We start from the raw sequence: 72,089 nt of genomic DNA, 5'->3' as shown, positions 1-72,089 counted from the left end.
CCTTACATTTAAGTCTTTTATTAATTTAGAATTAATTTTTGTGTATACAGCAAGGTAGGGGTCTAACTTCTCTCTTGTGCACTGACATCCAGCTGTTGAAGAGACTGTTCTTTCCTCCCTTGACTAGACTTGGACAGCTTGTTGAACAGTCATTGACCATATATGTGAGCACTAATTTGTAGGATCTCAAATCTGTTCTATTGTATTGGTCTAAAAGTTTATTAGTCTTATGCCAGTACCACACTCTCTTGATTACTGTAGATTTGTAGTAGGCTGTGAAACTGAAAAATGTGAGTTTTCTAATATTCTTTTTCAAGACTGTTTTGTCTGTCAGATCCTTTGAATTTTTGTATGAATTGTAGAATGAGTTTCTTTCTTTCTACAGAAATGCCTTTGGGATTTTGATGGTATTGCATTGAATCTGTAGATTACTTTAGATGGTATCGTCATCTTAACAATATTGTCTTACAACCCGTGAACACAGAATGTCTTTCCAGTTATTTCCACTCTCTTTCGTTTTTTTCAGCAAAGTTTTGTGTATACCACCATGGTTAGATTTATGCCTGAATAACTTATTCTTTGATGCTATTATAAATGGAATTTTAAAAATGTTTTCATAGTTCTTTACAACTACATAGAAATATAGCTCATTTGCCTATGTTTGTTTTGCATCCTGCCTCTTTTATTAGTTATAATCGGTTTTGTGTTTTATTTGGAGCTTTATACACATAAGATCATGTGTAGATATAATTTTACTTCTGTTTTTTATTTCTAATTTAGATGCCTTTTATTTCCTTGTCTTGCCTAATTGCTCTGGCTAAAATTGCCAGTGCTACGTTGAATACAAGTGGCAAATGCACCATGCTTGTCTTGTTCTAGATGTTAGGAAAACAGCTTTCAGTGTTTCATCATTGATCATGATATTAATGTTGGGTTTTTGTACATCCTATTGTCATGTTGCAGAAAATCCCTTCTATGCCTAGTTTATTGAGTATTTTTATTATAGAAGGGTGTTGTATTTCATCAATGTTTTCTCTGCATCAATTGAAATAATCACGTGCTTATTCATTTTACTGTTAGAGTATATTACACTGATTGATTTTTTATATGTTGAGCCACCCTTGCATTTTGGGGATAAATCTCACAGGGTGATAGTTTACAATCCTTTGATTATACAGTATTGCTGCTAGTATTTTGCTAGTATTGCTAGTATTTTGCTGAGATTTTTGCTAATATATTCATAAGGGATATTGTGCTGTAGTTCTCTTTTTTGTGCTCTCTTTGGCCTTGGTATAAGGATAATGCTGTTATCAAAAAATGAATTAGCAAGTATTCCTTCTTCATATATTATGTCAGAAGAGTTTGAGAAGAAATGGTATTAATTCTTCTTTAAATGTTAGGTTGACTCACCAGTTAATGCAGCTATTTGGTCATAAATGTTTCTTTGTTAATCACTTTCGATTACTGATTCAATCTCCTAGGTTATAAGTCTATTCAGATTTTCTCTTTCTTCTTGAGCCACTTTGGTAGTTTGTGTCTTTCGTCCATTTCATCCAGGGCAGTTAATTTGTTGTTAGACAGTTGTTCACAGTATACTCCTGTAATCCTTTTGTATTTCTGTAAAGTTGGTAGTAATGGCTCTGCTTTCATTTATTATTTTAGTAATTAGTCTTCCATCTTTTGCTCAGTCAATATAGTGAAAGGCTTGATCATTAAAATAATCTATGTTTATTCATTCTACTGCTCTCCAAACTTCTATTTTATTGATTTATGCTCTAATTATACTATTATTTCTTTCATACTGCTAGCTTTGGGTTTAGTCTTCTTTTGTCTTCTTCCACTGCCTTTAGGTATAGAGTGAGGATGTTGATTTGAGATTTTTCTTAAATGTAGTTGTTTATATCCATACATTTTCCTTTGAACTCTACTTTCACTGCATTCAATAAGTTTTGGTATGTTTTGTTTTTATTTTAATTTATCTCAAGATATTTTACAATTTTGCTTGTGATTTATTTTTTTCACTCACTGGTAGTTGAAGACTGTATTGTTTAATTTCCACATTTTCGTGAATTTTCCAGTTTTCACTTATTTATCTGTTGTTTCTTCCATTGTGGGTGTAAATTATATTTTGTATGATTTCAAACTTTTAAAAATGATTAGGACATATTTTGTGGACGAAGATATGGCCCATCCTAGAGAACTTCCATATACACTTGAAAGGAATGTATATTCTGCTGTTGTTGGATGGACTGTCCTGTATATGCGTATTAGCTCTCAGTGGCTTATACTGTTGTTTAACTCTTGTGTTTCTCATGAAGCTTCTGTCTGGTTTTTCTATCCATTAATTAAAATGAGGTATTGAAGTGTCCAACTGTGACTATAGAACTGTGGGTTTATCCTTTCAATTCTGTTAATTATTTCAGCTTTACTGAGGTGTAATAGAGAAATAAAAATTGTACATGTGATGCGTTTATATGCACATTCTGAAATGATTACCAAAACGAAGTCAATGAACATGTTCATTACCTCACAGAATAGTTACGTTTTTGTGTGCATGTGTGGGATAAGAAAACTTAACTCTCTCCCCTGTGACTGCAGAGTGGCCATTCCAGCTGCTCCAGGCTCCAGCAGAGGAAGACTGGGGCAGGTGGCACCACCAGGGAGGCCCTCAGGCCTGGCGCGCACGCACTCCAGAGGCCACCCAGACCATGCTCCGCCGCCTGGGCGCACAAGCTGCAGTCGCCCTCTGTGTGCAGGCAGCAGCTACCTGGCAACCCCTGAGCCCGCTTGCGCTCCCAGTCTCGCAGAACCAGGGCCAGGTGTCCCTGTGGCTGTGGCCAAGCCAGGCATTCTGCCTGGCGGTGGCGGCTGCACAGGGGCGAGAACTGAGAACCCGCTGCTCAACCCCACACGGGGTGACTGCCGAGTGCCCATGACAGCGGCCCCGATCGCTCTCAGGTGGAGGAGTGGGTGGGAGGCACGGCCTGGGGGCCCTCAGGCTGGGCGCGCTGGCGATCCCGAGGCCGAGCAGGCCATGCACCTCCAGCCCCCCTGGGCTCCCAAGCTGCAGCCGCCTTCTGTGTGCAGGCAGCAGCCTCCAGGCAACTCCTGAGCCTGCCCGCACTCCCCACATCTCGGAAGCAGGGCCAGATGTCCCTGTGGCTGCGGCCAAGCCAGGTGATTTGCCCTGCAGCAGCTGCACGGGGGCGGGAAGCGGCCCTCAGCCCCATCCCCAGTGGCTCTAGAGGCCCCCTGGGTAGAGGTGTCCAGCTCTGGCAGAGGAGGAGCCGGGTGGGGGCAGGGTCTGGCTTGACCATTTGGAATTACAATACACTTCACTCATCAACCACAGAACATACACTGGAGTATCATCTGCGTGCAGATGAGTATACTGCTCAAAGCGATTTACAGATTCAGTGCTTTTCCTATCAAACTACTAATGTCATTTTGCACAAAATAGAAAACATCTAAAATTTATATGGAACCTAAAAGGAGTCTGAATAGCCAAGCCAAAGCAATACTAAGGCTAGAGACATAGGCTAGAGACATCATATTACATGACTTCAAACTATACTAGAAGACTATGGTAATCAAAACAACATGGTACTGGTAGAAAAACAGACACATAGACCAATGGAACAGACTAGAGTACTAGAAACTAAGGCCACATGCCTGCAGCCATCACATCTTTAACAAAGTTGACAAAAGTAAGCAATGGGAAAAAGACTTTATTTAATAAATAATGCGGGGATAACTGGCTAGTCATATGCAGAAGAATAAAACTAGACCCCCATATTTCACCAAATACAAAAATTAGCTTAAGATGGATTAAAGAGTTAAATGAAAAATCTCAAGCTATAAAACGCCTAGAAAAAACTTAGGAAATACTTTTCTTGATAACTGCCTTGGCAAATAATTTATGGCTAAGTCCTCAAAAGCAATTGCAACTAAGTGGGATTTAATTAAACTGAAAAACTTTTGCACAACAAGAGAAACTATCAAGGTAGTAAAGAGATAACCCACAGAATGAAAGAAAATATTCACAAACTACACATCTAACAGAGGTCTATTATGCAGAACCTATAAGGAACTTAAACAAATCAACAAGCAAGCAGCAAGTAACTCCATTAAAAAGTGGGCAACAGGACACGAATGGACACTTTTCAAAAGAAGACATACACACAAGCACCCAACAAACATATGTAAAAGTGCTCATAGTCATTATTTATTAGAGAAATGCAAATCAAAACCGAAATGAAATACCATTTCATACTGGTCAGAATGGCCTTTTTTGAAAAGTCAAAAGAAAAACACATATCAGTGAAGATTTAGAGAATAGAGAACACTTATACACTTTCTGAAGGAATGTAAATTAGTTCAGCCACTGTGGAAAGCAGGTTGGGGATTTCTTAAAGAACTGAGAGTTGATCTACCATTCAATCCAGTAACCCCATTACTGGGTATATACCCGAAAAAAAATAAATATCCTATCAAAAAGACACATGTAGCTATATTTTTATCACAGCAGTATTCACAATCACAAAGACATAGGCTTAATCCAGACATCCATCAGTGGTGGTCTGGATAAAGACTCATGGAATACTATACAGCCAGAAAAAACTCAAAATTATGCCATTTGAAGCAACATGGATGCATTGTTTCCAGCAAACTAATGCAACAGCGCATGTTCTCTTTCATAAGTGGGAGCTAAATGCTGGGTACACATGGTCATAATACAGAGGGGTGGGAGGGTCCGGGACTGGTGGCTCACGCCTATAATCCCAACACTTTGAGAAGCCAAGGTGAGCGGATCACCCGAGGTCAGGAGTTTGAGACCAGCCTGGCCAACGTGGTGAAACCCCGCCTCTAATGAAAACACAAAAATTAACTGGGCATGGTGGCTGGCGCCTGTAATCCCAGCTACTCGGGGGTCTGAGGCGGAGAGTCGCTTGAACCTGGGGGGCGGGTGTTGTAGTGAGCCAAGATCGCGCCACATCACTCCAGCCTGGGCGACGGAGCAAAACTCTGTCTCAAAAACAAACAAACAAACAAAAAACAAAGAGGGAGGGGGGAGGGAATACAGATTGATTAAAACTACCGATTGGTTAGTGTCCTCTCTACCTTGCTAATGAATGCATTCATTTAATTCAGAATTCATTCATTCAATTCATAATTCAGTTCCCCCTGAGAAAAAAAATATTCACTTGTCATTAAAATCTTTCTGTATCTTACTGATTTCAGATAGAAGTTAAATTTCACCTTAATAGACACAAAAGAACTAGTTAAACTGACAAAAACTAATAAACGTTTGCTCAAATTTACTGAGTCATGGGTACTTCATATAATAGTCACATTCTACCAGTTTTAAGTAAAATAAATAAGGAAACAATCTTAACTCCATCGCCTACTGGAAGGGACGTGCCCCCGCTCCCAGGTGAGTGGGACCCTGCTCTCTGGGCGGGTTGCGCCGCTGTCTCTGGCACCTCTTGTTGGCAGCGTCGCCGTTGCAGGCACAGGGCAGGCATTGGGGAGCGGGCAGCGGGCCAGGCCCAGGCGACTCCTTTGCCAGGGGCTGGGCAGGTGTGGAGAGGGGCGGAGCGGTGCTGCCCTGGGCGAAGGAGCCTCCCGCTCTGGACGGTTCGCCGCCCCTGCCCCAGAAAGGCGCTGCAGGATCTGGGTGGGGAAGGGGAGGGACGAGGGAACACAGGCCAGGCCAGGTGGCCCCTTAGACCTGGGTGATGCAGGAGGGGCTGTGGGAGACCAGAGAGGACCCGAAGCAGAAACCGGGAACTGATACCTCTGGCTGAATATTTGTCCTCTTGCTGAAGTTTGAAAGTCAGTTATTTCATTAAAGTTTAATTTTATTATAAAAATAACAACTATTAAAAATTCCCTGTAGTCACTAGAATGATAAATTTTGGTGCAGTTTCAGCATAACACTCTAATTATTCAAATTGCGGCCATGTTTCAAAATATATGCCATATATTTTTATGGCATCCACCCCTGTGTCCCTGTGTCCCGCATCCGCCTCTGTGTCCCTGCTGGCTCAGGAAACGAGCTTCTTCCTCCTTCCGCAGACTCGAATCAGGCCATCCTCCCTCCTGCACCTGAGGCTGTCATGGGGACAGCCTGCCCTCGAATAGCCGGAGAACGCCCGGCCTGTGCCCTTTGCTCGGCCTGGTGTCCTGGCTCGTGCCCCTCAGAGCTCCGCACAAAGCAGTGTGACAGGTGTGGAAGGACCCAGCACCAGGCAGCGGTGAGCGGATGGATGCTCCAGGGATGTGGGGCCGCTGGCAGTCAAGAACCCATTGCCAAATTCCATGGCATAATTTTGGATATTTTTCCCTTATATTTTTGTGTAAGGCTTTCAGACTTACACATTTTGAGTTTTAAAAAATATATAGTATAAACTACAATTCTGACTTCTATATTTTACATGTTGATAGCAAATCTTCATACCGTTTTTGTGTTAAAGGGGGCTATTATTCCCTCTCCATAGTTTGGCCTTTGCACCCTTGTTGAAGATCATTTTGACCATATATACAAGGTTTTGTGGAGAGAGGGGTCTCTATTATTTTCTATGTCTACACGTCTTGATTTAATACATTTCTTTTTAGAATTTCTCCTTTTTACTTTTTGAGACAGGTTCTCTGTCATCCAGGCTGGGGTGCACTGGTGCGACCATGGCTCACTGCAGCCTTGCTCTCCCAGGCTTAAAGAATCCTCTCACTTCAGCCTCTGGAATAGCTGAGACTACAGGTTCATGTCACATTGCCAGGTTAATTTTAATTTTAATTTTTTTTTAGCGATGGATGTTCTCACTAGGATGTCCAGTGTGGTTTGAACTCCTGGGTTCAAGCAATCCTCCTACCTGAGCCTCACAAAGTGCTGAGGTTACAGGTGTAAGCCATAGAACCTGGCCGCAAAATACCACATTTGAAAAGAGTTCAACAGCACTGCAATTAGTTTTTGATTTAAAAATTGTGAGGGCTCCACAATTGACATTATTTTACAAGTTTAATTGGCTATTTTCAATCTTGAGATTTCATATGTTTTAGAATTTTGTATTTCTGCAAGTAAATATTGTTATGATTTATATAGCTATTGCATTTAATCTGTGATTGATTTCATTAGTATAGACTTAAGAATATTGTTTTCTAATTTATGAATATGGGATATCTTTTCAATTGTCTAATCTATAAATATAGAATATCTTCCCCATTGTTTGTGACTTTTCTTCAGCAACATCTTGTAACTTCTAGTATACTAGTCTTACATCTCTTTGCTTGTTTATTCCAAAGTATATTCTTCTTAACGCTATTTTCAATGGAATTTTAAAAACTTGGATTGTACCGTGTAATGAAGAGAAATACACTTAATTTTGTATTCTGCAATTTTGCTAAATGCAACTATTAGTTCTAACAGGAATTGTTTTCAGTGTATAGGATTTTTTTGTATATAACATCATATCATAAGTAACAGGTAATTTTACTTCTTCCTTTAGAATGTGGATCTTTTCTTTTCTTCATTGCCTAGTTGTTTTGCCAGGACTTTCACTGCTATTTTTGAATAGATGTGGCAACAGTGAATATCTTGCCTTATTATTAATCTTAGAGGATAAACTTTCCACACTTCAGAATTCACTATAATATTAGTGATGATTGTTTTTGTTTTTTTTGTTTTTGTTGTTGTTGTTGTTTTTGTTTTTCTGAGATAGGATCTTGCGCTGTCAACCAGGCTGGAGTGCAGTGGCATGATCTGGGCTCACTGCAACCTCCACCTCCCGAGTTCAAGCTATTCTCATGCCTCAGCCTCCCTGGTAGCTGGGACTACAGGCACACACCACAACGTCAAGCTAATGTTAATATTTTTTGTAGAGACAGGGATTCACCATGTTGGTCAGGCTGGTCTGGAACTCCTGACCTAAAATCATCCACCCACCTCAGCCACCCAAACTGCTGGGACTATAGGCATGAGCTGTTGAACCCAGTTGGTGATGAGTTATTTACATATCTTTTGCTATGTTAGTTTCCTTTTATTTCTAGTTTATTGAGTGTTTTTTTAACCTTGAAAGATGATTAATACTGTCAGTTGACTTTTCTGCATTATTTGAGATGATTGTGTGGTTTATATCTTTTACTCTGTTAATATGATATATTAAATTGATTGATTTAAACTCTCATTCCAATATAGCCAAATAGGAAGAGCTCTGGTCTACAGCTCCCAGTGTGATCAATGCAAGATGGGTGATTTCTGCATTTCCAACTGAGCTACATGATTCATCTCATTGGGACTGATTGGACAGTGAGTTCATCCCATGGAGGGTGAGCTGAAGCAGGGCAGGGCATCAACTCACCCAGGAAGTGCAAGGAGTTGGGGGATTTTCCTTTCCTAACCAAGGGAAGGCATGACAGACTGTACCTGAAAAAACAGGACACTCTTGTCCAAATACTGCACTTTTCGCACAGTCTTAGCAACTGGCAGACCAGGAGATTCTCTCCTGTGCCTGATTCACTGGGTCCCACACCCATAGAGCCTTGCTTACTGCCAGTGCAGCAGTCTGAGATTAACCTTCATGCTGCAGCTGAGCAGATGGAGGTGAATCCACAATTTTTGAGGTTTGAGAAGGTAAACAAAGTGGTCAGGAAGCTTGAACAGGGTAGAGCCACTCACAGCTCAGCAAGGCCTACTGCCTTTATAAACTCCACCTCTGTGGGCAGGGCATAGCTGAATAAAAGGCAGCAGAAACCTCTGCAGACTTAAACCTCCCATCTGACAGCTCTGAAGAGAGCAGTGGTTCTCCTGGCATGGTGTTTGTGCTCTGAGAATGGACATACTGCCTCCTCAAATGGGTCCCTGAACCCCGTATAGCCTAACTGGGAGACACCTCATAGTAAGGGCCAACAGACACCTCATACAGGTGGGAGACCCTCTTCAACGAAGCTTCCAGGGAAGGATCAAGCAGCAGTATTTGCTGTTCTGCAGCCTTCTCTGTTGATACCCAGGCAAACAGGGTCTGGAGTGGACCTCCAGCAAACTCCAACAGACCTGCAGCTGAGGGACCTGACTGTTAGAAGGAAAACTAACAAACAGAAAGGAATAGCATCAACATAAACAAAAAGGACATCCACACCAAAACCCCATCTGTAGGTTACCAACATCAGATACCAAAGGTAGATAAAACCACAAAGATGGGAAGAAACCAGAGCAGAAAAGCTGAAAATCCCAAAAACCAGAGCACCTCTTTTCTTCCAAAGGATTGCAGCTCCTCACCAGCAATGGAACAAAGCTGGAGGGAGAGTGACTTTGACGAGTTGACAGAAGGAGGCTTCAGAAGGCTGGTAATAACAAACTTCTCCAAGCTAAAAGAGCATGTTCAAACACATCGCAAGGAAGCTAAAAACCTTGAAAAAAGGTCAGACAATGGCTAACTAGAATAAACAGTGTAGAGAATACCTTAAATGAACTTATGGAGCTGATAACCATGGCACAAGAACTTTGTGACACATGCACAAGCTTCAATAGCTGATTCAATCCAGTGGAAGAAAGGATATCAGTGATCGAAGATCAAATTAATAAAATAAAGTGAGAAGACAAGTTTAGAGTAAAAAGAGTGAAAAGAAATGAACAAAGCCTCCAGGAAAAATGGGACTATGTGAAAAGACCAAATCTACGTTCGCTTGATGTACCTAAATGTGACAGAGAGAATGGAACCAAGTTGGAAAACACTCCTTAGGATGTTATTCAGGAGAATTTTCCCAATGTAGCAAGGCAGGCCAGCATTCAAATTCAGGAAATACAGACAACACCACAAAGATACTTCTGGATAAGAGCAACCCCAAGATACTAATTGTCAGATTCACCAGGGTTGAAATGAAGGAAAAAATGTTAAGGGCAGACAGAGAGAAAGGTCGGGTTACCCACAAGGGAAACCCGACAGACTAACAGCAGATCTCTCAGCAGAAACCCTAGAAGCCAGAAGAGAGTGGGGGTCAATATTCAACATTCTTAAAGATAAGAATTTTCAGCCCAGAATTTCATATCCAGCTAAACTAAGCTTCATAAGTGAGGGAGAAATAAAATCCTTTACAGACAAGCAAATGCTGAGAGATTTTGAGACCACCTGGCCCGCCTTAAAAGAGCTCCTGAAGGAAGCACTAAGCATGGAAAGGAACTACCGGTACCAGCCACTGCAAAAAATATGCCAAATTGTAAAGACCATCGATACTATGAAGAAGCTGCATCAATTAACAGGAAAAACAGTGAGCTAACATAACAATGACAGGATCAAATTCACACATAACAGTATTGACCTTAAATGTAAATGGGCTAAATGACTCAATAAAAAGACATAGACTGTCAAATTGGATAAAGAGTCAAGACCCGTCAGTGTGCTGTACTCAGGAGACCCATCTCACATGCAGAGACACACATAGGCTCAAAATAAAGGGATGGAGGAAGATCTACCAAGCAAATGGAAAGCAAAAAAAAAATTAAAAATTAAAAAAAAGCAGGGGTTGCAATCCTAGTCTCTGATAAAACAGAATTTAAACCAACAAAGATCAAAAGACACAAAGAAGGCCATTACATAATGGTAAAAGGATCAATTCAGCAAGAAGCGCTAACTACCCTAAATATATATGCACTCAATACAGGAGCACCCAGATTCATAAAGTAAGTCCTTAGATACCTACAAACAGACTTAGACTCCCACACAATAATAATGGGAGACTTTAACACTCCACTGTCAATATTAGACAGATCAACAAGACAGAAGGTTAACAAGGATATACAGGACTTGAACTCAGCTCTGCACCAAGTGGACCTAATAGAAATTTACAGAATTCTCCACCCCATATCACCAGAATAAACATTCTTCTCAGCACCACATCGCACTTATTCTAAAATTGATCACATAATTGGAAGTAAGCACTCCTCATCAAATGTAAAAGAACAGACATCACAACAAACTGTCTCTCAGATCACAGTGCAATCAAATTAGAACTTAGAATTAAGAAACTCACTCAAAATGGCACAAACACATGGAAACAGAACAACCTGCTCCTGAATGGCTACTGGGCAAATAACGACATGAAGGCAAAAATAAAGATGTTCTTTGAAACCAGTGAGAACAAAGACAAAAAACACCAGAATCTCTGGGACACATTTAAGCAGGATGCAGAGGGAAATTTATAGCACTAAATGCCCACAAGAGAAAGGAGGAAAGGTCTAAAATCGACAACCCCACATCACAATTAAAAGAACTAGAGAAACAGGAGCAAACAAATTCAAAAACAAGCAAAAGGCAAGAAAGATCAGAGCAGAACTAAAGGAGATAGAGACACAAAAAACCCTTAAAAAATCAATGAATTTAGGAGCTGATTTTTTGAAAAGATCAACAAAATTGATAGACCACTAGCAAGACTAATAAAGAAGAAAAAAGACAGGAATCAAATAGACACAATAAAAAAATGATAAATGGTATATCATCACTGATCCCACAGAAATACAAACTACCATCAGAGAATACTATAAACTCCTCTACACAAATAAACTAGAAAATCTAGAAGAAATGGATAAATTCCTGGACACATACACCCTCCCAAGATTAAACCAGGAAGAAGTTGAATCTCTGAATAGACCAATAACAGGCTCTGAAAATTGAGGCAATAATTAATAGCATACCAACAGAAAAATATCCAGGACCAGATGGATTCACAGCTGAATCCTACCAGAGGTACAAAAAGGAGCTGGTACCATTCCTTCTGAAACTATTCCAACCAATAGAAAAAGAGGAAATCCTCCCTAATTCATTTTATGGGACCAGTATCATCCTGATACCAAACCCTGGCAGAGACAAAACAAAAAAAGAGAATTTTAGACCAATATCCTTGATGAACATCAATGTGAAAATCCTCAATAAAATACTGGCAAATGGAATCCAGCAGCACATCAAAAAGATTATCCACCACGATCAAGTAGTCTTCATCCCTGGAATGCAAGGCTGCTACAACATACACAAATTAATAAATGTAATCCATCATATAAACAGAATAAATGACAAAAACCACATGACTGTCTCCATAGATATAGAAAAGGCCTTTGACAAAATTCAACAATCTTTCCTGTAAAAACTCTCAATAAACTACATACTGATGAAATGTATCTCAAAATAATAACAGCTATTTATGACAAACCCACAGCCAATATCATACTAAATCAGTAAAACTGGAACCATGCCCTTTCAAAACTGACACAAAACAAGAATGCCCTCTCTTACCTCTCCTATTCAAAATAGTGTTGGAAATCCTGGCCAGGGCAATCAGGCAAGAGAAAGAAACAAAGGTATTCAATTAGGAAGTCAAATTATCTCTGTTTGCAGATGACATGATTGTATATTTAGAAAACCCCATCGTCACAGCCCAAAATCTCCTTAAGCTGATAAGCAACTTTAGCAAAGTCTCAGGATAAGAAATCAATATGCAAAAATCACAAGAATTTCTATACACCAATAACAGACAAACAGAGAGCCAAATCATGAGTGAGCTCCCATTGACAATTGCTACAAAGAGAATAAAATACCTTGGAATACATCTTACAAGGGATGTGAAGGACCTCTTCAAGGAAAACTACAAATCACTGCTCAACGAAATAAAAGAGGACACAAACAAATGGAAGAACATTCCATGATCATGGATAGGAATAACCAATATTGTGAAAATGGTCATACTGCCCTAGGTAATTTACAGATTCAATGCCATCCCCATCAAGCTACGAATGACTTTCTTCACAGAATTAGAAAATACTACTTTAAAGTTCATATGGAACCAAAAAAGAGCCCATATCGCCAAGACAATCTAAGCAAAAAGAACAAAGCCGGAGGCATCACACTATCTGACTTCAATCTATACTACAAGGCTACAGTAATCAAAGAGCATGGTACTGATATCAAAACAGATCTATAGACCAATGGAACAGAACAGAGGCCTCAGAAATAACACCACACATCTACAACCATCTGATCTTTGAAAAACCTGACAAAAACAAGCAATGGAGAAAGGATTCCCGATTTAATAAATGGTGCTGGGAAAACTGGCTAGCCATAGGTATAAAGCTGAAACTGGATCCCTTCCTTACACCTTATACACAAATTAATTCAACAGGGATTAAAGACTTAAATGTTAGGCCTAAAACCATAAAAACCCTAGAAGAAATCCTAGGCTACATCATTCAGGTCATAGGCCTGGGCAAAGATTTCATGACTAAAATACCAAAAGCAATGGCAACAAAAGCCAGAATAGACAAATCAGATCTAATTAAACTAAAGCGCTTCTGCACAGTAAGAGAAACTACCAACAGCGTGAATAGACAACCTACAGAATGGGAGAAAATTGTTGGCAATCTATCCATCTGACAAAGGGCTAATATCCAGAATCTACAAAAAACTTAAACAAATTTACAAGAAGAAAACACCATCAAAAATTGGGCAAAGGATATGGACAGACACTTCTCAAAAGAAGACATCTATGCAGCCAACAGAAACACGAGAAAATGCTCATCATCACTGGTCATCAGAGAAATGCAAATCAACACCACAGTGAGATACAATCTCACGCCAGTTAGAATGGCGATTATTTGAAAGTCAGGAAACAACAGATGCTGGAGAGGATGTGGAAAAATAGGAAGGCTTTTACACTGTTGGTGGGATTGCAAATGAGTTCCACCATTGTGGAAGACAGTGTGGCCATTCCTCCAGGATCTAGAACTAGAAATACCATCTGACCCAGCAATCCTATTACTGGGCATATACCCAAAGGATAATAAATCATGCCACTATAAAGACACATGCACATGTATGTTTATTGCAGCACTATTCACAATAGCAAAGACTTGGAACCAACCCAAATGTCCATCAATGATAGAACTGATTAAGAAAACGCAGCACATATACACCATGGAATAGTACACAGCCATAAAAACAGATGAGTTTTTGTCCTTTGCGGGGACTTGGATGAAGCCAGAAACCATCATTTTCAGCAAACTATCACAAGGACAGATAACCAAACACCACATGTTCTCACTCATAGGTGGGAATTTACCAATGAGAACACTTGGACACAAGGCAGGTAACATCACACAATGGGGCCTGTCAGGGGCTGGAGGGCTAGAGGAGAGAGAGCAGTAGGAGAAATATCTAATGTAAATGATGAGTTGATGGGTGCAGCAAAACAACATGGCACATGTAAACCTATGTAACAAACCTGCATGTTGTCCACATGTACCCTAGAACTTAAAGTATAATAAAAAATAAAAAACAAATAGATTGATTTACACGTGTTGAACAATACTTTCATTGGAGAGATAACTCCTTCTTCGTCATGGTGTATAATCCTTGCAATATGTTATTGAATTTGGTGTTCTAATGTTCCGAGGAGAATTTTTACATCAATAGTCAACAGGAAAATTGATTTGTAGTTGTATTTTTTTTTCTCCTTAGTGTCTTTGTGGCGTTTGGTGTTGTGTTAATGCTGGGCTCATAAAATAAGTTGGAAATTGTTTTATCTTTTTCATTTTTCTGAAGTAGTTTAAGAAGGGTTGGTGTTAACCCTGCTTTAACATTTTGAAAAAAATATGTATTTAATGAAGTGATCCGGGCCTGGGCTTTTTGAGGGGAGGTTGTTCTTACTACTTATATGCCTATTCAGATTTTTTTATGGTTTATTTTTAGTATAATCTATATTTCTAGACATTTGTCTATTTCTCTTAGCTTATCGTATTTTTTGGCATATACTTGGAATTAAACTTTTATAATCTCTTCTTTTCCTACTTTTGTGGCATCAGTAGTAATAGCTCCTCTTTTATTTATGAATTTAATTATTTGAGGTATCTTCTTTTTTCTTTTAATCTGTTTGTCGGTTTTCTTAATCTTTTCAATAAAACCAAACTTTAATTGATTTTTCCATGGCTTTTAATTGTTATTTATTTTTAACTGCTGAAATTCTTTTTCTTTACTGATGTGTGGTTACATTTACTAGTTGATTTAGATGGATTTTTTAAATGCACACATTTACTACTACAATTGAATACAAGCTTTAGATGCATTCAATTATTTTGTTATGCTGTCTCCAGTTATGTTGAAATTTTTACTGTGATTTCTTCTTTAACCCATAATGTTGTTTAGGAGTTTGTTACTTGATTTTTATGTATTTGCAAATTTTTAAATTTTTCTTCTGGTATTCACTCCTAGTTCCATTCCATTTTAGTTGTAAATGATACTTCGTATGATTTTAATTTTCTTGAATTGATTTCTTTGTGGTCCGATTTGTAATATAGTCTCAAGAATGTTCCATGTGCGCACCAGGAGCATGTGCATTCTGTTGTTGAGAAGACCTTTTCTAAAAGTCTGTTGGATTTGGTTGAATCACTCCTTGCTCAATCCTCTGTCTTCATTTGGTCTGCCAGGTTGTCCTCTCCATTATTAAAGTCTCCTATCATTTTGGTGGTGATCTCTATTCCTCCCTTTATTTTTATTTATAATTTTGTTTTTTACACAGACGAACTGTTGCTATCTTGCCCAGGTTACTCTCAACTCCTGGGCTCAAGCCATCCTCCTGCCTCAGCCCCCGCCAAGATGCAGGGATTACAAGCAGGCGTGAGCCACGGTACTCAGCCTATTTCTCCTTTTAATTCTGTCATTATTTGTGTTATGTGTTTGGAATAGTTGCTGATACATGTGCATATTTTAATTATGATATCTTCTTGGAGATTTATTTTTATGATATAATGTCCTTGTTTGTCTTTATGACAGTTTTTTGCTTAAATTCTAATCATCTAATGTAAATGTGACCCACTTTGTTCTATTTTGGTTGCTATTTAGGATGATTTGGTTACCATATAGAATATAATTTTCCATCTCTGCACTTTCAGTCCATGTTTATCCTTAAACAAACAGAATTTATTTGATTTTATATTTTTATTTTTTCAGGGACCTTGTGTCTGTTATTGGAGAATTTAACATTGTTACATATAAGGTTATTATTTGCAGTTAAGGAGTTACTACTGCCGTTTTGTTAATTGTATTGTGTTTCTTTTGTATTTCTTTTATTTATTTTATTTCTTGCTATCTTCCTTTTTGTCTAATTAGTTTTTTTACTAATATGTTTTTATTTCTTTTTCTTTTGTATACATTCTACGTGTATTATCTTTGTGATTACTATCCAGATTACATGAAACGTCTCAATGTTATAACAATCTAGTTTAATCTGATGTTATCTCCAGTAGCATATAAAAACTCGAGTCTTTTACTTGACTGTCTTTCCCAACACACAAGTTGTTCTTGATGTTACAAATTAGGCCTCTTTATATAATGTATTCTTTAACATATATGTAAAATATTTTTGTATATTTTGTGTCAAATTCTATAAGGGAATTAAAATTACTTACCAACATCACAATAATACAGGATGCTATATTTCTCTATATATTTGCTTTACAACAGAGCTTTATAGTATTGTATGGCTTTTTTGGTACTCTCATTTTTTAATCTCAGAGGACTTTCTAGCATTTCTTGAAGAACAAACTTAGTGGTCATAAACTCCTTCATAGTGGTCATAATAAAGGGTATTCAATTAGGGAAAGAAGAAGTAAAATTGTCCCTGTTTGCAGATGACATGATTGTATATCTAGAAAACCCCATGGTCTCAGCCCAAAATCTCCTTAAGCTGATAAGCAACTTCAGCAAAGTCTCAGGATACAAAATCAATGTACAAAAATCACAAGCATTCTTATACACCAATAACAGTCAAACAGAGAGCCAAATCATGAGTGAATTCCCATTCACAATTGCTTCAGAGAGAATAAAATACTTAGGAATCCAACTTACAAGGTGTGTGAAGGACCTCTTCAAGGATAACTACAAACCACTGCTCAATGAAATAAAAGAGGACACAAACAAATGGAAGAACATTCCATGATCATGGATAGGAATAACCAATATTGTGAAAATGGTCATACTGCCCTAGGTAATTTACAGATTCAATGCCATCCCCATCAAGCTACGAATGACTTTCTTCACAGAATTAGAAAATACTACTTTAAAGTTCATATGGAACCAAAAAAGAGCCCATATCGCCAAGACAATCTAAGCAAAAAGAACAAAGCCGGAGGCATCACACTATCTGACTTCAATCTATACTACAAGGCTACAGTAATCAAAGAGCATGGTACTGATATCAAAACAGATCTATAGACCAATGGAACAGAACAGAGGCCTCAGAAATAACACCACACATCTACAACCATCTGATCTTTGAAAAACCTGACAAAAACAAGCAATGGAGAAAGGATTCCCGATTTAATAAATGGTGCTGGGAAAACTGGCTAGCCATAGGTATAAAGCTGAAACTGGATCCCTTCCTTACACCTTATACACAAATTAATTCAACAGGGATTAAAGACTTAAATGTTAGGCCTAAAACCATAAAAACCCTAGAAGAAATCCTAGGCTACATCATTCAGGTCATAGGCCTGGGCAAAGATTTCATGACTAAAATACCAAAAGCAATGGCAACAAAAGCCAGAATAGACAAATCAGATCTAATTAAACTAAAGCGCTTCTGCACAGTAAGAGAAACTACCAACAGCGTGAATAGACAACCTACAGAATGGGAGAAAATTGTTGGCAATCTATCCATCTGACAAAGGGCTAATATCCAGAATCTACAAAAAACTTAAACAAATTTACAAGAAGAAAACACCATCAAAAATTGGGCAAAGGATATGGACAGACACTTCTCAAAAGAAGACATCTATGCAGCCAACAGAAACACGAGAAAATGCTCATCATCACTGGTCATCAGAGAAATGCAAATCAACACCACAGTGAGATACAATCTCACGCCAGTTAGAATGGCGATTATTTGAAAGTCAGGAAACAACAGATGCTGGAGAGGATGTGGAAAAATAGGAAGGCTTTTACACTGTTGGTGGGATTGCAAATGAGTTCCACCATTGTGGAAGACAGTGTGGCCATTCCTCCAGGATCTAGAACTAGAAATACCATCTGACCCAGCAATCCTATTACTGGGCATATACCCAAAGGATAATAAATCATGCCACTATAAAGACACATGCACATGTATGTTTATTGCAGCACTATTCACAATAGCAAAGACTTGGAACCAACCCAAATGTCCATCAATGATAGAACTGATTAAGAAAACGCAGCACATATACACCATGGAATAGTACACAGCCATAAAAACAGATGAGTTTTTGTCCTTTGCGGGGACTTGGATGAAGCCAGAAACCATCATTTTCAGCAAACTATCACAAGGACAGATAACCAAACACCACATGTTCTCACTCATAGGTGGGAATTTACCAATGAGAACACTTGGACACAAGGCAGGTAACATCACACAATGGGGCCTGTCAGGGGCTGGAGGGCTAGAGGAGAGAGAGCAGTAGGAGAAATATCTAATGTAAATGATGAGTTGATGGGTGCAGCAAAACAACATGGCACATGTAAACCTATGTAACAAACCTGCATGTTGTCCACATGTACCCTAGAACTTAAAGTATAATAAAAAATAAAAAACAAATAGATTGATTTACACGTGTTGAACAATACTTTCATTGGAGAGATAACTCCTTCTTCGTCATGGTGTATAATCCTTGCAATATGTTATTGAATTTGGTGTTCTAATGTTCCGAGGAGAATTTTTACATCAATAGTCAACAGGAAAATTGATTTGTAGTTGTATTTTTTTTTCTCCTTAGTGTCTTTGTGGCGTTTGGTGTTGTGTTAATGCTGGGCTCATAAAATAAGTTGGAAATTGTTTTATCTTTTTCATTTTTCTGAAGTAGTTTAAGAAGGGTTGGTGTTAACCCTGCTTTAACATTTTGAAAAAAATATGTATTTAATGAAGTGATCCGGGCCTGGGCTTTTTGAGGGGAGGTTGTTCTTACTACTTATATGCCTATTCAGATTTTTTTATGGTTTATTTTTAGTATAATCTATATTTCTAGACATTTGTCTATTTCTCTTAGCTTATCGTATTTTTTGGCATATACTTGGAATTAAACTTTTATAATCTCTTCTTTTCCTACTTTTGTGGCATCAGTAGTAATAGCTCCTCTTTTATTTATGAATTTAATTATTTGAGGTATCTTCTTTTTTCTTTTAATCTGTTTGTCGGTTTTCTTAATCTTTTCAATAAAACCAAACTTTAATTGATTTTTCCATGGCTTTTAATTGTTATTTATTTTTAACTGCTGAAATTCTTTTTCTTTACTGATGTGTGGTTACATTTACTAGTTGATTTAGATGGATTTTTTAAATGCACACATTTACTACTACAATTGAATACAAGCTTTAGATGCATTCAATTATTTTGTTATGCTGTCTCCAGTTATGTTGAAATTTTTACTGTGATTTCTTCTTTAACCCATAATGTTGTTTAGGAGTTTGTTACTTGATTTTTATGTATTTGCAAATTTTTAAATTTTTCTTCTGGTATTCACTCCTAGTTCCATTCCATTTTAGTTGTAAATGATACTTCGTATGATTTTAATTTTCTTGAATTGATTTCTTTGTGGTCCGATTTGTAATATAGTCTCAAGAATGTTCCATGTGCGCACCAGGAGCATGTGCATTCTGTTGTTGAGAAGACCTTTTCTAAAAGTCTGTTGGATTTGGTTGAATCACTCCTTGCTCAATCCTCTGTCTTCATTTGGTCTGCCAGGTTGTCCTCTCCATTATTAAAGTCTCCTATCATTTTGGTGGTGATCTCTATTCCTCCCTTTATTTTTATTTATAATTTTGTTTTTTACACAGACGAACTGTTGCTATCTTGCCCAGGTTACTCTCAACTCCTGGGCTCAAGCCATCCTCCTGCCTCAGCCCCCGCCAAGATGCAGGGATTACAAGCAGGCGTGAGCCACGGTACTCAGCCTATTTCTCCTTTTAATTCTGTCATTATTTGTGTTATGTGTTTGGAATAGTTGCTGATACATGTGCATATTTTAATTATGATATCTTCTTGGAGATTTATTTTTATGATATAATGTCCTTGTTTGTCTTTATGACAGTTTTTTGCTTAAATTCTAATCATCTAATGTAAATGTGACCCACTTTGTTCTATTTTGGTTGCTATTTAGGATGATTTGGTTACCATATAGAATATAATTTTCCGTCTCTGCACTTTCAGTCCATGTTTATCCTTAAACAAACAGAATTTATTTGATTTTATATTTTTATTTTTTCAGGGACCTTGTGTCTGTTATTGGAGAATTTAACATTGTTACATATAAGGTTATTATTTGCAGTTAAGGAGTTACTACTGCCGTTTTGTTAATTGTATTGTGTTTCTTTTGTATTTCTTTTATTTATTTTATTTCTTGCTATCTTCCTTTTTGTCTAATTAGTTTTTTTACTAATATGTTTTTATTTCTTTTTCTTTTGTATACATTCTACGTGTATTATCTTTGTGATTACTATCCAGATTACATGAAACGTCTCAATGTTATAACAATCTAGTTTAATCTGATGTTATCTCCAGTAGCATATAAAAACTCGAGTCTTTTACTTGACTGTCTTTCCCAACACACAAGTTGTTCTTGATGTTACAAATTAGGCCTCTTTATATAATGTATTCTTTAACATATATGTAAAATATTTTTGTATATTTTGTGTCAAATTCTATAAGGGAATTAAAATTACTTACCAACATCACAATAATACAGGATGCTATATTTCTCTATATATTTGCTTTACAACAGAGCTTTATAGTATTGTATGGCTTTTTTGGTACTCTCATTTTTTAATCTCAGAGGACTTTCTAGCATTTCTTGAAGAACAAACTTAGTGGTCATAAACTCCTTCATAGTGGTCATAATAAAGGGTATTCAATTAGGGAAAGAAGAAGTAAAATTGTCCCTGTTTGCAGATGACATGATTGTATATCTAGAAAACCCCATGGTCTCAGCCCAAAATCTCCTTAAGCTGATAAGCAACTTCAGCAAAGTCTCAGGATACAAAATCAATGTACAAAAATCACAAGCATTCTTATACACCAATAACAGTCAAACAGAGAGCCAAATCATGAGTGAATTCCCATTCACAATTGCTTCAGAGAGAATAAAATACTTAGGAATCCAACTTACAAGGTGTGTGAAGGACCTCTTCAAGGATAACTACAAACCACTGCTCAATGAAATAAAAGAGGACACAAACAAATGGAAGAACATTCCATGATCATGGATAGGAATAACCAATATTGTGAAAATGGTCATACTGCCCTAGGTAATTTACAGATTCAATGCCATCCCCATCAAGCTACGAATGACTTTCTTCACAGAATTAGAAAATACTACTTTAAAGTTCATATGGAACCAAAAAAGAGCCCATATCGCCAAGACAATCTAAGCAAAAAGAACAAAGCCGGAGGCATCACACTATCTGACTTCAATCTATACTACAAGGCTACAGTAATCAAAGAGCATGGTACTGATATCAAAACAGATCTATAGACCAATGGAACAGAACAGAGGCCTCAGAAATAACACCACACATCTACAACCATCTGATCTTTGAAAAACCTGACAAAAACAAGCAATGGAGAAAGGATTCCCGATTTAATAAATGGTGCTGGGAAAACTGGCTAGCCATAGGTATAAAGCTGAAACTGGATCCCTTCCTTACACCTTATACACAAATTAATTCAACAGGGATTAAAGACTTAAATGTTAGGCCTAAAACCATAAAAACCCGAGAAGAAATCCTAGGCTACATCATTCAGGTCATAGGCCTGGGCAAAGATTTCATGACTAAAATACCAAAAGCAATGGCAACAAAAGCCAGAATAGACAAATCAGATCTAATTAAACTAAAGCGCTTCTGCACAGTAAGAGAAACTACCAACAGCGTGAATAGACAACCTACAGAATGGGAGAAAATTGTTGGCAATCTATCCATCTGACAAAGGGCTAATATCCAGAATCTACAAAAAACTTAAACAAATTTACAAGAAGAAAACACCATCAAAAATTGGGCAAAGGATATGGACAGACACTTCTCAAAAGAAGACATCTATGCAGCCAACAGAAACACGAGAAAATGCTCATCATCACTGGTCATCAGAGAAATGCAAATCAACACCACAGTGAGATACAATCTCACGCCAGTTAGAATGGCGATTATTTGAAAGTCAGGAAACAACAGATGCTGGAGAGGATGTGGAAAAATAGGAAGGCTTTTACACTGTTGGTGGGATTGCAAATGAGTTCCACCATTGTGGAAGACAGTGTGGCCATTCCTCCAGGATCTAGAACTAGAAATACCATCTGACCCAGCAATCCTATTACTGGGCATATACCCAAAGGATAATAAATCATGCCACTATAAAGACACATGCACATGTATGTTTATTGCAGCACTATTCACAATAGCAAAGACTTGGAACCAACCCAAATGTCCATCAATGATAGAACTGATTAAGAAAACGCAGCACATATACACCATGGAATAGTACACAGCCATAAAAACAGATGAGTTTTTGTCCTTTGCGGGGACTTGGATGAAGCCAGAAACCATCATTTTCAGCAAACTATCACAAGGACAGATAACCAAACACCACATGTTCTCACTCATAGGTGGGAATTTACCAATGAGAACACTTGGACACAAGGCAGGTAACATCACACAATGGGGCCTGTCAGGGGCTGGAGGGCTAGAGGAGAGAGAGCAGTAGGAGAAATATCTAATGTAAATGATGAGTTGATGGGTGCAGCAAAACAACATGGCACATGTAAACCTATGTAACAAACCTGCATGTTGTCCACATGTACCCTAGAACTTAAAGTATAATAAAAAATAAAAAACAAATAGATTGATTTACACGTGTTGAACAATACTTTCATTGGAGAGATAACTCCTTCTTCGTCATGGTGTATAATCCTTGCAATATGTTATTGAATTTGGTGTTCTAATGTTCCGAGGAGAATTTTTACATCAATAGTCAACAGGAAAATTGATTTGTAGTTGTATTTTTTTTTCTCCTTAGTGTCTTTGTGGCGTTTGGTGTTGTGTTAATGCTGGGCTCATAAAATAAGTTGGAAATTGTTTTATCTTTTTCATTTTTCTGAAGTAGTTTAAGAAGGGTTGGTGTTAACCCTGCTTTAACATTTTGAAAAAAATATGTATTTAATGAAGTGATCCGGGCCTGGGCTTTTTGAGGGGAGGTTGTTCTTACTACTTATATGCCTATTCAGATTTTTTTATGGTTTATTTTTAGTATAATCTATATTTCTAGACATTTGTCTATTTCTCTTAGCTTATCGTATTTTTTGGCATATACTTGGAATTAAACTTTTATAATCTCTTCTTTTCCTACTTTTGTGGCATCAGTAGTAATAGCTCCTCTTTTATTTATGAATTTAATTATTTGAGGTATCTTCTTTTTTCTTTTAATCTGTTTGTCGGTTTTCTTAATCTTTTCAATAAAACCAAACTTTAATTGATTTTTCCATGGCTTTTAATTGTTATTTATTTTTAACTGCTGAAATTCTTTTTCTTTACTGATGTGTGGTTACATTTACTAGTTGATTTAGATGGATTTTTTAAATGCACACATTTACTACTACAATTGAATACAAGCTTTAGATGCATTCAATTATTTTGTTATGCTGTCTCCAGTTATGTTGAAATTTTTACTGTGATTTCTTCTTTAACCCATAATGTTGTTTAGGAGTTTGTTACTTGATTTTTATGTATTTGCAAATTTTTAAATTTTTCTTCTGGTATTCACTCCTAGTTCCATTCCATTTTAGTTGTAAATGATACTTCGTATGATTTTAATTTTCTTGAATTGATTTCTTTGTGGTCCGATTTGTAATATAGTCTCAAGAATGTTCCATGTGCGCACCAGGAGCATGTGCATTCTGTTGTTGAGAAGACCTTTTCTAAAAGTCTGTTGGATTTGGTTGAATCACTCCTTGCTCAATCCTCTGTCTTCATTTGGTCTGCCAGGTTGTCCTCTCCATTATTAAAGTCTCCTATCATTTTGGTGGTGATCTCTATTCCTCCCTTTATTTTTATTTATAATTTTGTTTTTTACACAGACGAACTGTTGCTATCTTGCCCAGGTTACTCTCAACTCCTGGGCTCAAGCCATCCTCCTGCCTCAGCCCCCGCCAAGATGCAGGGATTACAAGCAGGCGTGAGCCACGGTACTCAGCCTATTTCTCCTTTTAATTCTGTCATTATTTGTGTTATGTGTTTGGAATAGTTGCTGATACATGTGCATATTTTAATTATGATATCTTCTTGGAGATTTATTTTTATGATATAATGTCCTTGTTTGTCTTTATGACAGTTTTTTGCTTAAATTCTAATCATCTAATGTAAATGTGACCCACTTTGTTCTATTTTGGTTGCTATTTAGGATGATTTGGTTACCATATAGAATATAATTTTCCGTCTCTGCACTTTCAGTCCATGTTTATCCTTAAACAAACAGAATTTATTTGATTTTATATTTTTATTTTTTCAGGGACCTTGTGTCTGTTATTGGAGAATTTAACATTGTTACATATAAGGTTATTATTTGCAGTTAAGGAGTTACTACTGCCGTTTTGTTAATTGTATTGTGTTTCTTTTGTATTTCTTTTATTTATTTTATTTCTTGCTATCTTCCTTTTTGTCTAATTAGTTTTTTTACTAATATGTTTTTATTTCTTTTTCTTTTGTATACATTCTACGTGTATTATCTTTGTGATTACTATCCAGATTACATGAAACGTCTCAATGTTATAACAATCTAGTTTAATCTGATGTTATCTCCAGTAGCATATAAAAACTCGAGTCTTTTACTTGACTGTCTTTCCCAACACACAAGTTGTTCTTGATGTTACAAATTAGGCCTCTTTATATAATGTATTCTTTAACATATATGTAAAATATTTTTGTATATTTTGTGTCAAATTCTATAAGGGAATTAAAATTACTTACCAACATCACAATAATACAGGATGCTATATTTCTCTATATATTTGCTTTACAACAGAGCTTTATAGTATTGTATGGCTTTTTTGGTACTCTCATTTTTTAATCTCAGAGGACTTTCTAGCATTTCTTGAAGAACAAACTTAGTGGTCATAAACTCCTTCATAGTGGTCATGATAAAGGGTATTCAATTAGGGAAAGAAGAAGTAAAATTGTCCCTGTTTGCAGATGACATGATTGTATATCTAGAAAACCCCATGGTCTCAGCCCAAAATCTCCTTAAGCTGATAAGCAACTTCAGCAAAGTCTCAGGATACAAAATCAATGTACAAAAATCACAAGCATTCCTATACACCAATAACAGTCAAACAGAGAGCCAAATCATGAGTGAATTCCCATTCACAATTGCTTCAGAGAGAATAAAATACTTAGGAATCCAACTTACAAGGTGTGTGAAGGACCTCTTCAAGGATAACTACAAACCACTGCTCAATGAAATAAAAGAGGACACAAACAAATGGAAGAACATTCCATGATCATGGATAGGAATAACCAATATTGTGAAAATGGTCATACTGCCCTAGGTAATTTACAGATTCAATGCCATCCCCATCAAGCTACGAATGACTTTCTTCACAGAATTAGAAAATACTACTTTAAAGTTCATATGGAACCAAAAAAGAGCCCATATCGCCAAGACAATCTAAGCAAAAAGAACAAAGCCGGAGGCATCACACTATCTGACTTCAATCTATACTACAAGGCTACAGTAATCAAAGAGCATGGTACTGATATCAAAACAGATCTATAGACCAATGGAACAGAACAGAGGCCTCAGAAATAACACCACACATCTACAACCATCTGATCTTTGAAAAACCTGACAAAAACAAGCAATGGAGAAAGGATTCCCGATTTAATAAATGGTGCTGGGAAAACTGGCTAGCCATAGGTATAAAGCTGAAACTGGATCCCTTCCTTACACCTTATACACAAATTAATTCAACAGGGATTAAAGACTTAAATGTTAGGCCTAAAACCATAAAAACCCGAGAAGAAATCCTAGGCTACATCATTCAGGTCATAGGCCTGGGCAAAGATTTCATGACTAAAATACCAAAAGCAATGGCAACAAAAGCCAGAATAGACAAATCAGATCTAATTAAACTAAAGCGCTTCTGCACAGTAAGAGAAACTACCAACAGCGTGAATAGACAACCTACAGAATGGGAGAAAATTGTTGGCAATCTATCCATCTGACAAAGGGCTAATATCCAGAATCTACAAAAAACTTAAACAAATTTACAAGAAGAAAACACCATCAAAAATTGGGCAAAGGATATGGACAGACACTTCTCAAAAGAAGACATCTATGCAGCCAACAGAAACACGAGAAAATGCTCATCATCACTGGTCATCAGAGAAATGCAAATCAACACCACAGTGAGATACAATCTCACGCCAGTTAGAATGGCGATTATTTGAAAGTCAGGAAACAACAGATGCTGGAGAGGATGTGGAAAAATAGGAAGGCTTTTACACTGTTGGTGGGATTGCAAATGAGTTCCACCATTGTGGAAGACAGTGTGGCCATTCCTCCAGGATCTAGAACTAGAAATACCATCTGACCCAGCAATCCTATTACTGGGCATATACCCAAAGGATAATAAATCATGCCACTATAAAGACACATGCACATGTATGTTTATTGCAGCACTATTCACAATAGCAAAGACTTGGAACCAACCCAAATGTCCATCAATGATAGAACTGATTAAGAAAACGCAGCACATATACACCATGGAATAGTACACAGCCATAAAAACAGATGAGTTTTTGTCCTTTGCGGGGACTTGGATGAAGCCAGAAACCATCATTTTCAGCAAACTATCACAAGGACAGATAACCAAACACCACATGTTCTCACTCATAGGTGGGAATTTACCAATGAGAACACTTGGACACAAGGCAGGTAACATCACACAATGGGGCCTGTCAGGGGCTGGAGGGCTAGAGGAGAGAGAGCAGTAGGAGAAATATCTAATGTAAATGATGAGTTGATGGGTGCAGCAAAACAACATGGCACATGTAAACCTATGTAACAAACCTGCATGTTGTCCACATGTACCCTAGAACTTAAAGTATAATAAAAAATAAAAAACAAATAGATTGATTTACACGTGTTGAACAATACTTTCATTGGAGAGATAACTCCTTCTTCGTCATGGTGTATAATCCTTGCAATATGTTATTGAATTTGGTGTTCTAATGTTCCGAGGAGAATTTTTACATCAATAGTCAACAGGAAAATTGATTTGTAGTTGTATTTTTTTTTCTCCTTAGTGTCTTTGTGGCGTTTGGTGTTGTGTTAATGCTGGGCTCATAAAATAAGTTGGAAATTGTTTTATCTTTTTCATTTTTCTGAAGTAGTTTAAGAAGGGTTGGTGTTAACCCTGCTTTAACATTTTGAAAAAAATATGTATTTAATGAAGTGATCCGGGCCTGGGCTTTTTGAGGGGAGGTTGTTCTTACTACTTATATGCCTATTCAGATTTTTTTATGGTTTATTTTTAGTATAATCTATATTTCTAGACATTTGTCTATTTCTCTTAGCTTATCGTATTTTTTGGCATATACTTGGAATTAAACTTTTATAATCTCTTCTTTTCCTACTTTTGTGGCATCAGTAGTAATAGCTCCTCTTTTATTTATGAATTTAATTATTTGAGGTATCTTCTTTTTTCTTTTAATCTGTTTGTCGGTTTTCTTAATCTTTTCAATAAAACCAAACTTTAATTGATTTTTCCATGGCTTTTAATTGTTATTTATTTTTAACTGCTGAAATTCTTTTTCTTTACTGATGTGTGGTTACATTTACTAGTTGATTTAGATGGATTTTTTAAATGCACACATTTACTACTACAATTGAATACAAGCTTTAGATGCATTCAATTATTTTGTTATGCTGTCTCCAGTTATGTTGAAATTTTTACTGTGATTTCTTCTTTAACCCATAATGTTGTTTAGGAGTTTGTTACTTGATTTTTATGTATTTGCACATTTTTAAATTTTTCTTCTGGTATTCACTCCTAGTTCCATTCCATTTTAGTTGTAAATGATACTTCGTATGATTTTAATTTTCTTGAATTGATTTCTTTGTGGTCCGATTTGTAATATAGTCTCAAGAATGTTCCATGTGCGCACCAGGAGCATGTGCATTCTGTTGTTGAGAAGACCTTTTCTAAAAGTCTGTTGGATTTGGTTGAATCACTCCTTGCTCAATCCTCTGTCTTCATTTGGTCTGCCAGGTTGTCCTCTCCATTATTAAAGTCTCCTATCATTTTGGTGGTGATCTCTATTCCTCCCTTTATTTTTATTTATAATTTTGTTTTTTACACAGACGAACTGTTGCTATCTTGCCCAGGTTACTCTCAACTCCTGGGCTCAAGCCATCCTCCTGCCTCAGCCCCCGCCAAGATGCAGGGATTACAAGCAGGCGTGAGCCACGGTACTCAGCCTATTTCTCCTTTTAATTCTGTCATTATTTGTGTTATGTGTTTGGAATAGTTGCTGATACATGTGCATATTTTAATTATGATATCTTCTTGGAGATTTATTTTTATGATATAATGTCCTTGTTTGTCTTTATGACAGTTTTTTGCTTAAATTCTAATCATCTAATGTAAATGTGACCCACTTTGTTCTATTTTGGTTGCTATTTAGGATGATTTGGTTACCATATAGAATATAATTTTCCGTCTCTGCACTTTCAGTCCATGTTTATCCTTAAACAAACAGAATTTATTTGATTTTATATTTTTATTTTTTCAGGGACCTTGTGTCTGTTATTGGAGAATTTAACATTGTTACATATAAGGTTATTATTTGCAGTTAAGGAGTTACTACTGCCGTTTTGTTAATTGTATTGTGTTTCTTTTGTATTTCTTTTATTTATTTTATTTCTTGCTATCTTCCTTTTTGTCTAATTAGTTTTTTTACTAATATGTTTTTATTTCTTTTTCTTTTGTATACATTCTACGTGTATTATCTTTGTGATTACTATCCAGATTACATGAAACGTCTCAATGTTATAACAATCTAGTTTAATCTGATGTTATCTCCAGTAGCATATAAAAACTCGAGTCTTTTACTTGACTGTCTTTCCCAACACACAAGTTGTTCTTGATGTTACAAATTAGGCCTCTTTATATAATGTATTCTTTAACATATATGTAAAATATTTTTGTATATTTTGTGTCAAATTCTATAAGGGAATTAAAATTACTTACCAACATCACAATAATACAGGATGCTATATTTCTCTATATATTTGCTTTACAACAGAGCTTTATAGTATTGTATGGCTTTTTTGGTACTCTCATTTTTTAATCTCAGAGGACTTTCTAGCATTTCTTGAAGAACAAACTTAGTGGTCATAAACTCCTTCATAGTGGTCATGATAAAGGGTATTCAATTAGGGAAAGAAGAAGTAAAATTGTCCCTGTTTGCAGATGACATGATTGTATATCTAGAAAACCCCATGGTCTCAGCCCAAAATCTCCTTAAGCTGATAAGCAACTTCAGCAAAGTCTCAGGATACAAAATCAATGTACAAAAATCACAAGCATTCCTATACACCAATAACAGTCAAACAGAGAGCCAAATCATGAGTGAATTCCCATTCACAATTGCTTCAGAGAGAATAAAATACTTAGGAATCCAACTTACAAGGTGTGTGAAGGACCTCTTCAAGGATAACTACAAACCACTGCTCAATGAAATAAAAGAGGACACAAACAAATGGAAGAACATTCCATGATCATGGATAGGAATAACCAATATTGTGAAAATGGTCATACTGCCCTAGGTAATTTACAGATTCAATGCCATCCCCATCAAGCTACGAATGACTTTCTTCACAGAATTAGAAAATACTACTTTAAAGTTCATATGGAACCAAAAAAGAGCCCATATCGCCAAGACAATCTAAGCAAAAAGAACAAAGCCGGAGGCATCACACTATCTGACTTCAATCTATACTACAAGGCTACAGTAATCAAAGAGCATGGTACTGATATCAAAACAGATCTATAGACCAATGGAACAGAACAGAGGCCTCAGAAATAACACCACACATCTACAACCATCTGATCTTTGAAAAACCTGACAAAAACAAGCAATGGAGAAAGGATTCCCGATTTAATAAATGGTGCTGGGAAAACTGGCTAGCCATAGGTATAAAGCTGAAACTGGATCCCTTCCTTACACCTTATACACAAATTAATTCAACAGGGATTAAAGACTTAAATGTTAGGCCTAAAACCATAAAAACCCGAGAAGAAATCCTAGGCTACATCATTCAGGTCATAGGCCTGGGCAAAGATTTCATGACTAAAATACCAAAAGCAATGGCAACAAAAGCCAGAATAGACAAATCAGATCTAATTAAACTAAAGCGCTTCTGCACAGTAAGAGAAACTACCAACAGCGTGAATAGACAACCTACAGAATGGGAGAAAATTGTTGGCAATCTATCCATCTGACAAAGGGCTAATATCCAGAATCTACAAAAAACTTAAACAAATTTACAAGAAGAAAACACCATCAAAAATTGGGCAAAGGATATGGACAGACACTTCTCAAAAGAAGACATCTATGCAGCCAACAGAAACACGAGAAAATGCTCATCATCACTGGTCATCAGAGAAATGCAAATCAACACCACAGTGAGATACAATCTCACGCCAGTTAGAATGGCGATTATTTGAAAGTCAGGAAACAACAGATGCTGGAGAGGATGTGGAAAAATAGGAAGGCTTTTACACTGTTGGTGGGATTGCAAATGAGTTCCACCATTGTGGAAGACAGTGTGGCCATTCCTCCAGGATCTAGAACTAGAAATACCATCTGACCCAGCAATCCTATTACTGGGCATATACCCAAAGGATAATAAATCATGCCACTATAAAGACACATGCACATGTATGTTTATTGCAGCACTATTCACAATAGCAAAGACTTGGAACCAACCCAAATGTCCATCAATGATAGAACTGATTAAGAAAACGCAGCACATATACACCATGGAATAGTACACAGCCATAAAAACAGATGAGTTTTTGTCCTTTGCGGGGACTTGGATGAAGCCAGAAACCATCATTTTCAGCAAACTATCACAAGGACAGATAACCAAACACCACATGTTCTCACTCATAGGTGGGAATTTACCAATGAGAACACTTGGACACAAGGCAGGTAACATCACACAATGGGGCCTGTCAGGGGCTGGAGGGCTAGAGGAGAGAGAGCAGTAGGAGAAATATCTAATGTAAATGATGAGTTGATGGGTGCAGCAAAACAACATGGCACATGTAAACCTATGTAACAAACCTGCATGTTGTCCACATGTACCCTAGAACTTAAAGTATAATAAAAAATAAAAAACAAATAGATTGATTTACACGTGTTGAACAATACTTTCATTGGAGAGATAACTCCTTCTTCGTCATGGTGTATAATCCTTGCAATATGTTATTGAATTTGGTGTTCTAATGTTCCGAGGAGAATTTTTACATCAATAGTCAACAGGAAAATTGATTTGTAGTTGTATTTTTTTTTCTCCTTAGTGTCTTTGTGGCGTTTGGTGTTGTGTTAATGCTGGGCTCATAAAATAAGTTGGAAATTGTTTTATCTTTTTCATTTTTCTGAAGTAGTTTAAGAAGGGTTGGTGTTAACCCTGCTTTAACATTTTGAAAAAAATATGTATTTAATGAAGTGATCCGGGCCTGGGCTTTTTGAGGGGAGGTTGTTCTTACTACTTATATGCCTATTCAGATTTTTTTATGGTTTATTTTTAGTATAATCTATATTTCTAGACATTTGTCTATTTCTCTTAGCTTATCGTATTTTTTGGCATATACTTGGAATTAAACTTTTATAATCTCTTCTTTTCCTACTTTTGTGGCATCAGTAGTAATAGCTCCTCTTTTATTTATGAATTTAATTATTTGAGGTATCTTCTTTTTTCTTTTAATCTGTTTGTCGGTTTTCTTAATCTTTTCAATAAAACCAAACTTTAATTGATTTTTCCATGGCTTTTAATTGTTATTTATTTTTAACTGCTGAAATTCTTTTTCTTTACTGATGTGTGGTTACATTTACTAGTTGATTTAGATGGATTTTTTAAATGCACACATTTACTACTACAATTGAATACAAGCTTTAGATGCATTCAATTATTTTGTTATGCTGTCTCCAGTTATGTTGAAATTTTTACTGTGATTTCTTCTTTAACCCATAATGTTGTTTAGGAGTTTGTTACTTGATTTTTATGTATTTGCAAATTTTTAAATTTTTCTTCTGGTATTCACTCCTAGTTCCATTCCATTTTAGTTGTAAATGATACTTCGTATGATTTTAATTTTCTTGAATTGATTTCTTTGTGGTCCGATTTGTAATATAGTCTCAAGAATGTTCCATGTGCGCACCAGGAGCATGTGCATTCTGTTGTTGAGAAGACCTTTTCTAAAAGTCTGTTGGATTTGGTTGAATCACTCCTTGCTCAATCCTCTGTCTTCATTTGGTCTGCCAGGTTGTCCTCTCCATTATTAAAGTCTCCTATCATTTTGGTGGTGATCTCTATTCCTCCCTTTATTTTTATTTATAATTTTGTTTTTTACACAGACGAACTGTTGCTATCTTGCCCAGGTTACTCTCAACTCCTGGGCTCAAGCCATCCTCCTGCCTCAGCCCCCGCCAAGATGCAGGGATTACAAGCAGGCGTGAGCCACGGTACTCAGCCTATTTCTCCTTTTAATTCTGTCATTATTTGTGTTATGTGTTTGGAATAGTTGCTGATACATGTGCATATTTTAATTATGATATCTTCTTGGAGATTTATTTTTATGATATAATGTCCTTGTTTGTCTTTATGACAGTTTTTTGCTTAAATTCTAATCATCTAATGTAAATGTGACCCACTTTGTTCTATTTTGGTTGCTATTTAGGATGATTTGGTTACCATATAGAATATAATTTTCCATCTCTGCACTTTCAGTCCATGTTTATCCTTAAACAAACAGAATTTATTTGATTTTATATTTTTATTTTTTCAGGGACCTTGTGTCTGTTATTGGAGAATTTAACATTGTTACATATAAGGTTATTATTTGCAGTTAAGGAGTTACTACTGCCGTTTTGTTAATTGTATTGTGTTTCTTTTGTATTTCTTTTATTTATTTTATTTCTTGCTATCTTCCTTTTTGTCTAATTAGTTTTTTTACTAATATGTTTTTATTTCTTTTTCTTTTGTATACATTCTACGTGTATTATCTTTGTGATTACTATCCAGATTACATGAAACGTCTCAATGTTATAACAATCTAGTTTAATCTGATGTTATCTCCAGTAGCATATAAAAACTCGAGTCTTTTACTTGACTGTCTTTCCCAACACACAAGTTGTTCTTGATGTTACAAATTAGGCCTCTTTATATAATGTATTCTTTAACATATATGTAAAATATTTTTGTATATTTTGTGTCAAATTCTATAAGGGAATTAAAATTACTTACCAACATCACAATAATACAGGATGCTATATTTCTCTATATATTTGCTTTACAACAGAGCTTTATAGTATTGTATGGCTTTTTTGGTACTCTCATTTTTTAATCTCAGAGGACTTTCTAGCATTTCTTGAAGAACAAACTTAGTGGTCATAAACTCCTTCATAGTGGTCATGATAAAGGGTATTCAATTAGGGAAAGAAGAAGTAAAATTGTCCCTGTTTGCAGATGACATGATTGTATATCTAGAAAACCCCATGGTCTCAGCCCAAAATCTCCTTAAGCTGATAAGCAACTTCAGCAAAGTCTCAGGATACAAAATCAATGTACAAAAATCACAAGCATTCCTATACACCAATAACAGTCAAACAGAGAGCCAAATCATGAGTGAATTCCCATTCACAATTGCTTCAGAGAGAATAAAATACTTAGGAATCCAACTTACAAGGTGTGTGAAGGACCTCTTCAAGGATAACTACAAACCACTGCTCAATGAAATAAAAGAGGACACAAACAAATGGAAGAACATTCCATGATCATGGATAGGAATAACCAATATTGTGAAAATGGTCATACTGCCCTAGGTAATTTACAGATTCAATGCCATCCCCATCAAGCTACGAATGACTTTCTTCACAGAATTAGAAAATACTACTTTAAAGTTCATATGGAACCAAAAAAGAGCCCATATCGCCAAGACAATCTAAGCAAAAAGAACAAAGCCGGAGGCATCACACTATCTGACTTCAATCTATACTACAAGGCTACAGTAATCAAAGAGCATGGTACTGATATCAAAACAGATCTATAGACCAATGGAACAGAACAGAGGCCTCAGAAATAACACCACACATCTACAACCATCTGATCTTTGAAAAACCTGACAAAAACAAGCAATGGAGAAAGGATTCCCGATTTAATAAATGGTGCTGGGAAAACTGGCTAGCCATAGGTATAAAGCTGAAACTGGATCCCTTCCTTACACCTTATACACAAATTAATTCAACAGGGATTAAAGACTTAAATGTTAGGCCTAAAACCATAAAAACCCGAGAAGAAATCCTAGGCTACATCATTCAGGTCATAGGCCTGGGCAAAGATTTCATGACTAAAATACCAAAAGCAATGGCAACAAAAGCCAGAATAGACAAATCAGATCTAATTAAACTAAAGCGCTTCTGCACAGTAAGAGAAACTACCAACAGCGTGAATAGACAACCTACAGAATGGGAGAAAATTGTTGGCAATCTATCCATCTGACAAAGGGCTAATATCCAGAATCTACAAAAAACTTAAACAAATTTACAAGAAGAAAACACCATCAAAAATTGGGCAAAGGATATGGACAGACACTTCTCAAAAGAAGACATCTATGCAGCCAACAGAAACACGAGAAAATGCTCATCATCACTGGTCATCAGAGAAATGCAAATCAACACCACAGTGAGATACAATCTCACGCCAGTTAGAATGGCGATTATTTGAAAGTCAGGAAACAACAGATGCTGGAGAGGATGTGGAAAAATAGGAAGGCTTTTACACTGTTGGTGGGATTGCAAATGAGTTCCACCATTGTGGAAGACAGTGTGGCCATTCCTCCAGGATCTAGAACTAGAAATACCATCTGACCCAGCAATCCTATTACTGGGCATATACCCAAAGGATAATAAATCATGCCACTATAAAGACACATGCACATGTATGTTTATTGCAGCACTATTCACAATAGCAAAGACTTGGAACCAACCCAAATGTCCATCAATGATAGAACTGATTAAGAAAACGCAGCACATATACACCATGGAATAGTACACAGCCATAAAAACAGATGAGTTTTTGTCCTTTGCGGGGACTTGGATGAAGCCAGAAACCATCATTTTCAGCAAACTATCACAAGGACAGATAACCAAACACCACATGTTCTCACTCATAGGTGGGAATTTACCAATGAGAACACTTGGACACAAGGCAGGTAACATCACACAATGGGGCCTGTCAGGGGCTGGAGGGCTAGAGGAGAGAGAGCAGTAGGAGAAATATCTAATGTAAATGATGAGTTGATGGGTGCAGCAAAACAACATGGCACATGTAAACCTATGTAACAAACCTGCATGTTGTCCACATGTACCCTAGAACTTAAAGTATAATAAAAAATAAAAAACAAATAGATTGATTTACACGTGTTGAACAATACTTTCATTGGAGAGATAACTCCTTCTTCGTCATGGTGTATAATCCTTGCAATATGTTATTGAATTTGGTGTTCTAATGTTCCGAGGAGAATTTTTACATCAATAGTCAACAGGAAAATTGATTTGTAGTTGTATTTTTTTTTCTCCTTAGTGTCTTTGTGGCGTTTGGTGTTGTGTTAATGCTGGGCTCATAAAATAAGTTGGAAATTGTTTTATCTTTTTCATTTTTCTGAAGTAGTTTAAGAAGGGTTGGTGTTAACCCTGCTTTAACATTTTGAAAAAAATATGTATTTAATGAAGTGATCCGGGCCTGGGCTTTTTGAGGGGAGGTTGTTCTTACTACTTATATGCCTATTCAGATTTTTTTATGGTTTATTTTTAGTATAATCTATATTTCTAGACATTTGTCTATTTCTCTTAGCTTATCGTATTTTTTGGCATATACTTGGAATTAAACTTTTATAATCTCTTCTTTTCCTACTTTTGTGGCATCAGTAGTAATAGCTCCTCTTTTATTTATGAATTTAATTATTTGAGGTATCTTCTTTTTTCTTTTAATCTGTTTGTCGGTTTTCTTAATCTTTTCAATAAAACCAAACTTTAATTGATTTTTCCATGGCTTTTAATTGTTATTTATTTTTAACTGCTGAAATTCTTTTTCTTTACTGATGTGTGGTTACATTTACTAGTTGATTTAGATGGATTTTTTAAATGCACACATTTACTACTACAATTGAATACAAGCTTTAGATGCATTCAATTATTTTGTTATGCTGTCTCCAGTTATGTTGAAATTTTTACTGTGATTTCTTCTTTAACCCATAATGTTGTTTAGGAGTTTGTTACTTGATTTTTATGTATTTGCAAATTTTTAAATTTTTCTTCTGGTATTCACTCCTAGTTCCATTCCATTTTAGTTGTAAATGATACTTCGTATGATTTTAATTTTCTTGAATTGATTTCTTTGTGGTCCGATTTGTAATATAGTCTCAAGAATGTTCCATGTGCGCACCAGGAGCATGTGCATTCTGTTGTTGAGAAGACCTTTTCTAAAAGTCTGTTGGATTTGGTTGAATCACTCCTTGCTCAATCCTCTGTCTTCATTTGGTCTGCCAGGTTGTCCTCTCCATTATTAAAGTCTCCTATCATTTTGGTGGTGATCTCTATTCCTCCCTTTATTTTTATTTATAATTTTGTTTTTTACACAGACGAACTGTTGCTATCTTGCCCAGGTTACTCTCAACTCCTGGGCTCAAGCCATCCTCCTGCCTCAGCCCCCGCCAAGATGCAGGGATTACAAGCAGGCGTGAGCCACGGTACTCAGCCTATTTCTCCTTTTAATTCTGTCATTATTTGTGTTATGTGTTTGGAATAGTTGCTGATACATGTGCATATTTTAATTATGATATCTTCTTGGAGATTTATTTTTATGATATAATGTCCTTGTTTGTCTTTATGACAGTTTTTTGCTTAAATTCTAATCATCTAATGTAAATGTGACCCACTTTGTTCTATTTTGGTTGCTATTTAGGATGATTTGGTTACCATATAGAATATAATTTTCCATCTCTGCACTTTCAGTCCATGTTTATCCTTAAACAAACAGAATTTATTTGATTTTATATTTTTATTTTTTCAGGGACCTTGTGTCTGTTATTGGAGAATTTAACATTGTTACATATAAGGTTATTATTTGCAGTTAAGGAGTTACTACTGCCGTTTTGTTAATTGTATTGTGTTTCTTTTGTATTTCTTTTATTTATTTTATTTCTTGCTATCTTCCTTTTTGTCTAATTAGTTTTTTTACTAATATGTTTTTATTTCTTTTTCTTTTGTATACATTCTACGTGTATTATCTTTGTGATTACTATCCAGATTACATGAAACGTCTCAATGTTATAACAATCTAGTTTAATCTGATGTTATCTCCAGTAGCATATAAAAACTCGAGTCTTTTACTTGACTGTCTTTCCCAACACACAAGTTGTTCTTGATGTTACAAATTAGGCCTCTTTATATAATGTATTCTTTAACATATATGTAAAATATTTTTGTATATTTTGTGTCAAATTCTATAAGGGAATTAAAATTACTTACCAACATCACAATAATACAGGATGCTATATTTCTCTATATATTTGCTTTACAACAGAGCTTTATAGTATTGTATGGCTTTTTTGGTACTCTCATTTTTTAATCTCAGAGGACTTTCTAGCATTTCTTGAAGAACAAACTTAGTGGTCATAAACTCCTTCATAGTGGTCATAATAAAGGGTATTCAATTAGGGAAAGAAGAAGTAAAATTGTCCCTGTTTGCAGATGACATGATTGTATATCTAGAAAACCCCATGGTCTCAGCCCAAAATCTCCTTAAGCTGATAAGCAACTTCAGCAAAGTCTCAGGATACAAAATCAATGTACAAAAATCACAAGCATTCTTATACACCAATAACAGTCAAACAGAGAGCCAAATCATGAGTGAATTCCCATTCACAATTGCTTCAGAGAGAATAAAATACTTAGGAATCCAACTTACAAGGTGTGTGAAGGACCTCTTCAAGGATAACTACAAACCACTGCTCAATGAAATAAAAGAGGACACAAACAAATGGAAGAACATTCCATGATCATGGATAGGAATAACCAATATTGTGAAAATGGTCATACTGCCCTAGGTAATTTACAGATTCAATGCCATCCCCATCAAGCTACGAATGACTTTCTTCACAGAATTAGAAAATACTACTTTAAAGTTCATATGGAACCAAAAAAGAGCCCATATCGCCAAGACAATCTAAGCAAAAAGAACAAAGCCGGAGGCATCACACTATCTGACTTCAATCTATACTACAAGGCTACAGTAATCAAAGAGCATGGTACTGATATCAAAACAGATCTATAGACCAATGGAACAGAACAGAGGCCTCAGAAATAACACCACACATCTACAACCATCTGATCTTTGAAAAACCTGACAAAAACAAGCAATGGAGAAAGGATTCCCGATTTAATAAATGGTGCTGGGAAAACTGGCTAGCCATAGGTATAAAGCTGAAACTGGATCCCTTCCTTACACCTTATACACAAATTAATTCAACAGGGATTAAAGACTTAAATGTTAGGCCTAAAACCATAAAAACCCGAGAAGAAATCCTAGGCTACATCATTCAGGTCATAGGCCTGGGCAAAGATTTCATGACTAAAATACCAAAAGCAATGGCAACAAAAGCCAGAATAGACAAATCAGATCTAATTAAACTAAAGCGCTTCTGCACAGTAAGAGAAACTACCAACAGCGTGAATAGACAACCTACAGAATGGGAGAAAATTGTTGGCAATCTATCCATCTGACAAAGGGCTAATATCCAGAATCTACAAAAAACTTAAACAAATTTACAAGAAGAAAACACCATCAAAAATTGGGCAAAGGATATGGACAGACACTTCTCAAAAGAAGACATCTATGCAGCCAACAGAAACACGAGAAAATGCTCATCATCACTGGTCATCAGAGAAATGCAAATCAACACCACAGTGAGATACAATCTCACGCCAGTTAGAATGGCGATTATTTGAAAGTCAGGAAACAACAGATGCTGGAGAGGATGTGGAAAAATAGGAAGGCTTTTACACTGTTGGTGGGATTGCAAATGAGTTCCACCATTGTGGAAGACAGTGTGGCCATTCCTCCAGGATCTAGAACTAGAAATACCATCTGACCCAGCAATCCTATTACTGGGCATATACCCAAAGGATAATAAATCATGCCACTATAAAGACACATGCACATGTATGTTTATTGCAGCACTATTCACAATAGCAAAGACTTGGAACCAACCCAAATGTCCATCAATGATAGAACTGATTAAGAAAACGCAGCACATATACACCATGGAATAGTACACAGCCATAAAAACAGATGAGTTTTTGTCCTTTGCGGGGACTTGGATGAAGCCAGAAACCATCATTTTCAGCAAACTATCACAAGGACAGATAACCAAACACCACATGTTCTCACTCATAGGTGGGAATTTACCAATGAGAACACTTGGACACAAGGCAGGTAACATCACACAATGGGGCCTGTCAGGGGCTGGAGGGCTAGAGGAGAGAGAGCAGTAGGAGAAATATCTAATGTAAATGATGAGTTGATGGGTGCAGCAAAACAACATGGCACATGTAAACCTATGTAACAAACCTGCATGTTGTCCACATGTACCCTAGAACTTAAAGTATAATAAAAAATAAAAAACAAATAGATTGATTTACACGTGTTGAACAATACTTTCATTGGAGAGATAACTCCTTCTTCGTCATGGTGTATAATCCTTGCAATATGTTATTGAATTTGGTGTTCTAATGTTCCGAGGAGAATTTTTACATCAATAGTCAACAGGAAAATTGATTTGTAGTTGTATTTTTTTTTCTCCTTAGTGTCTTTGTGGCGTTTGGTGTTGTGTTAATGCTGGGCTCATAAAATAAGTTGGAAATTGTTTTATCTTTTTCATTTTTCTGAAGTAGTTTAAGAAGGGTTGGTGTTAACCCTGCTTTAACATTTTGAAAAAAATATGTATTTAATGAAGTGATCCGGGCCTGGGCTTTTTGAGGGGAGGTTGTTCTTACTACTTATATGCCTATTCAGATTTTTTTATGGTTTATTTTTAGTATAATCTATATTTCTAGACATTTGTCTATTTCTCTTAGCTTATCGTATTTTTTGGCATATACTTGGAATTAAACTTTTATAATCTCTTCTTTTCCTACTTTTGTGGCATCAGTAGTAATAGCTCCTCTTTTATTTATGAATTTAATTATTTGAGGTATCTTCTTTTTTCTTTTAATCTGTTTGTCGGTTTTCTTAATCTTTTCAATAAAACCAAACTTTAATTGATTTTTCCATGGCTTTTAATTGTTATTTATTTTTAACTGCTGAAATTCTTTTTCTTTACTGATGTGTGGTTACATTTACTAGTTGATTTAGATGGATTTTTTAAATGCACACATTTACTACTACAATTGAATACAAGCTTTAGATGCATTCAATTATTTTGTTATGCTGTCTCCAGTTATGTTGAAATTTTTACTGTGATTTCTTCTTTAACCCATAATGTTGTTTAGGAGTTTGTTACTTGATTTTTATGTATTTGCAAATTTTTAAATTTTTCTTCTGGTATTCACTCCTAGTTCCATTCCATTTTAGTTGTAAATGATACTTCGTATGATTTTAATTTTCTTGAATTGATTTCTTTGTGGTCCGATTTGTAATATAGTCTCAAGAATGTTCCATGTGCGCACCAGGAGCATGTGCATTCTGTTGTTGAGAAGACCTTTTCTAAAAGTCTGTTGGATTTGGTTGAATCACTCCTTGCTCAATCCTCTGTCTTCATTTGGTCTGCCAGGTTGTCCTCTCCATTATTAAAGTCTCCTATCATTTTGGTGGTGATCTCTATTCCTCCCTTTATTTTTATTTATAATTTTGTTTTTTACACAGACGAACTGTTGCTATCTTGCCCAGGTTACTCTCAACTCCTGGGCTCAAGCCATCCTCCTGCCTCAGCCCCCGCCAAGATGCAGGGATTACAAGCAGGCGTGAGCCACGGTACTCAGCCTATTTCTCCTTTTAATTCTGTCATTATTTGTGTTATGTGTTTGGAATAGTTGCTGATACATGTGCATATTTTAATTATGATATCTTCTTGGAGATTTATTTTTATGATATAATGTCCTTGTTTGTCTTTATGACAGTTTTTTGCTTAAATTCTAATCATCTAATGTAAATGTGACCCACTTTGTTCTATTTTGGTTGCTATTTAGGATGATTTGGTTACCATATAGAATATAATTTTCCGTCTCTGCACTTTCAGTCCATGTTTATCCTTAAACAAACAGAATTTATTTGATTTTATATTTTTATTTTTTCAGGGACCTTGTGTCTGTTATTGGAGAATTTAACATTGTTACATATAAGGTTATTATTTGCAGTTAAGGAGTTACTACTGCCGTTTTGTTAATTGTATTGTGTTTCTTTTGTATTTCTTTTATTTATTTTATTTCTTGCTATCTTCCTTTTTGTCTAATTAGTTTTTTTACTAATATGTTTTTATTTCTTTTTCTTTTGTATACATTCTACGTGTATTATCTTTGTGATTACTATCCAGATTACATGAAACGTCTCAATGTTATAACAATCTAGTTTAATCTGATGTTATCTCCAGTAGCATATAAAAACTCGAGTCTTTTACTTGACTGTCTTTCCCAACACACAAGTTGTTCTTGATGTTACAAATTAGGCCTCTTTATATAATGTATTCTTTAACATATATGTAAAATATTTTTGTATATTTTGTGTCAAATTCTATAAGGGAATTAAAATTACTTACCAACATCACAATAATACAGGATGCTATATTTCTCTATATATTTGCTTTACAACAGAGCTTTATAGTATTGTATGGCTTTTTTGGTACTCTCATTTTTTAATCTCAGAGGACTTTCTAGCATTTCTTGAAGAACAAACTTAGTGGTCATAAACTCCTTCATAGTGGTCATAATAAAGGGTATTCAATTAGGGAAAGAAGAAGTAAAATTGTCCCTGTTTGCAGATGACATGATTGTATATCTAGAAAACCCCATGGTCTCAGCCCAAAATCTCCTTAAGCTGATAAGCAACTTCAGCAAAGTCTCAGGATACAAAATCAATGTACAAAAATCACAAGCATTCTTATACACCAATAACAGTCAAACAGAGAGCCAAATCATGAGTGAATTCCCATTCACAATTGCTTCAGAGAGAATAAAATACTTAGGAATCCAACTTACAAGGTGTGTGAAGGACCTCTTCAAGGATAACTACAAACCACTGCTCAATGAAATAAAAGAGGACACAAACAAATGGAAGAACATTCCATGATCATGGATAGGAATAACCAATATTGTGAAAATGGTCATACTGCCCTAGGTAATTTACAGATTCAATGCCATCCCCATCAAGCTACGAATGACTTTCTTCACAGAATTAGAAAATACTACTTTAAAGTTCATATGGAACCAAAAAAGAGCCCATATCGCCAAGACAATCTAAGCAAAAAGAACAAAGCCGGAGGCATCACACTATCTGACTTCAATCTATACTACAAGGCTACAGTAATCAAAGAGCATGGTACTGATATCAAAACAGATCTATAGACCAATGGAACAGAACAGAGGCCTCAGAAATAACACCACACATCTACAACCATCTGATCTTTGAAAAACCTGACAAAAACAAGCAATGGAGAAAGGATTCCCGATTTAATAAATGGTGCTGGGAAAACTGGCTAGCCATAGGTATAAAGCTGAAACTGGATCCCTTCCTTACACCTTATACACAAATTAATTCAACAGGGATTAAAGACTTAAATGTTAGGCCTAAAACCATAAAAACCCGAGAAGAAATCCTAGGCTACATCATTCAGGTCATAGGCCTGGGCAAAGATTTCATGACTAAAATACCAAAAGCAATGGCAACAAAAGCCAGAATAGACAAATCAGATCTAATTAAACTAAAGCGCTTCTGCACAGTAAGAGAAACTACCAACAGCGTGAATAGACAACCTACAGAATGGGAGAAAATTGTTGGCAATCTATCCATCTGACAAAGGGCTAATATCCAGAATCTACAAAAAACTTAAACAAATTTACAAGAAGAAAACACCATCAAAAATTGGGCAAAGGATATGGACAGACACTTCTCAAAAGAAGACATCTATGCAGCCAACAGAAACACGAGAAAATGCTCATCATCACTGGTCATCAGAGAAATGCAAATCAACACCACAGTGAGATACAATCTCACGCCAGTTAGAATGGCGATTATTTGAAAGTCAGGAAACAACAGATGCTGGAGAGGATGTGGAAAAATAGGAAGGCTTTTACACTGTTGGTGGGATTGCAAATGAGTTCCACCATTGTGGAAGACAGTGTGGCCATTCCTCCAGGATCTAGAACTAGAAATACCATCTGACCCAGCAATCCTATTACTGGGCATATACCCAAAGGATAATAAATCATGCCACTATAAAGACACATGCACATGTATGTTTATTGCAGCACTATTCACAATAGCAAAGACTTGGAACCAACCCAAATGTCCATCAATGATAGAACTGATTAAGAAAACGCAGCACATATACACCATGGAATAGTACACAGCCATAAAAACAGATGAGTTTTTGTCCTTTGCGGGGACTTGGATGAAGCCAGAAACCATCATTTTCAGCAAACTATCACAAGGACAGATAACCAAACACCACATGTTCTCACTCATAGGTGGGAATTTACCAATGAGAACACTTGGACACAAGGCAGGTAACATCACACAATGGGGCCTGTCAGGGGCTGGAGGGCTAGAGGAGAGAGAGCAGTAGGAGAAATATCTAATGTAAATGATGAGTTGATGGGTGCAGCAAAACAACATGGCACATGTAAACCTATGTAACAAACCTGCATGTTGTCCACATGTACCCTAGAACTTAAAGTATAATAAAAAATAAAAAACAAATAGATTGATTTACACGTGTTGAACAATACTTTCATTGGAGAGATAACTCCTTCTTCGTCATGGTGTATAATCCTTGCAATATGTTATTGAATTTGGTGTTCTAATGTTCCGAGGAGAATTTTTACATCAATAGTCAACAGGAAAATTGATTTGTAGTTGTATTTTTTTTTCTCCTTAGTGTCTTTGTGGCGTTTGGTGTTGTGTTAATGCTGGGCTCATAAAATAAGTTGGAAATTGTTTTATCTTTTTCATTTTTCTGAAGTAGTTTAAGAAGGGTTGGTGTTAACCCTGCTTTAACATTTTGAAAAAAATATGTATTTAATGAAGTGATCCGGGCCTGGGCTTTTTGAGGGGAGGTTGTTCTTACTACTTATATGCCTATTCAGATTTTTTTATGGTTTATTTTTAGTATAATCTATATTTCTAGACATTTGTCTATTTCTCTTAGCTTATCGTATTTTTTGGCATATACTTGGAATTAAACTTTTATAATCTCTTCTTTTCCTACTTTTGTGGCATCAGTAGTAATAGCTCCTCTTTTATTTATGAATTTAATTATTTGAGGTATCTTCTTTTTTCTTTTAATCTGTTTGTCGGTTTTCTTAATCTTTTCAATAAAACCAAACTTTAATTGATTTTTCCATGGCTTTTAATTGTTATTTATTTTTAACTGCTGAAATTCTTTTTCTTTACTGATGTGTGGTTACATTTACTAGTTGATTTAGATGGATTTTTTAAATGCACACATTTACTACTACAATTGAATACAAGCTTTAGATGCATTCAATTATTTTGTTATGCTGTCTCCAGTTATGTTGAAATTTTTACTGTGATTTCTTCTTTAACCCATAATGTTGTTTAGGAGTTTGTTACTTGATTTTTATGTATTTGCAAATTTTTAAATTTTTCTTCTGGTATTCACTCCTAGTTCCATTCCATTTTAGTTGTAAATGATACTTCGTATGATTTTAATTTTCTTGAATTGATTTCTTTGTGGTCCGATTTGTAATATAGTCTCAAGAATGTTCCATGTGCGCACCAGGAGCATGTGCATTCTGTTGTTGAGAAGACCTTTTCTAAAAGTCTGTTGGATTTGGTTGAATCACTCCTTGCTCAATCCTCTGTCTTCATTTGGTCTGCCAGGTTGTCCTCTCCATTATTAAAGTCTCCTATCATTTTGGTGGTGATCTCTATTCCTCCCTTTATTTTTATTTATAATTTTGTTTTTTACACAGACGAACTGTTGCTATCTTGCCCAGGTTACTCTCAACTCCTGGGCTCAAGCCATCCTCCTGCCTCAGCCCCCGCCAAGATGCAGGGATTACAAGCAGGCGTGAGCCACGGTACTCAGCCTATTTCTCCTTTTAATTCTGTCATTATTTGTGTTATGTGTTTGGAATAGTTGCTGATACATGTGCATATTTTAATTATGATATCTTCTTGGAGATTTATTTTTATGATATAATGTCCTTGTTTGTCTTTATGACAGTTTTTTGCTTAAATTCTAATCATCTAATGTAAATGTGACCCACTTTGTTCTATTTTGGTTGCTATTTAGGATGATTTGGTTACCATATAGAATATAATTTTCCGTCTCTGCACTTTCAGTCCATGTTTATCCTTAAACAAACAGAATTTATTTGATTTTATATTTTTATTTTTTCAGGGACCTTGTGTCTGTTATTGGAGAATTTAACATTGTTACATATAAGGTTATTATTTGCAGTTAAGGAGTTACTACTGCCGTTTTGTTAATTGTATTGTGTTTCTTTTGTATTTCTTTTATTTATTTTATTTCTTGCTATCTTCCTTTTTGTCTAATTAGTTTTTTTACTAATATGTTTTTATTTCTTTTTCTTTTGTATACATTCTACGTGTATTATCTTTGTGATTACTATCCAGATTACATGAAACGTCTCAATGTTATAACAATCTAGTTTAATCTGATGTTATCTCCAGTAGCATATAAAAACTCGAGTCTTTTACTTGACTGTCTTTCCCAACACACAAGTTGTTCTTGATGTTACAAATTAGGCCTCTTTATATAATGTATTCTTTAACATATATGTAAAATATTTTTGTATATTTTGTGTCAAATTCTATAAGGGAATTAAAATTACTTACCAACATCACAATAATACAGGATGCTATATTTCTCTATATATTTGCTTTACAACAGAGCTTTATAGTATTGTATGGCTTTTTTGGTACTCTCATTTTTTAATCTCAGAGGACTTTCTAGCATTTCTTGAAGAACAAACTTAGTGGTCATAAACTCCTTCATAGTGGTCATGATAAAGGGTATTCAATTAGGGAAAGAAGAAGTAAAATTGTCCCTGTTTGCAGATGACATGATTGTATATCTAGAAAACCCCATGGTCTCAGCCCAAAATCTCCTTAAGCTGATAAGCAACTTCAGCAAAGTCTCAGGATACAAAATCAATGTACAAAAATCACAAGCATTCCTATACACCAATAACAGTCAAACAGAGAGCCAAATCATGAGTGAATTCCCATTCACAATTGCTTCAGAGAGAATAAAATACTTAGGAATCCAACTTACAAGGTGTGTGAAGGACCTCTTCAAGGATAACTACAAACCACTGCTCAATGAAATAAAAGAGGACACAAACAAATGGAAGAACATTCCATGATCATGGATAGGAATAACCAATATTGTGAAAATGGTCATACTGCCCTAGGTAATTTACAGATTCAATGCCATCCCCATCAAGCTACGAATGACTTTCTTCACAGAATTAGAAAATACTACTTTAAAGTTCATATGGAACCAAAAAAGAGCCCATATCGCCAAGACAATCTAAGCAAAAAGAACAAAGCCGGAGGCATCACACTATCTGACTTCAATCTATACTACAAGGCTACAGTAATCAAAGAGCATGGTACTGATATCAAAACAGATCTATAGACCAATGGAACAGAACAGAGGCCTCAGAAATAACACCACACATCTACAACCATCTGATCTTTGAAAAACCTGACAAAAACAAGCAATGGAGAAAGGATTCCCGATTTAATAAATGGTGCTGGGAAAACTGGCTAGCCATAGGTATAAAGCTGAAACTGGATCCCTTCCTTACACCTTATACACAAATTAATTCAACAGGGATTAAAGACTTAAATGTTAGGCCTAAAACCATAAAAACCCGAGAAGAAATCCTAGGCTACATCATTCAGGTCATAGGCCTGGGCAAAGATTTCATGACTAAAATACCAAAAGCAATGGCAACAAAAGCCAGAATAGACAAATCAGATCTAATTAAACTAAAGCGCTTCTGCACAGTAAGAGAAACTACCAACAGCGTGAATAGACAACCTACAGAATGGGAGAAAATTGTTGGCAATCTATCCATCTGACAAAGGGCTAATATCCAGAATCTACAAAAAACTTAAACAAATTTACAAGAAGAAAACACCATCAAAAATTGGGCAAAGGATATGGACAGACACTTCTCAAAAGAAGACATCTATGCAGCCAACAGAAACACGAGAAAATGCTCATCATCACTGGTCATCAGAGAAATGCAAATCAACACCACAGTGAGATACAATCTCACGCCAGTTAGAATGGCGATTATTTGAAAGTCAGGAAACAACAGATGCTGGAGAGGATGTGGAAAAATAGGAAGGCTTTTACACTGTTGGTGGGATTGCAAATGAGTTCCACCATTGTGGAAGACAGTGTGGCCATTCCTCCAGGATCTAGAACTAGAAATACCATCTGACCCAGCAATCCTATTACTGGGCATATACCCAAAGGATAATAAATCATGCCACTATAAAGACACATGCACATGTATGTTTATTGCAGCACTATTCACAATAGCAAAGACTTGGAACCAACCCAAATGTCCATCAATGATAGAACTGATTAAGAAAACGCAGCACATATACACCATGGAATAGTACACAGCCATAAAAACAGATGAGTTTTTGTCCTTTGCGGGGACTTGGATGAAGCCAGAAACCATCATTTTCAGCAAACTATCACAAGGACAGATAACCAAACACCACATGTTCTCACTCATAGGTGGGAATTTACCAATGAGAACACTTGGACACAAGGCAGGTAACATCACACAATGGGGCCTGTCAGGGGCTGGAGGGCTAGAGGAGAGAGAGCAGTAGGAGAAATATCTAATGTAAATGATGAGTTGATGGGTGCAGCAAAACAACATGGCACATGTAAACCTATGTAACAAACCTGCATGTTGTCCACATGTACCCTAGAACTTAAAGTATAATAAAAAATAAAAAACAAATAGATTGATTTACACGTGTTGAACAATACTTTCATTGGAGAGATAACTCCTTCTTCGTCATGGTGTATAATCCTTGCAATATGTTATTGAATTTGGTGTTCTAATGTTCCGAGGAGAATTTTTACATCAATAGTCAACAGGAAAATTGATTTGTAGTTGTATTTTTTTTTCTCCTTAGTGTCTTTGTGGCGTTTGGTGTTGTGTTAATGCTGGGCTCATAAAATAAGTTGGAAATTGTTTTATCTTTTTCATTTTTCTGAAGTAGTTTAAGAAGGGTTGGTGTTAACCCTGCTTTAACATTTTGAAAAAAATATGTATTTAATGAAGTGATCCGGGCCTGGGCTTTTTGAGGGGAGGTTGTTCTTACTACTTATATGCCTATTCAGATTTTTTTATGGTTTATTTTTAGTATAATCTATATTTCTAGACATTTGTCTATTTCTCTTAGCTTATCGTATTTTTTGGCATATACTTGGAATTAAACTTTTATAATCTCTTCTTTTCCTACTTTTGTGGCATCAGTAGTAATAGCTCCTCTTTTATTTATGAATTTAATTATTTGAGGTATCTTCTTTTTTCTTTTAATCTGTTTGTCGGTTTTCTTAATCTTTTCAATAAAACCAAACTTTAATTGATTTCTCCATGGCTTTTAATTGTTATTTATTTTTAACTGCTGAAATTCTTTTTCTTTACTGATGTGTGGTTACATTTACTAGTTGATTTAGATGGATTTTTTAAATGCACACATTTACTACTACAATTGAATACAAGCTTTAGATGCATTCAATTATTTTGTTATGCTGTCTCCAGTTATGTTGAAATTTTTACTGTGATTTCTTCTTTAACCCATAATGTTGTTTAGGAGTTTGTTACTTGATTTTTATGTATTTGCAAATTTTTAAATTTTTCTTCTGGTATTCACTCCTAGTTCCATTCCATTTTAGTTGTAAATGATACTTCGTATGATTTTAATTTTCTTGAATTGATTTCTTTGTGGTCCGATTTGTAATATAGTCTCAAGAATGTTCCATGTGTGCACCAGGAGCATGTGCATTCTGTTGTTGAGAAGACCTTTTCTAAAAGTCTGTTGGATTTGGTTGAATCACTCCTTGCTCAATCCTCTGTCTTCATTTGGTCTGCCAGGTTGTCCTCTCCATTATTAAAGTCTCCTATCATTTTGGTGGTGATCTCTATTCCTCCCTTTATTTTTATTTATAATTTTGTTTTTTACACAGACGAACTGTTGCTATCTTGCCCAGGTTACTCTCAACTCCTGGGCTCAAGCCATCCTCCTGCCTCAGCCCCCGCCAAGATGCAGGGATTACAAGCAGGCGTGAGCCACGGTACTCAGCCTATTTCTCCTTTTAATTCTGTCATTATTTGTGTTATGTGTTTGGAATAGTTGCTGATACATGTGCATATTTTAATTATGATATCTTCTTGGAGATTTATTTTTATGATATAATGTCCTTGTTTGTCTTTATGACAGTTTTTTGCTTAAATTCTAATCATCTAATGTAAATGTGACCCACTTTGTTCTATTTTGGTTGCTATTTAGGATGATTTGGTTACCATATAGAATATAATTTTCCGTCTCTGCACTTTCAGTCCATGTTTATCCTTAAACAAACAGAATTTATTTGATTTTATATTTTTATTTTTTCAGGGACCTTGTGTCTGTTATTGGAGAATTTAACATTGTTACATATAAGGTTATTATTTGCAGTTAAGGAGTTACTACTGCCGTTTTGTTAATTGTATTGTGTTTCTTTTGTATTTCTTTTATTTATTTTATTTCTTGCTATCTTCCTTTTTGTCTAATTAGTTTTTTTACTAATATGTTTTTATTTCTTTTTCTTTTGTATACATTCTACGTGTATTATCTTTGTGATTACTATCCAGATTACATGAAACGTCTCAATGTTATAACAATCTAGTTTCATCTGATGTTATCTCCAGTAGCATATAAAAACTCGAGTCTTTTACTTGACTGTCTTTCCCAACACACAAGTTGTTCTTGATGTTACAAATTAGGCCTCTTTATATAATGTATTCTTTAACATATATGTAAAATATTTTTGTATATTTTGTGTCAAATTCTATAAGGGAATTAAAATTACTTACCAACATCACAATAATACAGGATGCTATATTTCTCTATATATTTGCTTTACAACAGAGCTTTATAGTATTGTATGGCTTTTTTGGTACTCTCATTTTTTAATCTCAGAGGACTTTCTAGCATTTCTTGAAGAACAAACTTAGTGGTCATAAACTCCTTCATAGTGGTCATAATAAAGGGTATTCAATTAGGGAAAGAAGAAGTAAAATTGTCCCTGTTTGCAGATGACATGATTGTATATCTAGAAAACCCCATGGTCTCAGCCCAAAATCTCCTTAAGCTGATAAGCAACTTCAGCAAAGTCTCAGGATACAAAATCAATGTACAAAAATCACAAGCATTCTTATACACCAATAACAGTCAAACAGAGAGCCAAATCATGAGTGAATTCCCATTCACAATTGCTTCAGAGAGAATAAAATACTTAGGAATCCAACTTACAAGGTGTGTGAAGGACCTCTTCAAGGATAACTACAAACCACTGCTCAATGAAATAAAAGAGGACACAAACAAATGGAAGAACATTCCATGATCATGGATAGGAATAACCAATATTGTGAAAATGGTCATACTGCCCTAGGTAATTTACAGATTCAATGCCATCCCCATCAAGCTACGAATGACTTTCTTCACAGAATTAGAAAATACTACTTTAAAGTTCATATGGAACCAAAAAAGAGCCCATATCGCCAAGACAATCTAAGCAAAAAGAACAAAGCCGGAGGCATCACACTATCTGACTTCAATCTATACTACAAGGCTACAGTAATCAAAGAGCATGGTACTGATATCAAAACAGATCTATAGACCAATGGAACAGAACAGAGGCCTCAGAAATAACACCACACATCTACAACCATCTGATCTTTGAAAAACCTGACAAAAACAAGCAATGGAGAAAGGATTCCCGATTTAATAAATGGTGCTGGGAAAACTGGCTAGCCATAGGTATAAAGCTGAAACTGGATCCCTTCCTTACACCTTATACACAAATTAATTCAACAGGGATTAAAGACTTAAATGTTAGGCCTAAAACCATAAAAACCCGAGAAGAAATCCTAGGCTACATCATTCAGGTCATAGGCCTGGGCAAAGATTTCATGACTAAAATACCAAAAGCAATGGCAACAAAAGCCAGAATAGACAAATCAGATCTAATTAAACTAAAGCGCTTCTGCACAGTAAGAGAAACTACCAACAGCGTGAATAGACAACCTACAGAATGGGAGAAAATTGTTGGCAATCTATCCATCTGACAAAGGGCTAATATCCAGAATCTACAAAAAACTTAAACAAATTTACAAGAAGAAAACACCATCAAAAATTGGGCAAAGGATATGGACAGACACTTCTCAAAAGAAGACATCTATGCAGCCAACAGAAACACGAGAAAATGCTCATCATCACTGGTCATCAGAGAAATGCAAATCAACACCACAGTGAGATACAATCTCACGCCAGTTAGAATGGCGATTATTTGAAAGTCAGGAAACAACAGATGCTGGAGAGGATGTGGAAAAATAGGAAGGCTTTTACACTGTTGGTGGGATTGCAAATGAGTTCCACCATTGTGGAAGACAGTGTGGCCATTCCTCCAGGATCTAGAACTAGAAATACCATCTGACCCAGCAATCCTATTACTGGGCATATACCCAAAGGATAATAAATCATGCCACTATAAAGACACATGCACATGTATGTTTATTGCAGCACTATTCACAATAGCAAAGACTTGGAACCAACCCAAATGTCCATCAATGATAGAACTGATTAAGAAAACGCAGCACATATACACCATGGAATAGTACACAGCCATAAAAACAGATGAGTTTTTGTCCTTTGCGGGGACTTGGATGAAGCCAGAAACCATCATTTTCAGCAAACTATCACAAGGACAGATAACCAAACACCACATGTTCTCACTCATAGGTGGGAATTTACCAATGAGAACACTTGGACACAAGGCAGGTAACATCACACAATGGGGCCTGTCAGGGGCTGGAGGGCTAGAGGAGAGAGAGCAGTAGGAGAAATATCTAATGTAAATGATGAGTTGATGGGTGCAGCAAAACAACATGGCACATGTAAACCTATGTAACAAACCTGCATGTTGTCCACATGTACCCTAGAACTTAAAGTATAATAAAAAATAAAAAACAAATAGATTGATTTACACGTGTTGAACAATACTTTCATTGGAGAGATAACTCCTTCTTCGTCATGGTGTATAATCCTTGCAATATGTTATTGAATTTGGTGTTCTAATGTTCCGAGGAGAATTTTTACATCAATAGTCAACAGGAAAATTGATTTGTAGTTGTATTTTTTTTTCTCCTTAGTGTCTTTGTGGCGTTTGGTGTTGTGTTAATGCTGGGCTCATAAAATAAGTTGGAAATTGTTTTATCTTTTTCATTTTTCTGAAGTAGTTTAAGAAGGGTTGGTGTTAACCCTGCTTTAACATTTTGAAAAAAATATGTATTTAATGAAGTGATCCGGGCCTGGGCTTTTTGAGGGGAGGTTGTTCTTACTACTTATATGCCTATTCAGATTTTTTTATGGTTTATTTTTAGTATAATCTATATTTCTAGACATTTGTCTATTTCTCTTAGCTTATCGTATTTTTTGGCATATACTTGGAATTAAACTTTTATAATCTCTTCTTTTCCTACTTTTGTGGCATCAGTAGTAATAGCTCCTCTTTTATTTATGAATTTAATTATTTGAGGTATCTTCTTTTTTCTTTTAATCTGTTTGTCGGTTTTCTTAATCTTTTCAATAAAACCAAACTTTAATTGATTTTTCCATGGCTTTTAATTGTTATTTATTTTTAACTGCTGAAATTCTTTTTCTTTACTGATGTGTGGTTACATTTACTAGTTGATTTAGATGGATTTTTTAAATGCACACATTTACTACTACAATTGAATACAAGCTTTAGATGCATTCAATTATTTTGTTATGCTGTCTCCAGTTATGTTGAAATTTTTACTGTGATTTCTTCTTTAACCCATAATGTTGTTTAGGAGTTTGTTACTTGATTTTTATGTATTTGCACATTTTTAAATTTTTCTTCTGGTATTCACTCCTAGTTCCATTCCATTTTAGTTGTAAATGATACTTCGTATGATTTTAATTTTCTTGAATTGATTTCTTTGTGGTCCGATTTGTAATATAGTCTCAAGAATGTTCCATGTGCGCACCAGGAGCATGTGCATTCTGTTGTTGAGAAGACCTTTTCTAAAAGTCTGTTGGATTTGGTTGAATCACTCCTTGCTCAATCCTCTGTCTTCATTTGGTCTGCCAGGTTGTCCTCTCCATTATTAAAGTCTCCTATCATTTTGGTGGTGATCTCTATTCCTCCCTTTATTTTTATTTATAATTTTGTTTTTTACACAGACGAACTGTTGCTATCTTGCCCAGGTTACTCTCAACTCCTGGGCTCAAGCCATCCTCCTGCCTCAGCCCCCGCCAAGATGCAGGGATTACAAGCAGGCGTGAGCCACGGTACTCAGCCTATTTCTCCTTTTAATTCTGTCATTATTTGTGTTATGTGTTTGGAATAGTTGCTGATACATGTGCATATTTTAATTATGATATCTTCTTGGAGATTTATTTTTATGATATAATGTCCTTGTTTGTCTTTATGACAGTTTTTTGCTTAAATTCTAATCATCTAATGTAAATGTGACCCACTTTGTTCTATTTTGGTTGCTATTTAGGATGATTTGGTTACCATATAGAATATAATTTTCCGTCTCTGCACTTTCAGTCCATGTTTATCCTTAAACAAACAGAATTTATTTGATTTTATATTTTTATTTTTTCAGGGACCTTGTGTCTGTTATTGGAGAATTTAACATTGTTACATATAAGGTTATTATTTGCAGTTAAGGAGTTACTACTGCCGTTTTGTTAATTGTATTGTGTTTCTTTTGTATTTCTTTTATTTATTTTATTTCTTGCTATCTTCCTTTTTGTCTAATTAGTTTTTTTACTAATATGTTTTTATTTCTTTTTCTTTTGTATACATTCTACGTGTATTATCTTTGTGATTACTATCCAGATTACATGAAACGTCTCAATGTTATAACAATCTAGTTTAATCTGATGTTATCTCCAGTAGCATATAAAAACTCGAGTCTTTTACTTGACTGTCTTTCCCAACACACAAGTTGTTCTTGATGTTACAAATTAGGCCTCTTTATATAATGTATTCTTTAACATATATGTAAAATATTTTTGTATATTTTGTGTCAAATTCTATAAGGGAATTAAAATTACTTACCAACATCACAATAATACAGGATGCTATATTTCTCTATATATTTGCTTTACAACAGAGCTTTATAGTATTGTATGGCTTTTTTGGTACTCTCATTTTTTAATCTCAGAGGACTTTCTAGCATTTCTTGAAGAACAAACTTAGTGGTCATAAACTCCTTCATAGTGGTCATGATAAAGGGTATTCAATTAGGGAAAGAAGAAGTAAAATTGTCCCTGTTTGCAGATGACATGATTGTATATCTAGAAAACCCCATGGTCTCAGCCCAAAATCTCCTTAAGCTGATAAGCAACTTCAGCAAAGTCTCAGGATACAAAATCAATGTACAAAAATCACAAGCATTCCTATACACCAATAACAGTCAAACAGAGAGCCAAATCATGAGTGAATTCCCATTCACAATTGCTTCAGAGAGAATAAAATACTTAGGAATCCAACTTACAAGGTGTGTGAAGGACCTCTTCAAGGATAACTACAAACCACTGCTCAATGAAATAAAAGAGGACACAAACAAATGGAAGAACATTCCATGATCATGGATAGGAATAACCAATATTGTGAAAATGGTCATACTGCCCTAGGTAATTTACAGATTCAATGCCATCCCCATCAAGCTACGAATGACTTTCTTCACAGAATTAGAAAATACTACTTTAAAGTTCATATGGAACCAAAAAAGAGCCCATATCGCCAAGACAATCTAAGCAAAAAGAACAAAGCCGGAGGCATCACACTATCTGACTTCAATCTATACTACAAGGCTACAGTAATCAAAGAGCATGGTACTGATATCAAAACAGATCTATAGACCAATGGAACAGAACAGAGGCCTCAGAAATAACACCACACATCTACAACCATCTGATCTTTGAAAAACCTGACAAAAACAAGCAATGGAGAAAGGATTCCCGATTTAATAAATGGTGCTGGGAAAACTGGCTAGCCATAGGTATAAAGCTGAAACTGGATCCCTTCCTTACACCTTATACACAAATTAATTCAACAGGGATTAAAGACTTAAATGTTAGGCCTAAAACCATAAAAACCCGAGAAGAAATCCTAGGCTACATCATTCAGGTCATAGGCCTGGGCAAAGATTTCATGACTAAAATACCAAAAGCAATGGCAACAAAAGCCAGAATAGACAAATCAGATCTAATTAAACTAAAGCGCTTCTGCACAGTAAGAGAAACTACCAACAGCGTGAATAGACAACCTACAGAATGGGAGAAAATTGTTGGCAATCTATCCATCTGACAAAGGGCTAATATCCAGAATCTACAAAAAACTTAAACAAATTTACAAGAAGAAAACACCATCAAAAATTGGGCAAAGGATATGGACAGACACTTCTCAAAAGAAGACATCTATGCAGCCAACAGAAACACGAGAAAATGCTCATCATCACTGGTCATCAGAGAAATGCAAATCAACACCACAGTGAGATACAATCTCACGCCAGTTAGAATGGCGATTATTTGAAAGTCAGGAAACAACAGATGCTGGAGAGGATGTGGAAAAATAGGAAGGCTTTTACACTGTTGGTGGGATTGCAAATGAGTTCCACCATTGTGGAAGACAGTGTGGCCATTCCTCCAGGATCTAGAACTAGAAATACCATCTGACCCAGCAATCCTATTACTGGGCATATACCCAAAGGATAATAAATCATGCCACTATAAAGACACATGCACATGTATGTTTATTGCAGCACTATTCACAATAGCAAAGACTTGGAACCAACCCAAATGTCCATCAATGATAGAACTGATTAAGAAAACGCAGCACATATACACCATGGAATAGTACACAGCCATAAAAACAGATGAGTTTTTGTCCTTTGCGGGGACTTGGATGAAGCCAGAAACCATCATTTTCAGCAAACTATCACAAGGACAGATAACCAAACACCACATGTTCTCACTCATAGGTGGGAATTTACCAATGAGAACACTTGGACACAAGGCAGGTAACATCACACAATGGGGCCTGTCAGGGGCTGGAGGGCTAGAGGAGAGAGAGCAGTAGGAGAAATATCTAATGTAAATGATGAGTTGATGGGTGCAGCAAAACAACATGGCACATGTAAACCTATGTAACAAACCTGCATGTTGTCCACATGTACCCTAGAACTTAAAGTATAATAAAAAATAAAAAACAAATAGATTGATTTACACGTGTTGAACAATACTTTCATTGGAGAGATAACTCCTTCTTCGTCATGGTGTATAATCCTTGCAATATGTTATTGAATTTGGTGTTCTAATGTTCCGAGGAGAATTTTTACATCAATAGTCAACAGGAAAATTGATTTGTAGTTGTATTTTTTTTTCTCCTTAGTGTCTTTGTGGCGTTTGGTGTTGTGTTAATGCTGGGCTCATAAAATAAGTTGGAAATTGTTTTATCTTTTTCATTTTTCTGAAGTAGTTTAAGAAGGGTTGGTGTTAACCCTGCTTTAACATTTTGAAAAAAATATGTATTTAATGAAGTGATCCGGGCCTGGGCTTTTTGAGGGGAGGTTGTTCTTACTACTTATATGCCTATTCAGATTTTTTTATGGTTTATTTTTAGTATAATCTATATTTCTAGACATTTGTCTATTTCTCTTAGCTTATCGTATTTTTTGGCATATACTTGGAATTAAACTTTTATAATCTCTTCTTTTCCTACTTTTGTGGCATCAGTAGTAATAGCTCCTCTTTTATTTATGAATTTAATTATTTGAGGTATCTTCTTTTTTCTTTTAATCTGTTTGTCGGTTTTCTTAATCTTTTCAATAAAACCAAACTTTAATTGATTTTTCCATGGCTTTTAATTGTTATTTATTTTTAACTGCTGAAATTCTTTTTCTTTACTGATGTGTGGTTACATTTACTAGTTGATTTAGATGGATTTTTTAAATGCACACATTTACTACTACAATTGAATACAAGCTTTAGATGCATTCAATTATTTTGTTATGCTGTCTCCAGTTATGTTGAAATTTTTACTGTGATTTCTTCTTTAACCCATAATGTTGTTTAGGAGTTTGTTACTTGATTTTTATGTATTTGCAAATTTTTAAATTTTTCTTCTGGTATTCACTCCTAGTTCCATTCCATTTTAGTTGTAAATGATACTTCGTATGATTTTAATTTTCTTGAATTGATTTCTTTGTGGTCCGATTTGTAATATAGTCTCAAGAATGTTCCATGTGCGCACCAGGAGCATGTGCATTCTGTTGTTGAGAAGACCTTTTCTAAAAGTCTGTTGGATTTGGTTGAATCACTCCTTGCTCAATCCTCTGTCTTCATTTGGTCTGCCAGGTTGTCCTCTCCATTATTAAAGTCTCCTATCATTTTGGTGGTGATCTCTATTCCTCCCTTTATTTTTATTTATAATTTTGTTTTTTACACAGACGAACTGTTGCTATCTTGCCCAGGTTACTCTCAACTCCTGGGCTCAAGCCATCCTCCTGCCTCAGCCCCCGCCAAGATGCAGGGATTACAAGCAGGCGTGAGCCACGGTACTCAGCCTATTTCTCCTTTTAATTCTGTCATTATTTGTGTTATGTGTTTGGAATAGTTGCTGATACATGTGCATATTTTAATTATGATATCTTCTTGGAGATTTATTTTTATGATATAATGTCCTTGTTTGTCTTTATGACAGTTTTTTGCTTAAATTCTAATCATCTAATGTAAATGTGACCCACTTTGTTCTATTTTGGTTGCTATTTAGGATGATTTGGTTACCATATAGAATATAATTTTCCGTCTCTGCACTTTCAGTCCATGTTTATCCTTAAACAAACAGAATTTATTTGATTTTATATTTTTATTTTTTCAGGGACCTTGTGTCTGTTATTGGAGAATTTAACATTGTTACATATAAGGTTATTATTTGCAGTTAAGGAGTTACTACTGCCGTTTTGTTAATTGTATTGTGTTTCTTTTGTATTTCTTTTATTTATTTTATTTCTTGCTATCTTCCTTTTTGTCTAATTAGTTTTTTTACTAATATGTTTTTATTTCTTTTTCTTTTGTATACATTCTACGTGTATTATCTTTGTGATTACTATCCAGATTACATGAAACGTCTCAATGTTATAACAATCTAGTTTAATCTGATGTTATCTCCAGTAGCATATAAAAACTCGAGTCTTTTACTTGACTGTCTTTCCCAACACACAAGTTGTTCTTGATGTTACAAATTAGGCCTCTTTATATAATGTATTCTTTAACATATATGTAAAATATTTTTGTATATTTTGTGTCAAATTCTATAAGGGAATTAAAATTACTTACCAACATCACAATAATACAGGATGCTATATTTCTCTATAAATTTGCTTTACAACAGAGCTTTATAGTATTGTATGGCTTTTTTGGTACTCTCATTTTTTAATCTCAGAGGACTTTCTAGCATTTCTTGAAGAACAAACTTAGTGGTCATAAACTCCTTCATAGTGGTCATAATAAAGGGTATTCAATTAGGGAAAGAAGAAGTAAAATTGTCCCTGTTTGCAGATGACATGATTGTATATCTAGAAAACCCCATGGTCTCAGCCCAAAATCTCCTTAAGCTGATAAGCAACTTCAGCAAAGTCTCAGGATACAAAATCAATGTACAAAAATCACAAGCATTCTTATACACCAATAACAGTCAAACAGAGAGCCAAATCATGAGTGAATTCCCATTCACAATTGCTTCAGAGAGAATAAAATACTTAGGAATCCAACTTACAAGGTGTGTGAAGGACCTCTTCAAGGATAACTACAAACCACTGCTCAATGAAATAAAAGAGGACACAAACAAATGGAAGAATATTCCATGCTCATCGATAGGAAGAATCAATATCGTGAAAATGGCCATACTGCCCAAGGTAATTGATAGATTCAATGCCATCCCCATCAAGCTACCAATGACTTTCTTCACAGAAATGGGAAAAAATACTTTAAAGTTCATATGGAACCAAAAAAGGGCCCACATCGCCAAGTCAATCCTAAGCAAAAAGAACAAAGCTGGAGGCATCACGTTACCTGACTTCAAACTATACTCCAAGGCTACAGTAACCAAAACAGCATGTTACTGGTACCAAAACAGAGATACAGACCAATGGAACAGAACAGAGCCCTCAGAAATAATGCTGCTTATCTACAACTATCTGATCTTTGACATACCTGACAAAAACAAGCAATGGGGAAAGTATTCCCTATTTAATAAAAGATGTTGGGAAAACTGGCTAGCCACATGTAGAAAGCTGAAACTGGGTACCTTCCTTACATCTTATAAAAAAATTAATTCAAGATGGATTAAAGACTTAAATATTAGATCTAAAACCATAAAAACCACAGTAGAAAACCTAGGCAATACCATTCAGGACATAGGCATCGGCAAGGACTTTATGTGTAAAACACCAAAAGCAATGGCAACAAAAGCCAAAATTGACAAGTAGGTTCTAATTAAACTAAAGAGCTTCTGCACAGCAAAAGAAACTACCATCAGAGTGAACAGGCAACCTACAGAATGGGGGAAAAATTTTCCAATCTACTCATCTGACAAAGGGCTAATATCCAGAATCTACAATGAACTCAAACAAATTTACAAGAAAACCCAAACAACCCCATCAAAAAGTGGGCGAAGGATGTGAACAGACACTTCTCAAAAGAAGACATTTATGCAGCCAAAAGACACATGAAAAAATGCTCATCAACACTGGCCATCAGAGACATGCAAATCAAAACCACAATGAGATACCATCTCACACCTGTTAGAATGGTGATCATTAAAAAGTCAGGAAACAACAGGTGCTGGAGAGGATGTGGAGAAATAGGAACACTTTTACACTGTTGGTGGGACTGTAAACTAGTTCAACCATTGTAGAAGTCAGTGTGGCGATTCCTCAGGGATCTAGAACTAGAAATACCGTTTGACCCAGCCATCCCATTACTGGGTATATACCCAAAGGACTACAAAACATGCTGCTATAAGGTCACATGCACACATATGTTTATTGCAGCACTATTCACAATAGCAAAGACTTGGAACCAACGCAAATGTCCAACAATGATAGACTGGATTAAGAAAATGTGGCACATATACACCATGGAATACTATGCAACCATAAAAAGTGATGAGTTCATGTCCTTTGCAGGGATTTGGAGGAAGCTGGAAACCATCATTCTCAGCAAACTATCACAAAGACAAAAAACCAAACACCACATGTTCTCACTCATAGGTGGGAATTGAGCAATGAGAACACATGGACACAGGAAGGGGAGCATCACACACCAGGGCCTGTTGTGGGGTGGAGGGATGGGGGAGGGACAGCATTAGGAGATATTAATGCTAAATGATGAGTTAATGGGTGCAGCACAACAACATGGCACGTGTATACATATGTAACCAACCTGCGCGTTGTGCACATGTACCCTATAAAGTATAATAAAAAAAAGAAACAAGGAAAACAACTAATAAAAACTCTATACTGCCATTATTTTCAACTTTTTGTTGTTTCTCTTCATTCCCTATTTTACAGTCTATGTCTTGGAAATATGTTGTAGTTTTTATTGGTTTATTGTTTACTCTTTCTATTTGAGATTTTTGCACCCCATAATTACCATATTATAATATTCAGTGTTTTTACATGTGCTATTGCTAGTGAGTTCTGTACCTTCAGATGATTTCTTATTGCTCAATAACTTTTTTCTTTTAGGTTAAGATATCCCTTTAGCATTTCTTGTAGGACAGGTCTGGTGTTAAAGAAATCCCTCAGTTTTTGTTTGTTGGAAAAAGTTCTTTTTTTCCATCAGGTTTAAAGGACGTTTTTGCCAGATATATTATTCTAAAGTAAAAGTCTTTTTTTTCCTTCAGCTTTTTTAATATGTCATGCCAATCTCTCAGCCTGTAAATTTTCCCCTGAAAAGTCTGCTGTCAGATGTATTGGAGTTCCACTGAATGTTATTTGTTTCTCTTCTCTCGATGCTTTTAAAATCATTTCTTTACCCTTAACCTTTGGGAGTTCAGTTAAGTGCCTTGAAGTGGTCTTCTTTGGGTTAAACCTGCTTTATGTTCTGTAACTTTCTGTGACTCGAATGTTGATATCAAATGTTGAGGAATTGCTTAATATTATTTAATATTATTTATTTAAATAAATGTTCAACTCATCTCTTTTTCTACCTCCTCTTTAAGGCCAATAACTCTTAGATTTGCTATTTTGAGGCTATTTTTAAAATTCTATAGGCATGCTTTACTTTTTATTCTTTTTTTTTCTCCTCTGACTTTGTGTTTTTAAATAGTCTGGCTTCAAGTTCACTAAATCTATCTTCTCCTTGGTCAATTCTTTTAAGTAATTCTGATCCATTCTTCAGTATGACAATAGCATTTTAACTTCAGAATTTCTGCTTTATTCTTTTTATTTCAATCTCATTGTTAAATTTATCTGATAGGATTTTGAATTCCTTCTCTGTCTTATATTGTACATTTCTCTGAATTACCTCAACCAGCTATTTTGGATTTCCTGTATGAAATGTCACATATCTCTGTTTTTCCAGGATTTGTCCCTGGTGCTTTATTTAGCTTGTTTGGTGAGGTAATGTTTTCCTGGATGGCCTTGATACTTGTACATGTTCATCTGTATCTGGGCATTGAAGAGTTCAGTCTTTATTGTAGCTTTATTGTAGTCTTCACAGTCTGGGCTTGTTAGTGCCCATTATCTTTGGGAACACTTTCCAGGTATTCACAGAAACTTGGGTCCCAAACCCAATAGCAAAGTTGTTTATGCAAACACATAGAGGTACTGCCTTGGTTGCCTTGGATTCACATCAAGAAAAATTCTCTTGATTTATCAAGTAAAGACTCTTGTTCTCTTCCCTTACATTCTCTCAAATCAGCAGTCTTTCTTTCTGTGCTGAGACCTGTGAAGCTGGGGTTGGGGTAACATAAGCACTCCTGTGGCGACCACCACTGAGACTGTGCTGGTTCACACCTGAAGTAGGCACAGAACTTGGTCTCACGCAAGGCCCACTGCAAGCACTACTTGGCTACCATATAAGTTTATTCAAAGCCCTAGGACTCTGTGATTAATAGTTGGCAAAGACAGCCAGGTTTGTGTCTCTGCCTATAGGGTGGCAAGTTCCCCTAGCCATGAGTGGGTCCACAGATGCTACCTGGGAGCCAGAGATTAAAGCATAGGATCTTCAAAATTTTCCTGCTCTTCTATTTTATTGTAGCTAACCTGGCACTTAGGGAATAAGACAAAGTATTTTCTACTCTTCCTTCCCCTGTCTGCAGGCAGAAGAGCCTCTTCTATGACTTCCAACACTACTGGCCCATGGGGGGTTTCCACCAAATCATCATTTTCTCACTTAAAGCCCAAGGACTCTTTAATTAGCTTGTGATAAATTCTGCAATGCCTGGGACTCGACATTTGGCCCAGGGCAAGTGCAGAAATGCTGACCAAGAAGACTCTAGGCCTGGACTCAGGGACTGTAAGAATCCTCTTGGTGCTCTACCCCACTGTGGTTAAGCTGGCATATCAGGTGCAATGCAGTGGACCCTTTACTTTCCCCCCTGCTTTTCTCAAACAGAAGTCTTTCACCATAGCTACCACAGCTAGAAATGTACTGGGTCACACCTGAAGTTAGCGCTTCTCAGAGTCCAATGCCCATGGTGTATTACCTGGTTGTCACTGTTTTTTATTCTGGGTACAGGGGTTCTTTAGTCAGCAGGTGATGAATTCTGCCAGGTCTTTACTGACATGGCAGCACTGAGTTTAATGAAAAGTCCTCCAGTCACTGTGCTCTCCCTCTCCCAAATTCACAGGTTTCTCTGTGTTTTGTGGCTGCTGCTAGGTGGGAGTGGGGGAGTGGTATTGTGAGCACTCCCTTAGCTTTTCTGGCTGCTGTCTCAGTAGACCCCATTCTCCCCACCCTCCACATTCCACTGGCTCTGAGTCCAGCTCAGAATATGAATTGCCTAATAATTGAAGTCCTTGTGGCCTAGACTGCCCTTAAGTTCTCTTAGAGTCCAATAGCATGTCAACTCATGATGGCAAGACTTGTAAAAACTCAAGCTCCCAACACTAAGATGGGAGGTTTTCCTCTTTCTAAGGCCAATACAAGTGCTCCCCCCATTGGCAGATGTCAGCTGAGTACAGTCTGGTTCTGCTTTTCACTGTGACAGGGTAGTACTGAGTTTATTGCAAAGCCTCACAAACTATGCTCTCCCTCTCCCAAACATACTATCTCTGCATGATGTAGCCACTGCTGGTGGTTGAAAAAGAGGTGGCATCCGTGCTTCTAGACCATCTTTTATTTGTTTGTCTTCTCCAATGTCTGTTTCAGTGATATGAAGTTAATACCGGGTACTGTGATTGCTCACCCAATTTTTGGTCCCTTTGACAGTGCTTCTTGAATGTAGTGAGTTGTGAAAATTTGGTGTTTTTGTGTGGTGGATGAGAATGTAGGCTTCTATTCTGCCCTCTTATTCTGTCTCTGCCTTAAATTTTTTTAGATTCAGGGAGTATATTTGCAGGTTTATTACATGGATATATTGTGTGATGCTGAACAATGTGGGATATAATAGATCCCATCACCTAGGCAGTAAGCATAGCACTCATAGTTTCTCACCCCCTGCCCTCCTCCTTCCCTCCTTCATCTAGTAGTTCTCAGTGTCTATTGCTGTCATCTTTATATTCATGAGTACCCCATGTTTAGATCCTTCTTATAGGCAAGAACATGTGGTATTTGGTTTTCTGTTCCTGTATTAATTTCCCTAGGATAATGGCCTCCAGACATATGCATGTTGCTGCACAGGACATGATTGTATTCTTTTTAATGTGTGCATAGTATTTTATGGTGTATATGTGGTACATATTTCTATCCAATTTATTGATTCACACATAAGTTAATTCCATGCCTTCCCTATTGTGAATAGCAATATGACGCATATACAAGTGCATGTGGGGTTTCTTTTTGTAGAATTTTTAATTTTCTTTTGGATATATACTCAGCAATGGAATTGCTGGTTGAATAGTACTTCTGTTTTAAATTCTTTGAAAAATCTCCAAACTGCTTTTCACAGTGGCTGAACTATTTACATTCTCACCAACAGTGTATAAGCATTTCATTTTCTCTGAAGTCTAACCAGAATTTGTTATTTTTTTTTACTTTTTAATAGTAGCCATTCTGACTAATATGAGATGGTATCTCACATTGATTTGCATTTCTCTGATGATTAGTGATGTTGAACATTAAGAAAACAACCCCATTAAAACATTGACAAGGGACATAAGCAGACACTTCTCAAAAGAAGACAAGCCGGGCACAGTGGCTCACGCCTGTAATCCCAGCACTTTGGGAGGCTGGGGTGGGAGGATCACAAGGTCAGGAGATCGAGACCATCCTGGCTAACACGGTGAAACCCTGTCTCTACAAAAAATACAAAAAATTAGCCAGGCGTGGTGGCGGGTGCCTGTAGTCCCAGCTACTCGGGAGGCTGAGGCAGGAGAATGGCATGAACCCAGGAGGCAGAGCTTGCAGTGAGCCAAGATCGCACCACTGCACTCCAGCCTGCGCGACAGAGCAAGACTCCGTCTCAAAAAAAAAAAAAAAAAAAAAAAAAAAAAATATATATATATATATATATATGTGGGATTCTTATTCTATCACAATAAGCTGCCTTTCCTTTGCAAATACAAAATCAAACCATTCGAAAAATCACTTTAATTGTAGGGACTGACAGTATGTTTCCCCTTCTCTATCTCCTTCCCTCTTTTGTGATTTTTTTTTTCTGATCACTATGAATCCACTCAGCAGAGTAATCTCCATTCTTAATCTGTGTGAACTGTGGTGATGAGCTAGTCAGCTCTCTTAAAATCACTAACAAAGAGTTTTAAATTTCCTAGTTAGTAATACATTTTTAGCATGCCACAAGATACTCTTAGAACAAGGACTTCTGGTCCAGGCATTACGGACTATGATGATTAGTTCTCTGGATTTCTATAAGCTTTGAAATTAAAAGGTAAAAATCTAAAATAAATTGGACTTCATACTATTTATACATTTATTGGGTTTGTTAATTATTCCATAGGAAAACAGATGAAAGGCTTTTGTAGAATTCAATTCTGCTTCACCTTATTTAGGGTTACAAGAAGGGAATTATATTGATGTAATTGACAGACTGAATTAACCTCAGTCATCACATGTGATTTTTCTAGAGTTTTTTTAATGGTGCTGACATTCTCTTCAATATGTCCATGCTTAGCTTGGGTTTCTGGGGGAGAGACGAGTAGCTAGTACTACCCATCTAAAACATAATGTTCATTAGTTGGAATAATAATGTGATATGATAGTTTTCAAGATGATGCCCTCAATTTCTTTCCTCCCTGCATGCACATGCTGCTCTTTACATTGACAGCTGGAGTCGAAACTCCAATTTCTTGAATCTGTGCTGGTCACAATGACTTGCTTTACCAATAGGATGGAGCAGAAGTTGTATTCTAGGACCTCCAAGGCTAGGTCTTAAGAAGCTTTGTAGTATTTGCCTGTGTGTCTTGGGACAAACTACCAAGTTGTGAGCACTCCAGATAGCATGGAGAGGTCAGATAGACATCACACTCAGCAGCCAATATGCACTGCCAGCCATATGAGTGACCTGTCTAGGCTCTTTAGTCTAGTGGAGGTTTCAGGTGAGTTCAGCAGCAGCCAACCAACAGCAACTGCAAGAAAGACTCCAAAAGAGAACTTTTGTAGTGCCCATCAACCCACAAAACCATGAGAAATAATATTATTTAAAATCACTGAACAAATAATAACAATAAACAATATTAAACAATAAATAATTCCTGAAGTTTTGGAATGGCTTACTATTCAGCAAGAGATAGCTAGAACAAGTACTAAATATTGCACAATACTGAATAAGTGTAAGTTTAGTTGTATAATATACTTCTACATTTTAAAGCCATTGACATTTCTGGAAAGAGTGCAAAAGTGAGCACTGATTAAATGGTTTCCAAGAGAAGTTGTCTGTTGTATCTCAACATCATCATTTACCAATGGGAGCTGCATTTTGTTTTTGGAAAATATATATTTTAATATTCATTGTAAAAAATATACTAACAATTTTTTAGAAAGGCATATGCTATTTTGAAAAAAAATTGAGCAAACCAGAGAAGTGTAAACTTTAAGGCTCTAATCATATTTATATGCTATTTAACCCACAAATCCAAAGTCTGATGACAAACATGTTTATCTAATACTGATATTTGGATAAATAAGTTAAACTAACAGTTTTCTATTTAAATGATAGGCCTTATAATTGGTATGATGTTGAGATGGCTGCAGTGGATGGGCTCATCACCATAATAATATTTTCTCTTTAACAGTTTTTTAGAATATTAAGAGAGAACCAGAGAGTCTAAAACTGGGTTACACAGCAGTAATAAAATCAGAGTGACACTTACTTTGCAGCAGCGGGACTGGAATTCTTGCTGTTGGGGTTGGTGGCAGCAAACTCAATTATGGGTGTCTCCTGCTTCATGTTTGGATGGTGTGTTGGAACATTTCCTGTTTAGAACTTTCTAACACTTCCTGACTAGAGCTGTTTAAAATAGAAACAAACCCCTCTGATTTTGAATTTAGCCTATGTATTGTTATAATTTGTTCGTATGTTTCTACTTTTTAGACTGTGGCTTTCTTGTAGACAGAAGTCGTATCTTACACCTCTTTTTCTTCAGCAGCAGTGTGCTTGGCACCCAGTTGAACTGTCAGGTTCATTGAGTAAGTAAAGTAAAATTATACTAGAATTAAACTATTAAATTTATCAATTTTTCTCAGAAAATATATAGATAAGTATGACGTATGAATCAATTCACTCACTGATTCAACAAACATTTTTTAAGTGACTACAGTATGCTATGAGCTAGGAATATGGCAGTAAACAAATCTCACCTTGTCTCAAACTTCAGTGGATCCAGGAGTCTCTAGAAGTTTAATTCTTGCTCAATCAGCAATTCCTTTTCACTGAAGACTTGACAAGAAGGTTTGAGAAGGCAAGAGTGTGTGAACTCAGCAGATGTTTGTGATGCACCTACTGTTTGCCAGAAGCTGTAGTGTCACAGGGTTTGCCTGTGTCTCCTAGGAAAGGTGAAATCTAAGGACAATATTTTAAACAACAAATAATGTCATGTATGCATTGTGATGGAGAGGGAAAGCGCTGGGTCCCAACGGGTATAAAAGGCACTAAGCCTAGCGTGGGGTCCAGGCGTCTCTGGCACAGTGCCTTCCTAGGTCATGGTTGTCCCTCCTTGTTGCTCCTGCTGTCTTCTTCAGTTAGATCTGCTTCTCTGCATTTCCTCATTTTACAGTGTGTGAGATGCAGTCATCTCTGAACAGGAATAGGCAACTGTGCACCTGTTACGCCATGCTTGATGCTCTGCATTGATGTACACTGGGCCCAGGTTTCCCTAGTGGACTGCTTGGGCCGTTCTTGTCATCTGGCTCTGAAGTCTTTGTTCACAGAGGTGCACTTGCCAGATGGGGAAGCCAGAGATCTGGGGTCCTCTGATGAGGCCACTCTCACCCTGCTTATATTCCCTGACATACCTAACAGATGAAGCTCAGGTGGGCGATGCACCTCAGGCCACAGTGTGGACTGTTGTAACCAAGCGAGTTATAGAGGAACGCCACACTTTGAGACAAATTAAGGAGTCCTTTATTAGCCGGCGACCGAGGGCAGCTAACGCTCAAAATTCTCTTGGTCCTGAGGAAGGGGCTGGTTTTGTTTTTATTCTGTGGTCTAAATATGGGAGGGGAAGTTTAACTGAAACAATTTTTACAGAAGCAGAGCTGGCAAATAGTTAAAAAATTAATTGGTTACAAAAGCAGTTACAAAACAAATAAACAGTTCCAGGTGCAGGGGCTTAAACTATCACAAAAAGAGACATGCAGGGGTTTTGTGTGACATTCACCGAGCGCGTCCCCAGGAGCTGCTGGTGCAGCTTGCCTCAATATCTTATCAGTAAGTGCATTCCTGGACGTGCTTTGAGTCAGTTTACACTCGTTATGCCCTTAAGGGAGGGAGGTAATGGGGGCTGCACTTGAAGAAACTAAAATGGAGTCTCTCCGGCTCTCTCTCCTCTAGGAGAGAGTCACTCAGGTTAAAACAAGGTAGGGGATCACAGGACCATGTACAATTCTTCAAACTCCAGCTTCAACTCTTTCTAACTGTTCTCTTAGGACAGTATATTTAGATCGGAATAAATGAAAGTAATGTTATTAGGAGATAAGATAAAAATCGATCCCATTTGTAAAAAGGGAAGTAGATTATTTGTGAACTGTAATACTTTTTTTAGTGAAGAATCACCTTAAAACTTGGAACCTGGATACAAGATAATTCCTTCATTCTGCAAAAGTTTAGTAGCAAACTATATGCCAGGACTGTGTTAAGTACTAGGGATACATGGTTGACTATATAGTATAAGATGCCTTGGAGTGTCAGATAGTTTCATATAAATGGCTTATGCAGTATATAGACAGTGTGGTAAAAAGAGACTACTGAGATGCACAGAGTACAGACAATAAAGCGTCTTCGAATGGTAGATAAATGTGTTTGGACTTTTCACTCAGGGCTGTTGAAGTTTTTGAAGGTCAGTGGTCTCAGAGTTTTGGTGTTTTCAAGCCCTGCTAAGTAATTTGTTTCTAGCTGATGATTGGCCACCATTACTGATCATCTATTGGCTCTGTCTGATTCAGCAATCCCACCACTGAGTATTTATGCAAAGGAAAAGAAATCAATGTATCAGAAAGATAACTGTACTTGTGTATTTGTTGCAACACTATTCACAGTAGCACAGATATAAAATCAACCTAATGTCCATCAACAAATGACTGGAGAAAGAAAATGTAGAAAATATACACAATGAAATACTATTCAGGCATAAAAAACAATAGAATCATAACTTTTGCAGACACATGGATGGAACTGGAGGCCATTGTTGTAAGTGAAGAAAGCCAGACACAGAGTAAACATCGTATTTTATCACTCATAAGCGGGTGCTAAAAGATGTGTAGATATTGACGTAGAGAGTGGAATGATAATGGAGACTCAGCAGGGTGAGGGGATGGAAGGGGTGAACAGTGAGAAATTACTTAATGGGTACAATGTGCGTTATTCTGGTGATGGATACCTAAAAGCCCTGACTTCACCACTATGCCATCCATGCTTACAGCAAAATTGTACTTGGAACCCTTAAATTTATACACAAAAAGTCTTAGACCTCTCTCTCTTCCCTCATAAGACTCAGAGCTCAGTGATCCCCTTCGATCTCCTCAGCCTGCTGAGTTTTGATTTTCCTACCTAAAATGATTTTGGGCAGAGACAAGGGAGTGTTTCAGGAAGATGTTCTCAGGCACACACTTCTAAAGAAACATAGGAGGCTCTTCTAGTGGCCTTTATCTAGTCACTGCTTTAAGCAAGGAATAAAACATCTGTGGCTAAAATTCGTAAAACTGTGTTTCCCACCCATCCTTCAGACCTGACAGAAGAGATTTTAGGACTTTAAGGGAACAGCTTTTTCCTGACCCAAAAGGGCACAGTGGTGCAAAGGCCAACGTCACGTAAGTACCTTTTCCCCATCTGTAAAATAACTTTCAGATAGTATTCCCACAGCTGGAATCAGTACAATGTTTTGACTGAGGTATTGGAAAAGCCTATGAGCTCATTATCATTTGAACATATGAGTAATGGAAAATTTAGGCAGAATTTTATTTGAAAGGATTACTTATGCAATTTTTAATTAACTGATTTATATTGTGGTTATTTCAAACAATAAAAATCAGGTCATTGTGTTGTAAGCTAGAAATATGTACAATAACACATGGTCTTGATTATCTCACATAACGAATTGAAGATTAAAGCAAAATAATTTATCTTAGGGAATTTTGTGACAGTTTCTCTTTCACTTTGCTTTAATAATGACTTCAAACTGTTGCACATATATAGAGAACTCCTGACTAAAGAGAATTTTTTTGACTATTGTGCTATGTTTCTGTAACTTTTTAAGATCTAGAGGAACATACATTTAGTCTCAGTTGGCCAACTAAATGTTATGGAGTCAGCTTCCGTGTTATGTGCTGAGCGTTGAAGGAATGGTGGAGACAAGGCTGCTGCCCTCGCAGAGTCTACGGAGAAAACCTGATGAAGTGTGGCAGGGAACATGCTGGGAGCATCCCAGGATGCCAAAAGCCCACACAGATGGAACACCTGCCTTAGAACTGGGGAGGGTCAGACAAGGAGAGGTGTCAGGAAAAACAAGGGAAGTTTAATCTGCAGGAATAGAACCACATTTGAGAAATCCACGGGGAATGAAAAGAGAATGGCTGAGCAGCAGCAGATTGTCAAAAAGGAAATCAAGAAGGAGCAGCCAAAGAGGTTGATAGAGAACCAGGAGAAAGAAGGTGACACTGAAGCCAAGGGAAGGAAAGTGTTTCAACTTTTCTGGGAAAAAATGACATGCTCTGTCTTAACCTTGATGTTTTATGAGTCATATAGCCACATTCCAGGTTCTGAGAAGTCCAGCACAAAAGATGTTTCTTTTAGTTTGCTTAACCTAGTATTTGCCAGAATAATCTGGGCTCAGTGTGAGTGTGTGTGCGTGTGTGTGCAAGTGTGTTCTACTAATATCTCACTGAGGGTAGTGCTCTATACAACATAATTTTTAAAATACTGGTTATATCCATCTTTTTGTTCAGCTGCAGCACTTACAAAGGTCAACTTTGATCATGTGCCTTCGTTACTAAAGGAAACAAAACAAACTAATGAATAAAGCCCACCCGGCAGTGGCTCCTCACTACCTGTAGGATGGAGCCCACCTGGCTTGGCCTGAGTGCCCTGTGCTGACCTGGCTGTGCTGTCTTCTGCCTGCTGCTTTGCCTCCCCTTTCCTCCTGAAGAAGGTAGAGATCCTCTGAGCTTTGGCCCGTCTGGAACATGTGTCCTTCCCCTCATGTGGCCCATGTTTTCCTGAGTCCACTTTAATCTCGTTTAAGGGTATAGAACTTCCCTTAAAGCTTTTGGTCCGGTCTCACTCTGTGTGCTGTCTTCCTGCCCCTTCTACAATG

General features: G+C 36.3%; 1 protein-coding gene and 1 pseudogene across 1 annotated transcript; both read left to right on the top strand.

Annotated features, from left to right (window-relative positions):
- Positions 1-2,515: 2,515 nt before the first annotated feature.
- LOC129526477 (mucin-19-like) lies at positions 2,516-3,313 on the top strand (annotated as a pseudogene).
- An 11,866-nt stretch (positions 3,314-15,179) lies between these two features.
- On the top strand, positions 15,180-61,683 carry LOC129527277 (enterin neuropeptides-like). The gene is made up of 11 exons (XM_055364208.2): positions 15,180-15,663; positions 19,839-19,946; positions 24,122-24,229; positions 28,405-28,512; positions 32,688-32,795; positions 36,971-37,078; positions 41,254-41,361; positions 45,537-45,644; positions 49,820-49,927; positions 54,103-54,210; positions 58,386-61,683. Exons 1-11 carry the CDS (start codon positions 15,633-15,635, stop codon positions 58,550-58,552), a joined length of 1,170 nt encoding a protein of 389 aa, XP_055220183.2. The 5' UTR covers positions 15,180-15,632; the 3' UTR covers positions 58,553-61,683.
- Positions 61,684-72,089: the final 10,406 nt, after the last annotated feature.

Source organism: Gorilla gorilla, chromosome 14 (assembly GCF_029281585.2).
Source record: "Gorilla gorilla gorilla isolate KB3781 chromosome 14, NHGRI_mGorGor1-v2.1_pri, whole genome shotgun sequence".
NCBI classification, from domain to species: domain Eukaryota; kingdom Metazoa; phylum Chordata; class Mammalia; order Primates; family Hominidae; genus Gorilla; species Gorilla gorilla.
The sequence above is the reverse complement of the archived record's forward strand: the minus strand, read 5'-3'. Positions and strand labels throughout refer to the sequence as shown.

What these genes read in the sequence shown, in the direction of transcription:
- LOC129527277 (XM_055364208.2), top strand. Translation starts at nt 15,633, where the DNA reads ATGCAGGGATTACAAGCAGGCGTGAGCCACG. An exon ending in ACAAGCAGGCGTGAGCCACG is followed by an intron (nt 19,947 to 24,121) that starts GTACTCAGCCTA and finishes TTTTTTACACAG; the next exon opens with ACGAACTGTTGCTATCTTGC. An exon ending in ACAAGCAGGCGTGAGCCACG is followed by an intron (nt 41,362 to 45,536) that starts GTACTCAGCCTA and finishes TTTTTTACACAG; the next exon opens with ACGAACTGTTGCTATCTTGC.